The sequence below is a fragment of the Numenius arquata genome, chromosome 7 (assembly GCF_964106895.1).
Source record: "Numenius arquata chromosome 7, bNumArq3.hap1.1, whole genome shotgun sequence".
Lineage (NCBI taxonomy): Eukaryota > Metazoa > Chordata > Aves > Charadriiformes > Scolopacidae > Numenius > Numenius arquata.
In genome coordinates, this window is record NC_133582.1 from 44,508,808 (window position 1) to 44,562,039 (window position 53,232).

The window sequence follows — 53,232 nt, forward strand, 5'->3', positions numbered from 1 at the left end:
TTTTCTAACTCTAAAGCGATGAGTTGTGAGAGAAGATCAAGTAATGGGTGGGCCTCTTCGAGAAGATAAGACCACCCTGTCCCCCCCCAAAAGGCATATCATCCCTGGCCGCACTTACTTCTCTTGGATGCAATGTGCTTCCTTCAGGGCTGGGGCTGCCCAGGGAGCAAAAGAGGGCAGCAGCTCCCTGCCCCGCAGCAACACCTGGCAGCAGGAACCGGCACAAAGGCAGACGACGGCCGCTTCGCTTCGCTTCACCTCACCTCACCAGGGTGGCCCTGCCTGCGGGGCTGGCACCTTCAGTCCGAACGAAACACGCTTGCTCCCCCACTCACGGCCTCCCTTCTCCTCTCCTGGGCGGCTGATAAAGACCCAGGAGGGCGGCGGGAGCCTCGGCACCCCCACCCCTTCAGCGTGTGGAGCAGGCAGGCCGAGACGCCCTCACCTCACAGAACGAGCGGCTGAGGCGGGGGGGGCGGAGCGCGGGACCCCCAACCGCTACCCCCGCCCCGGGCCCGGCCCCGCCCCGCGACCTCCCCACATCCGGGTTCCTGTCAGCCGCCGCGGCGCCGCCGCCCGCTCCGCGTCTGGGGGAGGCGGCGGGGCTGGGAGGAGGCAGCAGCGAAGATGGCGGCGGCGGTGGGAAGAGCCGGCTCCTTCGGCTCCTCTTCGCCCGGGCTCGGCTCGGCTGCCGGTTTTTCTGCTTCTTCTCCTCCTTCGTCCGCCGCTACGGCCACGACCAACAACAACAACGCGGAGCTGCGGGCAGGCGGCGATGAGGACGATGGGCAGAACCTCTGGTAACTGCCCGCCCCGCCCCGCGGCCGGGGGACCGGGGCGCGCGCTGACCGTTAACGCCCTCGCAGCGACTCCTTACCCTGAGGGGGAGGCTGGGGCGGGGGTGGGGGGGGAGAGAGAGGGCTAGCTAATCCCCCCCCTCCTGGCGTTCTGTCCCTCTCAGTCAGCGGGGGGGGGGCTCCTCCCCATGGCGGTGGCAACTGCTGCCCTGCCCCCGTTCCCCTATGCCTGCCCGCCCCGGAGGTGGCGAGGGTGGGGGGGCCGGGTGGGAAGCGGCGCCCTCCCCTTCTCCCCTAAGCCTTGCCCTTTCTCCTCGCCAGGTCCTGCATCCTCAGCGAGGTGTCCACGCGGTCCCGCTCTAAGCTACCTTCGGGGAAGAACGTCCTCCTGCTGGGTGAGGAAGGCATCCTGATCCCCTCCTGCCTCACGCTCCTTGACCCTCTCTTGGGCGTCTGGAGCTTCTCGTGTTTAGTGCTGGAAGGCAGCGGGGAGGTGGGGGGGGGGTTGATGGTGGCAAGGTGCTGGCTTAACCCTCTCGCTTCTTCCCCTTGCATGGTTTTTGCTTCATTTTGGATATCTAATATCCAGAGATGCTTTAGATATCCCCCTCATCGTAGGTATCTCGCCATAATACCCTTAGTGGCCTTCCCCCACCCTAGTTCCTTAGGTGGAGGTGGCTTGGAAGGATGGTTTTTATTGTTTTTCTCCCCCGATGAGTGCTGACTTCGGGGTGCGTGCGGGGCCCTCAGCTTTTTCTGAAGCCTCCCTCGTTCGTGCAACTGTGCCGGTCCTTATGGTGTGTCATTCAAGCACGAAAATTGCTTCCGTGGCCCGTACGGTATCAATGACGGCTGCTCCCTGTTGGCCGGAGGGCGGGGAAGGCTGTATGGGCGTGTTGGTTGTGTCCTGCCCACATGCACCCAGCTTGTCAGCGGCAATACCATCATCAGCAAGTTGTGCAGCAGCAGCATCGTTTACTGCTGTTGGCTTTCATTGTGTTGTGTTATCTCCACCCAGTGCATTAGTCCAACCTTGCGTTGGGCAAGGATTAGGAGTTACAGAATGGGACTTTGATAGGGCGATAATGAGAGACCCAGCTATTATTCACTGTTAAAGGAAAGAAGAAAAATTTTATGTCAGGCAACATTAAAAACTTCATTGGGGAAGGGGAGAAATGGATGCTCTCAAATGTGTGTGTGTGCATGTATACATATTTTTGCTATTATTAGTAGTAGGGTTTTTTTGGCTGAAACGCTAGTAAAGGCTATTACCAGTAGACAGTTTAATGAATCCCAGTGAATATATTTGTTAACTAGCTGCTTCTTCCCTCCTTTGCCAACCTCCCTGTCCTCAGAAAGAACAGTATGTTGGTATTTAGGAACATGGTTTAAAAGTAGTGAAGATATTCATGTGGACTCTATGCACACTATGATCCTGTGTACTCTTGTAGTTTGTACTCTCTTGAGGTTTTTCAAGTTAGTTTTTTCCCCCCATAATCGTAAAGCAATCACTGTGACCCTTTTCTTCCTGTTTTGATAAGCTGAATGGTGGCTTAAAACTGCCTATGTGTTGAAAATTGTGCAAGGATGATGGGATGGTGTAGTGAACTTACGAGCCTTTCATTTGTTGCTTTTTATGTTATATAATTAAGTAGGATATTGAGATTGGAAGTTCTATTGATACTAAAGAAAGGAAATATTTCATAATGATTGACAGCTTTTTACGTGATATTTTAAAACTAAACTGGGTGATTGTCCTTGTTGAAGTTGGAAGATTCTTCTTTAAGCTGTGATCCCTGTCAAGAAGATTACACTCCTGTTTTTCCTCTCTGCAGTCAGGCAATCCTTAGTACTCAATAACTGGAGACTGTGCTTCCTTCATAACTAGAGAGGAATAGAAAACATAGAATGTTTCCAATAGGAAATGTTTCCGTAGGAAACATAGAATGTTTCCAAATGCTCATTTAGTTCGTAATATTTAATCTGTTTTAGAATTTTTTTCCTTTTTACCTGTTTATGTAGAGCTTATAGAATGACTTAATGTAACGTTCTCTTTTTTTTTTTTATTATTGACTGATGTGTTTTTTAAAAGATGTGCAGATTTGTAGAAGAAATTCTAGTTCTTTCTTAGGAATTGTGTTTTCTAGAAGGCCATGATCCAAGGAAAAAAAAAAGTTTGGCATGTATTTAGGAAAAAGAGCATCAGATCTGAGGACTAGCCAATGAGGATTGTGGCCATGTTCTTTGTGAGAATACCTAATCCATGTATTACACTTTGCTGTTCACTTGCGAGTCATTATGCTGCTCCTGAAGCATGCTCGCACAGGAAAAGGAGAGGTCTTATGTATTCTGTATTGGGCAGACTCAGTATGTGAAGTTCTGTCTCTTCAGGTTCTTGAGCTGTGTGTTTGCAATTTCTCTGTTATCTCGTGTTTCTTCTATTTTTAAGCTTTGTTCCTTTAAATAGTTTTGTACTAACTTGTTAATACAGATCACTTCTTGCTGTGACTATTTTCAGTTTCATCATTCTTTGAATGCTTTTAAGCAGGAGATGTAAAGCTGACCAGAATCTTGATAGTTTTCACTCATTTTGTGGTAGACAAATATTTGCAGTATATACAGTTGTAATGGTCAAAACTTCCTAGCTGAAACATGATATATAGTGGCAAATGAATGCTTATTTTCAATAGAAACTGCATTTAAAAAAAAAAATTCCCTTAAGCTTCCAACCCATTCCCTGCCCCCTCTCTCCCACCAAAAAAAAAAAAAAAAAAACCACAGCAAAAACAACCAGAAGAACCCATCACTTAGTGTTCTTTTGTTTGCTAGGGCAAGTTTTCTAATTTGCCTACAGCATTTATATTTTTTTAAACACTGCATATACTTGTATGCCTAGTTTTTCTGGGAACCTGGCTATGTCTGGCATGCTAATTCTGCTATTTCATTTTTAAGAACCTGGAAAGCAGTTCAAGACATCACAGAAATAACTAAAGGAAATTGGAATACCAAATGTTAATCTCTAGATATGGCACATAGCTTTGTGAAGTGAAGGTTAACATATAATACTGGGAATTCTCTGCTCAAAATCAGCCAAAAATTTAACTAACTTAGTTTTACTTCTCCAAAATAATTTTACAGACATTTTTTCAAAAACTATTTTTCTGTGTAGACTTTAAAACTTTGATTGGCACTGCATGTACCATAAAAGCATTTTTCTGTTCTTGTACAAACAAATAATAAAAATGCGAGCTTTCCTAAACTTTTCTGTAAGGCAAGTGTGCTGTGATTCCTAGGCAGTTCTGTCATGGTGACTATAGCTACCTCATTTAGCAAACTGTACCAGTGGAAAGGTAACGTGTCCCTGCTTTCTTAAGGAAATTGGGTGCTCTCAGTGACATTTCTAGCTACTTTTTGCAGATAGCCAAAGGCATGTGGTTTTGTTGTTGTTGCTGAGGTTTTCTTCTTCTTTTTTTTTTTTTTTTAATCCTGAACTGTCTCTTCTGCTCACCTGTGTAATAAAGGTAGCTGATCAGAGGAGATGCTTTTTGTTGAGCGTGTTGAGAAAAACTGATGCTTATAACTGGGAGCTCTTGTGTTTGTTCCCTTCCTGATATAATAATATCTGACCCAGCAGGTGGAATTGAGGAAGCAGCTAAGAAGTCACCATTGCAGGTTATGGATGGAATCCATAGTGCTATAGAATATGTGAAGGTTTGGGTTCAGAGACCCGAACTAATCATTTATCCAGTAAACTGCAATGTGCATTCAAGCAGTAACGTTCGAAGTCATTTCAGGATGCACAAGAAAACAGGCTCCCAGCTTGCAAGTTAACTGAGTAGTTGCTTTCTATCTGGCTTTGTATTTCATCTATTCCTCTGTCTGTAATTCTAATGATGTCAAACCATCCAGTGACACATGTACACCTGACTCCAATTGTCTGTATTGCACACTTACGCTTCTACTGAATCACTAGCGTTTTGGTTTTCTTTATGCATTTTATCCCACTTGATGATAAAGGCTTTACATTTAGAGGGCAGTGAGTGTTCAACTGCCTTGTGTCCACATTTTCTCTTTACCCCAGACATCTCACTTTGCAGGGCCAGGCCTGTTTGTTTGAATCTTTGAGCTCTGCTCCTGTCCAGTGGCTGTCAGGATGCTTGAGAAGAAGTTTCCACAGTCTACAGCTAATTTACAGGTACACTTTTCTGTGTGTACATGTATTGGGAATGGCTGTTATTGTAGAAAATGGTACATCTTGAAGAGCAGTTTTAGCTTACTACTGCTTTTTTAGTGGACCCATGGAATACATTGAACTTCAAAATTAAGTTCTGATACAGCAAATTGTCATAAGAGTATATAAAATCAATATAAAATCTGCTTACATTTAAGTAAGCATTTATAGTTACATTTAAATAACATTTTATAATGTTGTACTCGACACTATAAATATTACTTTTCTGCTTTATTTTTTCCTATTCAAATAGTTGAAAGTTTTGATGTGATCATTACAGCCAAGTTTTGTTTCAGTCAGCAGTTATACTTCTAATGTGTCGATTTTTTTTTTTTTTTTTTTTGATGGGGCATTGACCTAGATAAAATTCTAATTGCTTGTTTTGCAGCTACATTTTTTTAGATCTAAGTAGTATTTCTTCGCAGTGTCCTTCCTGCTATAGTACCTTTCCAAAAAGCTGGAATTACATGGATGTTGTGTAGTAAAACTTACTTAGAACAGCACAGGAAGTTCTGAAATTCTTGAATTGCATTTATTTTAATTTGTCTCTGCTTTGCCAGAGGTGCTGCTGATTACTGGATCTATCTCTGAAATAGCTCCAAAGGTGGGGAACAGGGAAAGGAATTGTGCTTCTGTGGTCTCCAGGCAGGTTAGTGGCAGGAGTACCAATAAAGATGTCCCTTTGATAGTAACACAGGATTGTTCTATTTTGGTAGTGGACCTGGGTAGAATACACTAGGTGACTTACTGTTGTGTTAAAGGAGAAGACTTGCATTACAGAAGTATCGTCTTCATATTCACTGCAGAATTTTCTGCAATATTTGGCTTTCTCTGGCTGTGGGTTTCTCCAAGCATAAGTAACGCTGTACCTATTTCCACAGTCAGGCTGTGTATTCTTGTGGTGCAGGACTTGACAAAAGGTATGCTGGAACAAGCGGTCTACAACTTTTTGTCATGTTGTAAAGCAGAAGTGCAATTAAGGTGCTCCTTAGAAAAGTCATTTAATTTTTCAGTGCCACAAAGATACCAAATTAATCATATGTGAGGGGAAAGACTTACCTGGTGGAGTAAAACAAACTTAGAGGAGGATAAATTGGGTTTTTTTTGTCCAATGAGTAAATCACAATTTAGTGGCAAGTTATTTGAAGACTTGATATTGACCTACTTATTGTGAACTTCCATGTTGTTTTGAGGGATTCCAGAGAAGCATCTTGTCAGCGTAATTAATTTTGTTCTTAATTTCTCAGAAAACAAACTAAATTTGGCCTACTCTGATTATTTTCATCTTGTTCTGCAAAAGGAATTCTTCAGTTATTATAGTATGCGTATAGTATGTTAGTATAGTATGTGTAGTCTCTTGCACTAATATGTGGCTGTGGAAAAGGCAGGTATTAGCTTGTGAGAAGTATTCTATCATGAAAATAGCTATGGTATGGTTCTAGTAGGAAGAAGACTCTTATGTCCCCACTCCACTGTACTAGGATTCAGATATTCCACACGGCGTGGAATAGAGATCACTCTGTGATTCTGGGAAGGCATCTTTGCCCTGTTTGATAACTTAGAACAAAGTCATCAAACCTAAATCTATCATATGTAAGTGAGGAGGGTTTTTTCTATTAACAAGCATCTGATATTTTATGTTAGAAATACTAGATGTTGTGAATTGTTCTACCCAGAAGCTGTCTTTTACTTTGTAAAAAAATAGGCCTTTTGGGGTGGGGTGGAGTGTAAGGCGTTAATTAGGACCATTATCTCTAGTTTTGCTTGGCCTTGAACATATTTTTTTAGAGATGAGTTATATAATTCCCATATCAAGCTGAATTTTAATTGATGCTTTTAAAAAGCAAACAAAAACAACTCCTTCAAGGAAGCAGTAGGATTATAGATTACACGCAATTAAGTGCTTCCAGGGCTTTTCAAAGAGCTGTTGGAAAAAAAATAATCAGAGCCCAGGATGGAAGTGGGGCAGACAAACAACACTGATGACACACAAGAAACATTCACCTCTTGTTCCTTTGCCTTGCCGTATTTTAAACACACTTGACACTTTACAGTGGAGAAACAATTTAAATAAATGGACAGACATGAATTTCGACTTGAGATAACACATCGATTGCTCTTGTGTGTACAGACTTCTGTGAGAAGTAAGAAATGTCTTGGTTTAAGAAGTGAAAATCTACTTCTGCTTTCATTTTCAACTGAAAGAAATGTGGAAATAGCGTGAGTAGTAAATAGTCTTTATTTTAAAATGTTTAACTGAAAGTTTAGAGAAGCTCTGTAATAGAGAGCCTAAGTTCTCTCTAATGTGATAGTTTAAGGTTGAATGGTTTAAGTAGCAGGTCATAGATAAGTGCCTGCTTGCCTGCATCCACAGAAGGCGATTCATTCACCTCATTGCCCATCCTTCCCATCTATGGGTGACCGTGCTGCTAAATTCTGTATTGTAGCAGAACGTTTAGTGACACTCCATTTCCCGCTTAGTAAACCTGCTTTTTGCCTGGAGTAGTGAGAGGGGAGGAGGCTGGGCAGGGGTTTGTATTATGGCTCCCTGTGTCTTTGAGGGCAGCAGCAAGAAGGGTGTCACCAAACCCTGTTTGTAGCCGGAGCAGCACCTTGGACAGAGAAGCTTTGCTGAGCGCAACCCCAGGCTTGGGGCTCACCAGAGGAGCGCAGCGCGGTGGTGCGGGGAGAACAGCTTTTGTTTGGTTGAGTATAAGGGCTTTCCATTTTGTTAACAAGATGGTGAAATACCGAGTGTAAGCAGATTGGTTTGGCTTTGTTTCAGCTGCTTCCTAGCCTGACTTCTCCGCAAAATTAAATCTGTCCCTCTTGTGTTCAGCTTTGGTGTGTAGCACCGCTTCTGTTTCCTCACTGTAGTATTAATGTGTAAGTGTAGTTTGATGTAATGCAGAATTTTAGGTTTTTAGGATTTACTGTGCGAAACGAGGATCTCTTATGTTACTTGCAAAAGAAGAATGCAAAATGTTAACTTTGCAATGATCTACTTGATTTTTATTCTACCATGCAATTCTATATCAAGAATTGTGTGTTAGAAATGTTTTGCTCTGTGAGCTTATGTACCAACGTCAATTGTTAATTTGATTATCACACACTTAGAAATAAAGAAGAAGCTAAAGGATTTTCCATCTGAAAAATTTGGAGGGAAGAGGACCTTTTCAAAGGTGCATGAGGCTCTCTTTTATATATTGCTTCAGTAGCACTTTAAAAAAATATAATTCTGTTTCATAATATTAATATGCAATGATGTTTAAGTCTGAGGAATATGAAACTTCCCTTTTGTGTGAAACTAAGCAGCATTACTTTTTCATATACTTTAGAGATATCCAGAGATGACAAAAAAGATAAATATGCTCAAATGTCTTGGGGTCTGTAATTCGAAATGCCATATAGTGTGTGTATATGTATCCGTACTGCTTTAAAAAGCATATATACTTTTATATATGTCCCTGGTAGTACTTAATGCTAATTGCGTTATTGTACATTATCCATCAAACCTAAAATGGCTAATAGACTTTAATTCCCTCACAAATATTTCCCCCTTCCTCTGATGGAGAGAAGCTTCTATACATACTACAGGCAATACAGTAAAATGTTTGAATTTTGAGAATTCTTAAAAGCTAGCATTGCATGCACTTAGAATTAATTTGCTAATGAGATTTGTAACAACTGTTCAGGAGTTTTAGATAAGGACTGGTTTAAGATTATTTTGTGTTTTGATATTCTTGCTGAGGAGTAACTATAAAGTAAAATTATACTGTTGCTCTTTCCCAGCATAACTCAATATATTCAAAGTGTGTTGACTTTTGTGTTTTACATTGAAGACTTTAGGTTGGAAAAAATAAATTAATAACAAGGATACAAATACATTTGCAGCTGTCACAATTTTAAAAGGTATATGCAATATACTAAAAATAGAAAGTAGGGGTAGATGGAACCTCAAGTCTTAGCATGTTCTCCTGGCCAAGGCAGTCATCTTTTCCTAACTTCTTATGAATTGTGTGGGCAAAAAGGAGGAAGTCCTTATGTCGTATATGATCGTCCTGGTTTTACTTTGCAGCTTTTTCCATAATATTGACTTTAATTTGGCTTAAATCTGTTGAGAACTCTAGATCTCCTGTAGAACAGGGCACATATGGATAGGCAGCCATATTGCACCCTTGCAAGTGGGTCATCCTGTTTTTAGACTAGTTGGTTTATGCATTGCTAACTTGTTTTGGACCACTTGTCAGTATTGCTTCTCATCCTTTTCTCCAGATCTTTTGGTTTCTATCATCTGCAAACAATTACCTGAGTAGTTAATGAAAGTAGTACCAATCTCTTCAAACTTCACTGATGCATCATTCTGGCTTTCTAGTGAATGATGAGCGCTGCTCTCTGCATGCAGTAACTTGTATGATATAGTTACGTATGTCAGTGATCCACCTACCTGATCTTGGTGTTTTGAAATGGGTGGGTATAAGGAGAAGGGAGTAGAGAATGTTCTTCACAGAACAGGTTAAATTTAAGTAATTCTATGATGGAAGGCTGTGTACATGTGTCTAAAGATACTAATTTTACATCAAATCAACTTGTCTTATGCTGTATTGATAAAATTTCTTACTGTGTAGTCTGAAGATAATTACTGGAAAACTTGGGAAATAAAATTCCAGCTCTTATTTTGGCATAAGATACTCAACAGCATTGGACCTTAGATTACTGCAGGCCTTTGGAAATATGGGAGTGGGAAGGAAATCACACAACATACAGCTATGATAAGTAAGGAGTTTGTGGGATGTATATTTCAAGTTTGCCTACATTGTTTAGCATGAGCATTTTCAAACAATAAATTTGCACAGATATTATCATTTGTGTAAGTGTGTTTTACTTAAGTGTATCTTTTGTCATGTTTAGAACTTTTCATAACCACAGATGTTTCTTAGACTTTAATGGCAGCCACTTCTGTTAAGAACTGACAGATGTAGTTTTGCAGAAGATACTAAACTTTCCCAATGCAAACAAATTGTAATCTTTATTGCCACATATGTGAAACAAACTAGTATGCAAGAAAACTTTCTCAGTTGTTCTGAGAAACTAGAAAAACTGTTAATAGCAACTCCTCTTGAAACGGAATAACAAATTTTGTCTTACCTTTTGAGCCTTCTGCTAGCACAAATTAATTGAAGCTGCCTGTTCAAAAAGGTAAAATAACAGAATGAATCACACAGAAATTGTTGGCAAAAGTAACAGCAACTTCAGCAGCATAACATGTCAGTGCAGCAGCTCTTAATAAAGTCTCCCTAGTTATTTGTAGATGACAAATTTAAGAAGCTTGGTTAAGTACTTAAGTGAGGGCAGAGGAGGAACGGTAATTTAGCTCTGGCGACAAAGCTTGAATGCTTCGCTTCTTGGGCAGAATTTTTATTTAAAAGAATATTCTTACAAGAAAATGAAAAGCTTGGTGTGTGAATAGAAAATACCTGTGCTTTCCAATGCCTACTTAAAATTAGCTATAATTGTTTGCTTAGGTGCATCTTGATTTTGCTAGTCAAGAATTTTTTTTCTAGTTCCTTAAATGTTGAAAAAGTGAAAAATGAAGTTGTATCAGTTTAATTTCTCTATATCTAGCCATAGATTAAACTTCACTTCTGGTCCTATTTTTCTCTCGCGCATTTTTTTTATTATATTTTTTTTATTTTTTAAATGTCTTTTTATTCCATTGAGTAGAATCCCCTGGGCTACTTTGAGTAAACACTCTTATGCTTTCTGGTAGCTTCTAGACTATTGGTGAAATCTGAAAATAAAGCTGAACTCTAAATTGAAGACTTCATGTGGTAATCTTGGGAATGATATGTTGAGTAAATTCAAAATCAGTCTATCAATTATGATTTTTCTGCTCTGTTCTGTGGTTATATCTGTAGTCTTTTTAATGTAGCCATAATATTGTCTACAAGGTCATGGTCAGTTCCCTTTAAAGGGAAAAACTTCATTACATTTAGAGGTGAAAATTATTGTCCTTGAACTTTTCTCTTTGCTATGTAGTTTAAAACAAGTGTTTATACTCTCCCTGTATAGGAAAGACTTGGAGAAAAAATATGTTCTGTTTGGCATAAAACAGATAAGATACTTTTTAGTAACCTGGTTTTAATCTTAATTTTATAATTTGTGAGTGAGTCCCAAGAATTGTTTAACGTCCACCTGTTATGTGCCCATTGTACTGCCAAATTAAGAGTGGCAAAACTCCACTTCTTGTCCAAATTCAGCTTGATTACTCTTTCAGACTAGGAGTGAATGGATCTGGATTGCAGGCTTGTCACCGTGTGTGTACACAAATACACGTCTTGTAAGACAACAGGTTTACTATTTGTCACCTCTTTTTAAGTTTTCTTTAGACCTGTAACAGAATAAAGATTCAAAGAAGCCAACCCATAAAAGCTAAGGAAACAGATTTGCCTTACTGAGCCTGGTGGTGTGTGCCGTTTGATTATAAGAGTTCTAAATCCTATTCTTCTGACTGTAAGATGAGCTTTCTGTGACCTGAACTCTACTTTACAAAGACTGTGTTACCACTTTGCTTGCAGTTGAAGACTGAAATTGTTTGAGGTGTTTAACTACTCCTTAAGGTATCTTTTTAAAGATACGTATAAGAGCCTGTTTCAGATGGGATAGTTAGTGGCATAGTGCGTTTATCAATAATTAGAAATAAGATTTGAAACTGAGGCATGCACTTTGAACAGATGGATGAGTTGGGCAAAGTCTGTTATATTTCAAAACTATAATGAGCTCAGTCCCCCTGTTAGTATATGGTTTCCTTCTTGCCCCAGGTGGTTTTTAATATGCAACTGTGATTAAAAATTGAGGGGTATCTAACTTCTGTCTCTCCAGGTGAAGATGGAGCAGGTAAAACTAGCTTAATAGGAAAAATTCAAGGAATAGAGGAATACAAAAAAGGAAGAGGAATGGAGTATTTGTATTTAAATGTGCATGATGAAGATCGAGATGGTGAGTTTTTCTATCTAACAGTATCTTAAACCAATTTGAAAGCAATGGCTCAGTAGAGTGATATTTGGCATGACAGTGGCATGTTTTGCTTTCCTTGTAACTTGCAGGAGTCCGGCTTAGGCCATGAGTGATTTGTATCATGAGGAAGTTTGTCAGTGTAATTCCTTTAGTAGATACCATGAATGACCGCATAAGTGGTATAGGAGAGGAACTAGTCAAAAGAAAAGGCTGAAAAGAGCAGGGAAGCAATCTTAGCTGCAACATTCTGAATGGACGGCAGGCAAAAGTGCGCCTTCCTCAGTCAGAGAGGAAGAGATACCCAGGCTCTTATCTTGCATCTCAATTATTGTAGCAAATATTTATCTCTTTGAACATACAGAGAAGCCTTTGTTGTGGTGGTATCAGAATCTACAAGAATATGTATTGATGTGCATAATGCTAAAGGAGATTTTAAAAACAAACAAAAAAAAAAAAAAGGCAAAAAAAACCCCACCTACCAACAGAAAAATTTGAAGGAAGGAGAAAGTAAGTAGAAGCTGTGTTTCAGCTGGCTTGAGTAGGCTTATGGCTAGAAAGTAAAAAACATGTTTAAGATCCAGACCCCAAATACCTGCAGCTATGGAATGGATAATTGATGCTTATATAAGGGGGAACAAGGGAAGGAGCATGACCAGGCGCTGTAGAGGTGCAATGAATTATCTAGAGGCAATACTTAGAAGGAGTGGTGTGTGAATAAGGACATACTGGGAGCTGTGAGGAAAATGGGAACTCTTGTCTATACTATAAGAACAAAAATAGATGGGAGAACCAGAAGTTGGCACCTGACTTCGTTGTCTGGCTATTGGACTCAAAGATGCCTTGACCAGGGTTAAGAGGATTGGGAGTTTGATTGAAATGTCTTCCTCAGAACTTCTGTAGCAGGTAATAAAAACTTACCTGAAGGCAAAATGTAACTGTATTAAGCTATCTAATTTTGAATCACCAGCTCTTCATTTACTGCAGAAGTGTCTCTGAGTATTGGAGTATAGTGTTTTGGGGGAAAAAAGCAGTGGGATGGTCTATTTGCATGGTGATTGTCCTTTTGCAAAATCTGAAGAATAACTGTCTTGCCTGCTAAGTCCATCTAAATTATTAAAAATTTGCAGTTCTGCTCCAGTTTTCTGAAGGGCCAAGGCACATTCTGCTCTTTAAGAGTTATACAGGCATATCACATTGGAGTTTTGAAGGGGACATGGCAGTCCTTGAGAGCTGAGCAGACCAAGGGCTGAGAAGGGATGGCTGAATTCACCCAATTTCCCCTTTCCAAGTTGCATCTTGAAGAAAACATTTTCCCTCTCGAAAATGGTGAACAATAGTTTTTTGAAATGTTGAGCGCTATATCTAGATTCTCACTTTCAGGTAATGTATTTCAGATCTTCAGTTATCAGACATTAAACATGAGGGTTTGGAAGCAGAGGGGGGGTCTCCACAAGCTGCAGTTTGCTGCATTGTTATGTATGTTTGACTGATAAAACATGTCATCTTTCTTCCTTTTATTTTACATGTCTAAAGAAGACTTAATAGCCATTGTGTAGTGGACTGTTTCAAGTAAGTCTCAAAATGTTTTTCCTTTTTTTGTAGACCAAACAAGATGTAATGTATGGATTTTGGATGGTGACTTGTATCACAAAGGTCTTCTTAAATTTGCGATGGAGGCAAGCTCTCTAAAGGACACTCTAATTATGTTGGTAGTAGACATGTCTAGGCCTTGGACTGCACTGGATTCTTTACAAAAATGGGCAAGTGTTGTAAGAGAACATATTGACAAGTTAAAAATTCCTCCTGAAGAAATGAAAGAAATGGAACAAAAGTGTGAGTATTCTGCAAATACGTAAGAATCCCTTTTAATCAAATATGCTTAATGCTTTCTGCACCATTTAATCTCTCCATTGCAGTCTTTTTCATTCTTTAAAAATGTTCTTTAAAATAAGGAGCTATCAAGCAAGTCAAGCATCAGATAGGTCTCAAGTAGCTATTTGAAAAATGCTAGTATTTCTAATAGAAGTACTTTTTGGTGGGGGAAGGAGCTTCCCCTAGCAAACACAGCTGGGTTGAATTTACAATCTTGCTTCTTACAGATTTTTCTAGATAAGATTCTCCCAAGTGAAAAATCTTATAGGTTTTCAGGTTTTAATTTTATTTATTTAAAGGCAGAATTAAATATCGCTGCATCAGCTTATTAACAGTTCCTGTAATTAGCCAGTCTAGAGAATTTGGGACCTGTTCTCTGCCTACCAAGAGCGTAAATGTTGAAAGGATTCATGACAGCATGGTAATGTCTGGGCCCTTTCTACTTGAAGAGTTTTATCATGATTATTATTATTATTGACACTAACACAGCTATATGTTTGTTTTGGCATAGTTATGATATAGCTCTATTGGTGCCTTGTTTTTTTAGTTTTAAACATGTAGAACACAAAGATTTTGCAGGATTCCTTAAAATATCTGATTGAAGAATGTCACAGCTCTGTACTGCTTTTGGGTAGCCACTGTGTTTCCCTCAGGGTACCAAAACATGAGGCTCTCGCGTTCATTTCTCAATTAATTACTGCACAGAAGAGCATTTGAGAAATTTGATCTTAATGAACAGCTAGCTTGATTACACTTTGTTTGTAAGTCTGAAGCTGCTCTTTGCAACTGGTACATTCTTAAGCAACTGACTACCAGATTGCTGAAGAGCTTTTTCAGAAATGCAGACTGTAGCCATGCTGTGATAAAGTAGCCCATAAGGTGACAGTTATAGATACTCTGGAATGGGGGGGTGAGAGGAGTTGGTTGTTTTGAGAGAGATTCTTCTAAGGGAAGCATCGTCCTTGAGAATTGTATCTTCCACAACAAGAACTTGTTTAGGAGGGAGGAGCTGAGCTCTCTTGGGTGTGGTTTTTGTTTTGGTTTGGTTTTGGGGGTTGGCATTAGTGTGTGTCTGTGTGTGTCTGTATTAAACACCTGCCCAAACAGTTTCAGGGTACGATTTTACTGGATGAAAGGACACAATACCTCTGTTATCAAAAATGTGTAGGCTGATAGTTCTGCTTTTTTACTGACTGAGTGAACAGAATAGTGAAACTCTATAAAATCCAGAAAATTTAAGTGAAGTGAGTCAAGAAAAGCAGCTGCTTATTAAAAGTTTTATCTGCTCTCTTGTTCTTTTATCATCTGGTCTAATTCTTACAGGTATTGATGGTCTGCCTGTTCGGTATAATAGAAGCCCTGGACACAATCCAGATATGACTGGAAGCTGGTTTTGTTTTGAACCTCCTGTGATGTGACTTCATGCATTGCTAGGCGGGCAGCAGCTTGATGCTGCCAAAAGGAGGAGGGAGAAATCTTGCTTGCCTGACTTCTGGCTGTCTGATTCTACTTTATTCTTATGTCAGGCTCAACGCTCCTGAGAGGCCTCTGTGAACTGATTTAACTTGCTAGCAGGACTGAAATCTACTGAGGGTTTGTGTGGAGGTGTGCTGCTGTGTTTGTCTTCCAGGTCTTGCAAAGACAAACCCTGTGAGGACTAAAACTGGTGTGGGAAGGCGTTAAGGGATACACAGCAGCTGTGTGGGAAGGGCTAGAATAGCTGCTCTTGCCACTGAATTTAGCTGTGTCTAATGAAGCCTTGTGGCCTGGTCACTTTAATTGTGTCTCTAAGGAAGGCCTGAGATTGTATTCCACAGTGTTTGAGCCATGATATACTACATCAGTCCTCCTTCTTACTGTTTTCTGTACTTGCATAAAGATTAGTATGTCATAATGGTACAACAGGAATTTTAGGGAACCACTGGAGGACTTCTAGCACTGGAATAGCGTGATTTTTATTTTAGCGTGCATTTATCTCAGAATAAGACAGGATGCTGTGTAGAAAAGACTCCCTTTAGTAGCTGGCATATCTTGGTGTTTATTTCGGTTTATATTTCGGTTTAAAACACGGTCAATTTGGGAGGCTCTCAGAAGCTCTCAGACCAGACTGAAGTAGCAACATTCCCTGAATGAGAGCCTGAGTTTGCTGTTATAGTAGGGATGATAATTTGTGCATGTGCTCTTTGTTATTGTGAGCTCCAAGATCTGTAGAAAAGTTGAATAATCTTGGCCTAATACATCTCTCTTTTTTTTTTTTTTTTTTTCTCTCTAGGGTGTTGAAATAAGTCTTGCTTCAACTAATGCTTTTCTAGGTATAAACTCAGAGGGTTTCAATCAGTTTAGTGAAGGTAGAGGTGGATTAACATAAATCAGGACAAAGCGGTGAGAATGTACTGGAGTAGTAAGCTGCTCGTGTGCATGATTCAGCTGAATTGTCTTGCTGCCTGATTTTTTTGGTTAAATCAGGATGTGTTACTCATGGAAAAGCACTCGGTGGTGGGTTTTGGTAGAATCCTGTTTCTGCTATGTGAAACAAGACATGTGATGTGAAAGGTATGGATATTTTATGCTGGATATGGCATCCCTGACTGTAGGAATAGTGACTGTGCAGAGGCTTGAGTGTATGCATTGGAACCTGACAAAAGAGTTAAGAGTATAACTTTAGCTTTTTTCTAATTCTTGTTACATTCTGACTTGTTCTCCTTGCTGAATTTTAAAGTAGTATCTGATCTATTGTAAAAGCATTCCAAATATTTAATATGCTATTAACTAATTATAAAGCTAGTTAATAACTAATGTTTGTATATTCTATTCTTTTTGCTTATTACTACTGTAGATTCACTGTACAGAGAGAGAGAAGTGTGGGCAAAGGGGTTTTAGGTAAAACCTGGTATATAGTAGCAGCTAAGCAATATGCGTAAAGCTTAATTCTGTTTATTCTAACAAACTGTTCCATTAATTTTGCCAAGGAGAATGCAAGGAAACTTGTAGCCTTTAGGAAACGTATCAAGCAATAGTAGTTAGTAGCATCTGCCTAGTGGTTCCACAATGATAAAATAAAAATAGTTTAATGTTGTCCTTCTGGACAGTTTTATCTGGTCATGTTCTTCTGGCTGCTGTTCAAGCAGATCTCAAACTTACTAGTTCTCTCTTGTGCTGCACAGAGCAAACAAGTGGCCAGCACTTGGTGCATGCTCAATTTTTTTCAAAATAAAGAAACAGAAGTACTATACAATCAACAGTGCTAGAGATCAATGGCAGTGGAAATCATTGTTGAAATAATAAAGTAGCTGATCTTTTAATATAACTCTTTTTACTTTCAGTGGTAAGAGACTTCCAGGAATATATAGAACCAGGCGAGGATTTCCCAGCTTCTCCACAGAGAAGAAATACTTCATTACAGGAAGACAAAGATGACAGTGTGATTTTACCCTTGGGTGCAGATACACTAACATGTAACTTAGGCATTCCAGTAGTAGTAGTTTGTACAAAGGTTTGTTTCACATTTTAGGTTTTTTTATGTATTTTATTTAAGCAACTCTGTCAATTGTGGATTCGGGGTGGGGAAGCACATGGTTCTTCAGTCATTCTGAGTACCTTAGATAAGAATTCTTTACAAATGTTGAAGGTTGGTTATTTTCTGGAAGCCCTATGATTGCATGTAATTTGGGAGTAGTTTTTTCTTTAGTTCTACCAGTTTTCAAGGAATTGAGGAATACCTCAGACGTGGTTTTGTTCACAGAAGTGAGCCAGTCAGTAAGCAACTAGAATTCCCCTTGATCTCAACAGTCATCCTTATTCTGTAAATACTGTTTTGGTAGGGTTTGGTTTTTTTAATATTTCTGATCTTTTTATGAAGATCAATATATTTGAGGGTTCTAGTTAGTAAAGTGCTGCTCTCTTAACTTTCCTCAGTTCTCGGGGTATTTCTGTGATCTGTTTTGTTAGATGTGTAACCATATTACTAGTTTAAAGAAAAAGTGGTATGGTTCTCTTATGGCTTCTTTGGGGGTATTTTTATTTTCTTTTTTTCCCTTTGGCTCTTCAGTTCTCATTGGCATTAAGCGTACTGCATCTGCAGCCTCTGCTGGCCCACAGTGAAAGAATAAACCTTTTGATGCATAAGCTGTTCCTTCACTGGGAAGCTAATCCTCTCATTTGAAAAGCACCTTTTTTTTCTCTCACCTGCTGGCTCTCCATTTTTCCTCTTCCCACACTGTGCTGCCCTCCCCCCCCTTTTTTTTTCCTGCTTCCACATTTCTTGCTTTTGCCTCCCTTTGCAAAGGGCTAGTTAGTAACTGCATAAAAAAATACTATTTCCTGTAATACCAGTGTGTGTCAAAAAAACAAACAAAAAAATCCACCACTGTTGTGCAGAAAATGGTAGTGTCATTCAGTGGGTCAATCTTCAACAGAGATTTCAAGTTATTGCTGGGGTCATGGGGTGGGTGAATGAAAAATGTCAATCAGTTTAACTCTCAAGTTAGTGCTGACGACACTACATGCACATCAAATTATATATTATTAAAAAGATACATTTTGTTCTATTACGCTTCTAAACTATCTCAGCAAGTTTTTATTTTTCTCTGTATCACCCACCCTTCTCCATTCCCCTTGCCCAGTTGTGAACTGGACGTGTAGCAGCACTGCTATTTCAACAGATAACTGAAAGCGGTATATTAATTTTGTGTTTATCTTGACAGTGTGATGCCATCAGTGTTCTGGAAAAAGAGCATGACTACAGAGATGAACACTTTGACTTCATTCAGTCACATATCAGACGGTTCTGCTTACAATGTATCCTTTAACACATCATAAAATTGATAATGACTCAATTAAATCTTTGCATTATGACTAGCTTAAAAGAAATATTTGCATCTGTATCAAAGTAGTATGCAACTCCTTTACTGTAGCTGGCAGTCTGCTTCAGCTACCCCCTAAGACAATGTTGACTTAAACTTATTTATTTCTTTTTACTGGGCTGCAAGAGTCTAGCATGTCCCCTTACCACGAATTTCTTTACTTATTTCCATATTTAGGAGTCAGTTTGGAAATTGGCACATCTTGGCTGACAAGATCCCTAAAATAACAACAATAAGATAATTTAAGTATGATCATGCTTCAGATGCACATAAGGCATGTTATTCTTTTTGATGCAGTCTCTTCAGTGTTCAATAATGCCACAGGATGAGGTGATGAGGGAAGGAAAGAAGCGTGAATTGCTGTAGGAAAGATCCACTGGCTTCTCTTGTGCTGATACAGAGACAATGCATATAAGATGTCGTTGTGTGACAAACTTCATTATTTCTTTCTAAATAAAAAATGAAAAAAAACCCTTCAATTTTTTAAATGCAAAGTATAAAACACTGTTTAGTGTTATTTAGTCAGCTAGATGTGCTGAGATCTAGATTTGAGATGCCAGTCATACTACATTGTGTCATCATCATTTATGCTGTGGTAAAGGGAAGTTTAAATGCTACTGGAGAGACAGCAGTTAACAGTTGGAAAAACTGGTTCAAAAGCCTGAGACCTCAGTTGAGTACCAAGATGGCACTTCCTTCAAAAGGTGTCCAAGACCTAATTTTTCAAAATGGAATTATGGGTAATTGTAGTAAGTCTTGTGGATGGAGGAAGATGACAGAAGATCAGTAGGAATTAGTCTCTGTGATTGTATATGCCATGTACAACTTGGAATTCTATTCTAAACTTCACTGAATGGGCATCGGGTCCCATTATATAACTTCCTTTTAGAATTTGAATTGCATGCATGTAGAAATAAATTAGGGGGGTTGGCACTTTTATAATCCCAAAGTAAAAATTAACTCAAAACTTCTCTGGCTGCTTTTATTAATCCTGCGCATAAACTCTGTGAATTTGATACTGAACCATACTGGAATACCAAGCACTCTCTTGGTCTTCTAGTAACTGACACACAGCACAACTCATCTGCCTTCATTTCATTCAAAAGCAGATCACTGTATAATGTAAGGACTTGCTCCCCTAATTTAAAAACCCAGGTAGGGAAGTGGAAGGTCTTTGTCATTCTTTGAAGCCACTAGTGTTAATATTGTAGTGTCTGTGGTGCAGGATGGGATAATGACAAGATATAAGAATATGGCATGAAAATTTTTGTTCACTAAAAGCAGAAGATGGTTTTGAAGGCTTATAGTGAAACTGTTGGTATTGTGGGCTTTGAAAGTGAGAAGAGCCTGTACTTGACTCTAAAAGCAATAGCTGAGTTGGCCTAAAGCAAATGCAGAAAAATTACTAAACAGCTTATTTCAAAAATAAAGTATTGGAAGTTGTTTGACCTATTTGATTTTTGATTTTGTATTCCCCCTCTAAAGCCTACAAAAAGGTAACCCTTGAACTAACAAAAAAGGGTGATTTTAGTATCTCTTACTAGCCACTAAACTGAGTTTTCTTTAACAAGTTTATTCAGATGGGGCAGCACTTATTTACACTTCAGTAAAGGAGAACAAAAACATTGATTTAGTGTATAAATATATAGTCCAGAAGTTGTATGGATTTCCTTTCAATGTTCCAGCTGTTGTTGTGGAAAAAGATGCAGTATTTATGTAAGTAACCTGCATTATTATGTATTATTATGGCTACAAAATATATTTGTGCAAGACCCTAAACAGTATTTAGAGCCTTTTTTGTTTATGCTTTTTAAAGTTCCACTTTAACATTCTCATGAGTTGGAGTTTGAGTGCCAGTGGATTGAGATTACAAATACTCGTTGCCCCAAAGAGAAATGTTAAACCCAGAGATTTTGCTCTTCTCTGTTACAGTGAACCAGTCTCGAACTGGTTGTACTAATCAATAACTTGCTTGCACGTGGGAATGAGAGCTATGACAACTTTCCTGGCTTTCAGTTCTGTGCAGTTCAGGATCGCATAAAAGAATAATCTGAAGTAACAATAGAATTTAAAGCCAAATAATCCTTTATCTAGTCCTGCAGGTTGGGATAATGACAAGAAGATAGGAATATTGCACGAGAACTTTCAGACACTAAAAGCAGAAGACAGTTTTGAAGATATCATAATAAAGCCACCTGTCAGAAAGGTAACATTAGATGTTTTGGCATTCAACTTCTCACCTATTTATTTACCTGTCAGTTTTTTGACTCTCTCTCTTTGAGACTTTGCTTCCAGTTTATTATAAGAGCATGATAAACTGTGTGGCTTTTTTCTTTTGTCTTTTTATTCTGTTTTTAAAGTTATTCTTTAGTTATCAAAAAATCATTGTCATTTTGCACTGTATAGCTGTTCTCCAGCTTCCACTGTGTTTTTTTCCCTGCTGCTCTTATGTTGTTCAAGACCACGAATACACCTGTCTTGCTTTTAATACATATTTGGCATTGAAAAATCTAAGTGTTGTTTAACTGTTGGTTAGGTTTGGCTAGTATTTTTTTAAGAACACTCCATTTTGCTTAGAGTGGCTCATAACTTCATAATGCTTTCTGTTTCTATTGGAGTATTTAAAATAAGAAAGCTTGAGTCAGTGTAAAATCAAAAATAAACTAGTGAAAACAGGTTCTACGTATATTCGGGATATTTTCTCTCTCACACTATTTAACAAAAGACTTTGACAGAGCTACCTGAAAACATACGGGAGGCTGTTGAACAAAGTATCAACAGCAGTGGACCCCATGCGAAGTTACTGAAGGCAAATATTTCTATGTCTTTTTCTAACAAAGCTAAGAATTTGGGATTAATCCTATTTCCAAGTGTGAATTATTTTAGCTGAGAAAAACTGATACTATGTCCTTTCTGCAATCTTAAGGGAAAAAATCAAGACATATATAATAGTGCGTTAAATAAGTGTCCAAGAAAAATATAACTGACAAGTTTTTTTGCATGCTTATAAACTTCAGGTGTGGCTTATAAACTTTGATATTGTTAGTTGCCATACTTATTTTGGCAAAGTTTTTGTGGTGAGCTTATTTGGAGGGAGAGGGTTTGCGATGTGATGCATAGAACTGGGATCTGAGACGTCTTTGTCCAGGTCATGCACCAGCCTAATGCAACACAGGGGAAGAATCACTTTTGCCATAGTGATCTATAAAATAATACCAAGGTGGGGCCTCGACAAGTTAACAGAGCCGTGAGCACTCTGCAGGGTGTGTGCATCTGTCAGTGTTTCTGACTGATCCCGAGACCCCTGAACGTGCCTTGTAACTGTTCACTTAATTCCTCTCTTACTGAACACTTTAATAAACTCTTTAATGGGTCTTTCTACCAGTACATGTAGAGACTTGTGCCTGCCAGGTCAAAGGAGTTAATGATACTTCTATTTCACTTCTAATTAACTTAGCTTAAATGGAATAATGAGGTGGCAGTCTTAAATACAGAAAACGTGGTCTACAGTCAACATAGTATTTTACACATTTACTTCACTATCGAATTGGTCATATTCGCCAGGAGGTATAAAAGGAAATATGTTTCTTTTAGTCAAAATGGTGTTAATGTTTTTGTATTGCAGTTTGTTCATGAAAAAGAAATCGTAGCAGAAGATGATCAAGTGTTTCTTATGAAGCAGCAGGTAATTTTTTGTCTATAAAACAAGCAGTCAGTTATTTCATTTAACAACATTCTCTATAAAAATTTGGGGTTGTATTCTGGTCACTGTAATATCTAACATTACATGGGTTTGTTTGTTTTTTGCAGTCACAGCTGGCGAAACAACCACCTACTGCTGCAGGAAGGCCAGTGGTTAGTAATAAAAATTTCAGATATCATCACATGAAAATGTTTTACTTTCATATATTTAGAGGGTTGCTTGGTGGTTTTTTTTTTTTGCACTATCAAATATTATTTGATCTATTTTTTTTTAAATTGGTTAGTATTTAAGTCTACATCATATACTGCTCTAAAGTTACGGTATTTCTTCACAGCTAGCCATGACAGCTTTTATTGACAGCAGGGCTAAATGCCATGGCTTTACTTTTCATATGTTAGAATGCATCTAAGCAGTTAGTTGGTTCCCCTTTCTGTCCCAAGAGTGTGCCAGAGAGCAGACAATGTTGGCTGAATTGCCTTGGTGAGTCTTATATCCTAAATTTGGCGCTACCTGTCTAGGAACACTAAGACTGGCATAAAATTAAGGTCAAATGAAAACTATGACATCATCTACATTTAAAATACAAATAAAATAACTGAAAAATAACACAAGTTTAATGGGGAGCATGTGACCTTCTAAAGGTAACTTCGCTTCTAAATGAACTGCAGACATGACTTGTTATCCTTGAAGTAATGAGTAACACTTTTTCTCTTAGGCTACATTTAGTCCTTTTTACGGTCTTGGTGGTGTGTTGGCTTTCCAAGAAATTCAGTGTAGTTCCTCTATGATCTAATCAGTGCAGTTTTCATTATGGTCAGAGGCACTACAAAGTAACAGATGGATTTTCAAGTTTCTCATTGGAATAAAATGAAAAGCTTCACTAGTGCTTTAATTGCACTAAAGTTAATATTTTTAAGAACATTATTCAAGTGTGAAAAAAAGTGCAGAATCAGAAAAATCTAATCCTATGTCATTTCAATCGCATGGGACACTACGTTATTAAAAAAACAAAGATTAGGAGCTGTGAGAAATAAGAAAGTGCTTCATTTCATATTTAATTCTGTAGAAGATTGATGAGTCCAGCTTTGGATTTTTTATTTTTTTTTTTAATAGGATGCCTCTCCAAGAGTTCCTGGTGGATCTCCTAGGACACCAAATAGATCTGTAACATCAAATGTTGCCAGTGTTACACCTATCCCTACTGGGTCAAAAAAAATTGATCCCAATATGAAAGGTACCTTTTCTTATGAAGGCATAAATGCAGTTGGGGAAGTAAAATAGCTGCTTTTCCTGCTTTCTTTAATATGCTTATTTAGATTAATTAACATGTTAAATCAGTATTTACTTAGAAAATATGTTTTGTTTTGATTCTGTGTTGTTGTGGTGGTTTTTTTCCCCTCCCTTCCCTTGTAGCTGGAGCTACTAGTGAAGGAGTCCTGGCTAACTTCTTCAATAGTCTCCTGAGCAAGAAAACTGGTTCCCCCGGTGGCCCTGGTGGTGTGGGTGGCAGTCCAGGAGGAGGTGGCACTGGAGGTGCTGGCAGCAACTTACCACCATCAGCAAAGAAGTCAGGTATGATTAATGGTAAAAGATCAACTCAATCTAAATTGTGAGTGGTGGATCATTCCTATTAGTATAGTTTATCAGAAGTATGAACACTACTATATTTAACTGAATATTTTATTGGATATGGGTTTTGCTTTTGTTTTCACAGCAGTTAAGTATTGCCTTTTTGTGGCTCTCAGAGGATTAAAGAAAAAGCTTTTCATGTAGCTGTTTAAGCATGAGTTGTGTCCACATGAGTTCTTCATGTTTTTTCCTGTGTTCGCCACCATCCCAATAAAATGGCTTAAGCTTTAAGCCACTTCTAATATTATTCAGATATATTGGGACTTCGTTTCAAGTTGATATTTTTTTATTTTAACAATACTGTGAGTGTTAAAATAATTTTATATTTTCTTTTGCTAGTGATCTAGCTTTGATGTGATGAAGGCTTTGAGTTTAGTGGCAGCCTGTAAAAATACTTATGTATCTTCTGTTGATAGCCTCTTTTTATATTATGCGATTAGTATTAATCTAAAAATGTCTAATAGTGACTGCTCTAAAGCTAGATGCAGGACTACTTTGGTGCTTCTTGCTATTCCAGATTAAAATGTTTCTGTATTAAGAACAAACCTATACCTTCTTCCCTCCCCGCTTCCCCAGAGGTTAGTAATGCTGCACTTAGCTGAAAATGCTGGTGTTTCATTGGTACTTGACATTAGTGTTTACTTTTATGTAGTAAGAGAAAATGAAACGCTTCCCACTAACATTTTGTGTAAACTGATCCTGAAATTTTTTTGTTACGTGTGGGCACTTCCTTTTTTGAAATGCAAAGCTCAGTTGGCTGAGCAAAGTTTACGAGTGCTTCCTGATCTGCTGCAGGCAAAGCCAGCAGTGCTAGTTTGAACGGCATATGGAAATTGTTCAAACAAATGCAGCTGATGCAATAGGAGGTACAGAGAGCACCCATTGAAAAATCCTGTGGTGGGTGGCCGGCAGCGGGTTTGGGTGATGCCAGGCAGATGGAGGCAGTGCTCCAGAAAAGCGTTGTGTCTGGGACCGTGGCAGAAACTTCAAGAACAGAATTAAACTATTAAGGAACAAAAATGTTCTCAGAAATTTGCTAATATGCAACAAATAAAGGGTTAGGGCGTAGCCAGTTTAACATCACAAAGGATTAGGTTTTCAAGGAATTACCATAACTACAATTAAGTTTGGCTTAGATGTGGCCTCTTCACCTTCCTCAGTTTTTGCTGTCTTGTGTTTAGTGTTGTCTGTGACATAGATGTGAAAAGTGGCTGTTAAGACAGTAGTTTGGGATTTGAGAATTACTTTTTCCCCTCGGTAGCTATGGGAAATTCCTCAGCTTATTAGTTGGAATATTAGCTGCTTTGATTCTAATGTAGTATTAGCTTTCGTTAAATGATGTGAAGAGCAGCATAGTACATCTAGGAAAAACTTAGCTTCGTGGATAGTTCCTGTTAATTTTTATCTTCAGAAAATGCAGGAAACTGCTAAAACTACATGTGTGTCAGAATTTTCCTTTACAACCTGAGATACTACACACACTTGGCACAGCATTAGACTCTAATACTCTGCATTGCTTTGTCCCATATTGGGTTCTCCGTGATTGTGAGTAGAACGTGGCAGGATAGAAACTCCTAGACTGGGGAGTAAGAGTTAAGAGTAAAATGGTGGGGGGAAGATGGTGTGTTTTAAGCTTGAATCAGGTCTAAGTGTGACTGCACAAATGTTTGTGCTGTTCCAAGTCAGGGAGACAGTGAGCTTGTGAGGGATTTGCCATCTGCAGGTCTGTGTGCACCCATGAGCAGCTGTGTCAGGTTTATGCCGACCAGGTACCTAGAACTGACTTCACTGGTCTGTGGTGAAACCCCTGATTTACATTCAGAATTATTTAAAGCACACGTGATGCAGGAAATTGTGTAGAAGTGTTCATAACTGCTAGCCTTAATAGAATTTTCTGTATTTTATACTTTAACTCTTCATGTACTGACAATTAATATATAATTATGGAAGTTTCTTTGAGAAATTGGAAATATAGAAGGACGTGTCTTCTCTCTGCTGTCTCCTTTCTGCTACTTTTGGGTTTTGGACTTATTATGCCTTTATTCTGTGTCCCAAGTGCACAGTAACAATTTTTAGGATTTGTCTGATTTGAGACTTAAAGATACTCTAGGCTTTCCTACAACTGTTTCATAAACATGACTGAATGATATGCACTTATTTTGTAGGTCAGAAGCCAGTTTTAACAGATGTTCAGGCAGAATTGGACAGAATTTCACGAAAACCTGAAATGGTCTCTCCTACAACACCTACATCTCCCACAGAAGGTGAAGCATCTTGAAGACACCAAATAAAACCAATTGTTCAGTTTTCTGGGATAATTCAAACTTGCCTCTGCCTCTTCCTTCAGTGACTGGAGCTAAAGAACCGAAATACCTTTCAGAACACAAACAGTTAATGTCTGTCTGTCTTTCATATGTGTTGCCCAACTTTACAAAAGGGAGCTGTACAGATGGAAAACGGTTATCACATCTTGTAGGAGTACCGTTCACAGTGTAAGAATAGTAAATTAATTTTTTCTGGGTTTTGCTGAAAAGTCGGTGTAATTCTGTAAAATTGCAAGTATGTCCACTTAAGTCATAGGGGTTGCTTAGAGCAGGAAAACTGATACACACCACAGGCACTTAATTTGTATTGATTTCCCAACCTGTTAGGCAAGCTTAATACTATCTTAAATAGGTTAACCTCTACAGGAGAGAGTTCTTGGAAGAGAAAATTAATTGCACAAAGCTGTAACAACAACAACAAACTCCAGTTATACTTGAACACTTAATTTGGGGTATGGTTAAAAAAATCTGATCTCCACTGAGATTCACACTGCATTCAAAAACCCATGCAAAAATTCATTCCAGATATAGACTAAATTAGTGGCCAGATTTTTTGGTTTTTCTCTTTGATTAATTTCAGACACTGAATAAAAGATGTATAAAGAAAAAGCAGAGGTTAAATGTACAGATTATCAGTATCCAGATTTGTCTATATATATATGGCTCAGCCTTAATGTCCCCCACTGTTTCCCACATTAGTTATGGTTTAAAATTGGTCATCAAAACTGTAATCAGTTAATAAAGTATTCTCTGCATTCAAATTTAAATTAATTTGCATTGAAGCCATGGTGTTCTTGTTTGTTTACAGTTAAATCTAAGGATGTGGTGTAAAATGTCTTAAAACTGTTTTTATATTTTACCTCTCAGCAAATAATATTACTGGTAGATATTTAAACTTCCTTAAAACATTGTTTCTGGAAGGAAGAGGATAAGTCTGCAGTGTTTGTTCTTAGGAGTAAAACTAGTTTATCCAACTTGGGTGGTTTCTGCTGTAATAAATTTTGAAAGCACGAGTTACCCTAAGGATCCTGCTGCTGACTCCAGTATTTTGTCTAAGAAGTAATTGACCAAGGTTAGGACCTTACTTAAGCTTTCAATACACAAATGTTGAGCATTATTTTACTCTTCTGTGTGAAGTTTGTGGTCTCTTTCTACTGACAGCTACAGAATAGGAAGCGTAAAAAGTGTATCCTGATCAAATGATTGCCAAGAGACTTCTTTAATGAGTTCAGGTTTTCCAAATCAGTAAGTCTTACGTTAATTTCTCTGATTACTGAGAAAACTTCTGAAATGCTAGAGAGGAGGGGGTAAATCCTCTTTATTTTGAACATGGTGGTACCCTTCTCCAATTCCTGCATTCTGTAGTGTTTCTAGTGAACTACCTCCATATTTTCAAAATACCTAAATTTACTTAAGAGCAACATACTTTTTTTGCACGTTGAACTCCCCAAAGCTAAGCATTCTTGTTAAAAGTGGCTCTGAATATTGAATTGTGGACTGACAAGTTTCAGTAGAGATTCTTAACTATGGATCAGTTGTTCAAACTGGAGTCCTTAAAGTTTTGCTTATGGCAGGTGGCATATGGGGAAATGCATGACCTGCTGATGAACAACTTTATAGAATAAATGGAAGAAAAGCAATTAAGCTTCCAATCGTGGATGCGTGGCATGCATCAGTATCAGAGCACTAGTTCTCTACAGTCTGTATGGAAACTTCCTGAAAAAGAATTTGAAATGTACTTGAGAGAACGGGTCCTGCTCGTATCATCATCAGTACCCATCCTCCAACTCCAGTGGTACGTGCTGGTAGGGCGAGACTTTGGATTTTAAGGCAACATCTTTTGAAAGAAAACTTCAGCACCTGCAGTCTTTAATTTAATTCCTTTGAGCATCTGTCAAAGCACACCACCATTTCCAAAGCGGGAAAACTAGACATAATATATCAAGAGTTATTATTGCACTAGGTGCCCTTTTTTTGTGGAGGCTGGGACAGGGGAAAACCTTACCAATGACTCATTATAATTTCACTTCTTAAAACAAAGTTGGCAAAATGTCACTTCTGCATATTTAAAACTTCTATTTCTTTCTTTCTATTTTTTCCCTAAACCCTGACAGCTCTTTGGCTTTGTTTTTTAAATTGCTACTTACAAATTTTTATTTTCAAAAAGGCTGTCTCCCTACCATGCCTTTCCGTTCTATAAGACTAAAGTAGCCTGCTGCCCTTCTTAAAGTTCAAATTCTCTAATGCTGCTGTCGCTGTTATCTCCAGCCGCTCACCCTGTTTGGGGGGAGAGGGGAAAAGAAAAAAAAAACAAAAACCAAAACCTAACAACTTTAAGGTATCTTTACCCAAAAGAAAAACATATGAGAATGTGTTTCTGTGTAACCTGATGGCTTTGGCTTTTTGTTCCCCTCCGATGAGACCAAGACTACTGGGCTGGTTGCTTGGTCCTCCTGAGTTGCAATGCCCTTGCCTGCTGCTTTGATGAGAGTAGACAATTAAGGTGGGATTTACCGGAGCTATCACACAAAATGAGCCTCTGTGACAGAAGGCCCTTCTCACAAAACCTGGTTCCTGTGACTCCTCCCTGTTTTCCTTTGCTCACCATCAACTCGGGCACCAAAACTAAATAAGAAATAAATTGGGTAAAACAATGAAGCTGATTTGGCAGCAATACATCTGCATAATCCTTTATTGTGCTCTCATGTCCTAAGCTGGAGATAGGTTTGTGATGACCCCAATTTTAAAAAAGATTAACAGCATGAATAACTTTGATTAGAAGCAAAAGTACTCTTGTGTGCCCTTCATACTTCAGTGTCATTTGGTACAAAGTTTTGGTCTGGCACCCAAGATGCAGAAAACAAAGAGTTAATTAATACAAGAATTACAGGGGATAGTTTTTGATAAAGAACAATTAATACTTTTTAAATGTTTTGCAGTACGAATACTGCAAAAACTTTACAAAATAAATAAACCAAATAAATTCCTTTAGACTTTCAGGGCTAGTTCTGTGTAGACAAGGAGCTGATTAGCTTCAAACTAAACTGTTTCAGGGGAATCTTACAAATCTCCTTCCTCCTTCTCTCTACCATGTTCCCACATCAGTTCTTTGAGTATACTGGTTGTAATAAAGCTGCTCTGCAGATTTTAAGCTTGAAAATTTTGAGTAAACGGCCACTTTATTTCCAGACAGTTCATATTTTTCAGCTGAAAATGGCAGTCCCTGAAATGTCCATGTGACTTTTAGGTTATATGGACTAGCTACCATACTTAACCTTAAATTTTTTGTGACACATCTGAAATGCAAATACCAGCCGGTTGGGCTGCAGTCTCTTCTTGGGGAGCAAAATTAATTTGCAGTAGGACATCTGCAGCTGCAGAACCGTTGCCTGTGGAATACCTCACGGGTTTATGTGTCTCTGTGCCACGCAGACACGTGCAGAAAACCACGGACAAGAGCTGGCCTAACCCTGCATTTGGGATGTGGAGAGTTGAGGGGATTTTTTCTCTTGTGCCATAAGGGATACTCAGAAATAGCTGTTAAAAATGCTAATTCTTCAGCTGTTTAGAAATCACACATTCTAGCACATTAGTATGGTAATTGGGGTTTGTGAAGTTCAGTTGCAACACTGAGCCCAAAAATAGAGCCTCAGGAGCTGAAGAAGCTTCAGCAGATGCAACATGGTCAAGTCTTTTCTGAGCTCTTTGCTGCAGTACTTGGAATATTCCATTTGCAAACTAGTCATCCAGTATTGACTTCATGTAACACACAGGGCTAGAGTCCCGAACAAAAGCTGTTGAGATGCCGTGTGGGAACACCAGAACTGAGACCAGGGTGAGAGCCGTGCTTCCGAGCTCTCCAAATTGCACAGTAGCAACAAACCTCACCACCCTCAAAATGAAACCGAGCCCGGCTTCTTCAGCGGTTTGGGCTTTCGAGCTGCTCTCCCGTTCCTCTACTTCCTTCTCCCTCGTCCTCCGAGAAGAAAAAGCAAAAAACCCCACAACTGCACTTAGGAACCTGGGAAAAGGAGAGTATTCATTGGTGAGGTCAGTGGAGCTCTGCTGCCAGTTCTGAGTGCGAGGGGCTTGGGCTTTGGCGTCATACGGTGCCCCAGTGCCAAAGAGCCACCAGGGCATCACTTTATAAGCGATGCAGCCCTGGCCTGTATCCACCTTATTGCGGTGGCTGGCATTTACTCAACTGCTTCAAGGAGCTGCAGTCACACTTTTTTTGTAAATTATTTCAACATCAGTGGCAAGGAGCGGTAGCTGCCATACAGCTACACTGTCTACACTGTAACCTCCCCTAATGAGGTGGCTTTCTCAACTTAATTGGTATTGCTTTTTGGTCACTATGGTGGGTATCTTTGGAGAAGATGTAATGAGGGAGAAAACTAGGTCACTCATCACTAATCTGTTTCCGCTGATCTCCCACTCTCTGCCTGGCTGACTGGAGGTGTTGCCGTAGCTCAGGATCTAACTCCTGGGCTGCTTCTCTGCCACCGTGTCCTGCCTTTAGCTCTGGTCCTGCCATGCTGCCAGAGGCCATGGAGGGGTAAGAAAGACTTCTCTTTTTTGGAAAAATCTGTCAGGTGTAGCACATAAACAGAAGGAAATGAATAGATGTACATCTGGAATGGGATTTCCATTACATCACAGCCAGCTAATTAGAGTTATTTGCATTAAACAGGCTTGTTGCTTATCATAACTGTTGTTTTGATTTGCATTCCCTCTTTAAAAGAAAAAATACTGTACTTGAAAGACAGTGCTGATGAAAAGGGTGAAGAACACCTGCAGTGTGTGTGAATAGCAGCATTTGTATGTTTTAACATAATGCTTGGAAGTACTTTTAAGCTATCCAGCCCTATGTTCCTGTCCAGTTTTCATTCCTTCTCTGTCACATGATCTTACAGTTCCTGTAGCTTTGCTGCTGTTTTGCTTTTTCTGCACCTCCTTATAAATAAAATAAAGTGGCCTAAATAAGTTAGGCTTTAAATGGCAAGATAGCCTTTATAATTCACGCATAATTGATATGTATTTCCTGGAGAAGCCTTGATCAAGAAAAACAACTCTTAAAGACAGCAGTAACTAGAAAAAGGTTGCCAAATATTTTATTTTTTGTAGGCTTGTCTTGTGTTTCTGTGACTCCTTGAAAAGCAGTGTCTCCTCAAGACAGCTGTCTTCAATACTAACTAATCTGTGTTCATAATCTAGCAATGCTGCATTAAGACATCGGTAAAGATTCAAAAGAGCACAACTACAAAATAGTCTCAGATGCTACCGAACACCTTAAAAAAACTGACAGTTGCTTCTGTCTCCGTTAAGTCCTGTCTCCCTCAGACCACAGCTTGGCCTAGTCAAACACTTTGTGGCTTTGGAGTTATTCAGCCAGTTTTGAGATATTATCAAGGAAGAATACAAAACAAAAAGGGAATTTCCTTCAGAAGAGAGATGCCAGCCTCTGTCATGTAATGTTATTTATAATGTACTAATGTTAAAAAAACATAATGGGGGCACTGGGGACTCGTAAGTGGTAACAGTAAATGCTACTGACTACACCTACCTGCTCAGTCCTGCAGTCTGGGATGCTGCCAGCAGAGCTACTCATCCCAACCCCAGGCAGAAGCTGGGGCACACCCATGGTGATACCTGACTTATTTTAGCGGAAATTCCCATGCCTTGGGAATTACGGGACTTGCCCTACTCATTTGCCTCTCAAGCCAATTCCTGCAGCGGATCACTGTTTATGGCACAGACAAGCCTGTCCCATCCAGCCTAGGGACCCCGCAGGTTCCCCTGGCCTGGGCTGTCTTACCAGGAGAGGTCGGCCTGCTGGTACACACTCAGCACGGAGCGTGGCCCAACTGCTTTTCTCTGGCCCCTACTACTCCATCTGTCCAGTTAATGGTGGCCCTTGGCGGAGTTAAAAATAGCACCTACCTCATGGGTCACTGTAGCACACATCCTGCCACTTCACTGTAGGGTTCTGAGAGGCGGCATCTGGGCAGGCTGCTCTGTTCCCTAAGCACATATAAAGATAAGGTTGAGAAAGCAAATCACCATCTTTTCTACCAGTAGATTGTGTTTGACTGAATCTAAGTAAGTGAAGTATGTCTGACCTTCACTATGAAAGACCAGAATAGTTCTGTGGATAATACATTAATAGAATCATAGAATTGTCTCAGTTGGAAGGGACCTCTAAGGTCGTCGAGTCCAACCATCAACCTAACACTGACAAAAACCCATTACGAAACCATGTCCCTCAGCACCACGTCTGTCTTCTAAATACCTCCAGGGATGGCGATTTTACCGCTTCCCTGAGCAGCCTGCTCCAGTGTTTGATTAATAATACGAAAGTGAACGTAGCACACCTTTGCTTACATACAATAGGCTCGATCTAGTTTTACATAGGCACCAAAAGCTGTAGGTTCTTTTAAAAGTTGATCTGGAAGTACACTGGTAGGGACTGGGCGACACTGGTGTTTTCTCTCATTGACAACAAGGAGCGCAAGCAGGGGAAGCTTTGCCTTAAAAAATCCTTCTGTTATGGTAATCTCGTGTGTCAACAGGAAAGTAAATTATCATAGAATCACAGAATGGTTAGAGTTGGAGGGGACCTTAAAGATCATCTAGTTCCAACCCCCCTGCCATGGGCAGGGACACCTCCCACTAGAGCAGGTTGCTCAAAGCCCCATCCAGCCTGGCCTTGAACACCTCCAGGGATGGGGCAGCCACAACTTCCCCGGGCAACCTGTTCCAGTGCCTCACCACCCTCACAGTAAAGAATTTCTGTATATCTTGTATAAACTCTTCTTCATAAGCACCCCTTTACAAAGCGGAGCAGAGTCCCGGGCCTGAGGCGACCCCAGCGCGGCCGCCCCTCGCCACAGCCCGGCGCTGCCCGCCCTCAGGCCGCCGGGGGGAGCCAGGGCGATGGCTGCAGGAAGCGCCTTTGTCCCGCCGGGGCCTAGGCGGGCCGCCGCCTCCTCCTCCTTCCCCTTCCCCGCCCCTGCCGCCGCCCTTTTGCTTTCGCTTTGGCCTCCCCGGCAGCCGGCGGCGCGGCCATGGAGAACGGCGGCGTCTACAACGAGACCACCGAGCCGCATGTCAAGCCGCCCCGCCGCCCCTTCGGCTGCACCCTGCGGCACCTCTGGGGATGGCGGCTGCCCGCCAAAGCGCTCCAAGCGGTGAGTCCCCTCCCCTACCCTGCGCGTACTCTCTCCTCAGCCCGGCGGGGAGCGGGGCCGCGGCGGGCGGTTGCTGACTGACTGACGGCCCGCCCGCCCGCCCGCCTTCACAGGCAGAGGCCGTGTGGCCCTGTCCCCCACCCCCGCGGCCGGGGACGCGGCGGGCCTGGCGCGGAGCGAACACCCCGCGGCAGAATGGCTGCCTGGAGCCGGGGAGGCCGAAAGTCTCACCGAGGTGGCGGCGGGTTGGGGGTGAGGAGCGGGCGCCGCGCCGCCGGCCGGGCCCGCTGCCGCCCTGTCAGCCAGCGCCGCCCCGCCGGCCGTACGGGTGACCCCGCTTGCCTAAAGTGCCGCTTAAAAAGGGGAGCTCTTCACCGGTAAAGCGCAGGCGGGGGATGATAATGGCGGTGCAGGGGAGTCGCTGCCGCCGGTCGGGGAAGGGCCGGCTCCAGCAGAAAGCCTGGCTTCAGGTGGCAGCGGAGCCGAAGCCCACCTTTGGTGGTGGTTTAGACTCAAGGAGCACAGACTCGCACCTCAGCTGGAAAGCTGGCGTAGTGCCCTACGATACCGTCGCCCCTCCGGGCTGAGGTTGTTTGGTTGGTGGTGGGGCGTTGACCCGCTTGTCGCTTTTCCGCGTTGAGGAGCCGGTGCCGACACCGGCTGGTTGGGGGCGACCAAGGTTCGGTGCTGCGGCCGGCGTGGTTCAGCTGCCTCTGCCCTCAGGGTTTAAAATCAGGGGGGAACCTCACGGGAAAGTCAGCATTTTCTTGTGAGGATGGATGAAAACGGGTGGAAGCCTTCGGTTGGAACTGGGGGTAGGGCAGTAGGACTGGGAAGGGCTTGCTGGGTCATCAGGGCCGGACCTCCCTCTCCCGCCGCAGCTGCAGCCCGTCGGTAAGCTAAAATCGGGGCTCTCGTCTCTCCCGTGACTCCTGGTAGAAAATTGCACCAGAAAAGCGCGGTGTTGATGGTGGGCTATTGTAGGAGACGCTGCAGTGCATCGCTTCGTGTTGGGCGGTCCTGTGCCCACAGGAAATAAAAGGTTTATATTCTGCTACTTTTTTGCTACATGTAGTGTTATTCCCGAAGCATTCAGCAGTTGGGTGCACAGTTCGGTCACTGTCTGTTCTGTGCTCTTCCAAAATGTGCCAGTGCCACTGCTGATAAGCACGAGGAGCATCATTCTTGATTACTGGCAGGGAGGTAGTGAAACCGCCAGTGGGAAAGGGCAGCTGACTGTAAATGTGTGTCAGGGTACATTTTCCAGCCAGAGAAGTGGCTTTTTAGTCAGATGTTTCATGCTCATGGGAACTGTAGGTGATTTCCAGCCCTTTCTCGTTGCTTCACCATTGCAGAAAAGAGGACATATGTTTTTTAAATTTGGTCTCACGGTTGAAACCCTCAACCAGAGACGTAAGATTCTTGAGTGCTGGCAACGTTAACGCTGCCAAAAATAATGTTTTCTAAGAACGTTTAAGAAAATCACACCCAAGAATGCTTTAAATAAATACATATTATAGGACATAAACTTCTCATTCATCTAGAGGAGTAATAAAGTAAGATTTGCTGCCTGTTGCTCGCAGACAAGCAGATCATCTATATAAGTAGTTTCACCAACTAAAATAAACTATTACGTATGCAAATTTACTGGCATACCAAAGTCTTAAACTGTTTGCCTGAACAGAGGCATTATTTAAAAAGCTTCCTAGGTAGGAAAAAGGAAAAGTATGATTATCCTAAACAGGATGGATAGCTGCTTGATATGCTCCTAAAGAATTAGCAGTTTACCTGTCCTTCAACAAGAGGAAAAAGAAAATGGAATTATAGTTGTTCACCGTCCTAATTTCCAACAGTTTTCCCCCCCTTTTTCTTTCCCCTTACTAAAATGCAAAAGAATCTTGGAGTTCTTGGTCAAACGCTTTAAGCAAGTCCCAGATATTACTGCAGGTGGAAGCCACAGTATCTCCAGTAAGAGAAATGTTCCTGTTTAGGGAAAGTGGTGATTTTTGGAAATGCCAGTGATGGTCATTAACATCTATTAGCCTTGTGTTACAATAGTGACTGTGAGCTGTAACTGGGATTATGCACTGATAATCACTCGTGTGGGCTGCCCAACAGGGTATTGCACTCAGAAAATCAGCTGTCATCCTTATAGAAGTGATTTTACAAAACACTGAAATCAGCTGCAGAAAACTGGTTTCTAGACCTTAGAAATGCTTTCCTTCTGATTAATAACAGTGTACATTGTAATCTTAGCCTGCCCTATTGAAGCTTTTGGGGCAAATGGAATAAGGAAAATATAACTGTCAAAAGGATGCTGGGAGGCATGCTTATTGTAGGGATTTCTAGATTTTTTTTAATTATTTTTTTTTAATAAAGGTGGAATGTTTTTATTAGTCCATGACTCATTCAAATTCTGCACAAAGGTAGATGGCACAGCACATACTGTGCCAAGATTGAGGTAGAAACAAATTTTTATCTAAAGTAGAAATACTCGTAATCAACTATTGTTTGACTTTAACAAAAACGCCCTTAACTGGCAAGGAAAATTCTGATTCAGTTTTAAACAGCTGCTCTTTTTCTGAGCTGTTCATTTCCTATAGCACCCCTGATGCTGAAGACTTACAGAATTAACATGTGCACACAGCTAACTAGAAGATTTTGCCCTGGGAAAACCACTGCTGAGCATTTTCACAGCCCTGTTGGAAAGTTCATTGATCTGCTTTATTTTTGTAGCCTTTCATTTATTAAATCTAGAAAATTGACACTTGTGTGGAAACTTCCAACAGTAATGTCAGCGTCAATGAATAACTTATTGCTGGTAAGGGGCAGATTTCTGGTGTACACACCAACAGACAGGACTAATAATTAACACAAAAAAAAAAAAAAAAGAAAAAGTTAAAAACTGCATCTCCAACGCTGCTTTTCCCTTTACAGCACAGGAAGGCTAGCAGTGCATGCATATGGCAAGGTGTGGATTTTTCTGCAGGAGCCAGCGAGGCTGGTGGCAGCCTGTGTCCCCGTGCGTGCTCTGAACTGTGCCCTGACCCACCTGCCGGCTCACCTCTGCCTGCCTGGCACGTCAGCGGCTCGGGGCGAGAGGGAAGGAAGGTGGTGGCTGCCTGCTTTTGTCTTTGGGAGTTACCCTGGGCTTCAGGGTGAAAAAAAATCTGCCTGCAAGGTTTAGCTCTCAAGAAAATGAGGAAGTGCTGAGCTGCCCCCTTTTGCTTGTTATTGACGGCTCAGACAAAAGCAGTGGTGATATTCTGGGAACCGGCTGCTAGGGATTCTCCACGGGATCAGTGTGGAGAAGGCAGATGTTAAAAAACAGAATGAGCTTTGGCTCCTTCATATAAGCCTGCGGAAGTCTGCACTCATCCCTGGACTGACGCTGACGGATGAAGTTGGATCTCTGTCGGAAGATTTCTTGGGAAGCTGAATGAACTGAGCAATCTCCTGGCTTGTTTAAAGCGGCTCGTGTATTTATACTGCATGTAATAGTGGGATGTTACTAAAATGCAGATGAGTAATAGAGAGGATAATCTTCTGGCTAATACTAGAAAAAACTTCTTGCTATGTTATATAGCTGTAACTATATAAGCTGAAGTTAGGAACTACTCTTTTAGTGGTGTTTTAAAACAGTATTTTTTTGTAGCGGGACAACAGAGTAATCCCTTTTGTTTCTCATAGTGACATCAAGAAGCAGGTTAAGAAACCCAAGCAGAACTCTCTGGCAGCTTATAAATGTGCTGTTGATACACTACTTTAATCAAAGTTATTCAGCTTATTAATAAAAATTGAATATTGACTTGGACAATCCCACATAGGACTTCACTTGGTAAATCTAATTTATTTGACACTGAACCATTTATAGCTACTCTTTGAGTGGGATTTTTTTTCTACGCTCAGTGGAGAGGTTTTTTTCAGTTATTTAGATTATGTTATGGAGGTTTATTTTCTTTCTGTTCTGTTTCATCCCAGGTGAAAGTGATGGCATTCACTTTTCAGTGCTGATAAAAAGAGCTAGAACTATACCCAAAAATGTATCTCACACTTTATCTGACCTCATGAAAAATGTGAAACGGAAAGTGATTGGATTCAGCTGTAAGCAACCCTTCTGAAATGCAAAAAAAATACTTAAAAATTGGAAATTAAGAGTTCAAAGCATTCCTCAGACAGCCACCGTAGTCACTAGTTTAGGTGCGAGGGCTGCTGAGAAGTTGGCCTTGCCAGCCGCTGCGGGAGAGAAGGGAAGTATGTGGAGGCCTGATAGTAATATTGCAGTTTCCCAGCTCGGGTTCTTTCCCTTTCTGAGATCCTGTTTACTTTATGATTGCAGCATTTTCAAAACATGATGCTTTGAAGTGCCCTTCTGAGCTCTGGCTTAGCAGGGGGGAATTTACAGTTCCCACATGCTAAATTGTTGTTCATGTTTTTACTGTCTGAAAACTAAAACCAAAGTCTGGTGGTTATTTTTCAAGAAAAATTCTGAATTTTAGAATTTGATTTATTAATTTTTTTTAAAGAACTGTCAACCTCATTATTGTCCTTATATTCTTATTAAAAATAACATCGTTGTCCTTAATATAATTTTATGACTGAGTCTGATTCCTACTAATGGTTTTGTTCTTATTTGGTGAACTCCTTACTGCAAGGATCTATAATCCTGTGTCAACTTTATGGGAGGAAGGAAACTATCAAGAACTGGCCAAAATGAGAGAACATTCAAATAAAGCAATATTCTTTCTTGTACAATAAAATAGTAAAAAATCCAGCAGCAGATGTATAGTGACTGTACAGGAATTAACTCATGTTCTTTCCCGAAAATACACTGTGGCAGGAACGTGAACATAAGCTTCTGCATAGATTAAACACTCTTCAACATACCTTAAACATAGGTTAAAGTTTTGGTTCCTACAAGTGCAGCTGAGCTTCTGTGGTGACTGGGTCCTAAGTGTGTGAGCTATTGCCTACACGCACTGTCTCTGCAGTTATCAAGGGAGGTAACGCCAACCCTTCCGGGAGGCAGCTGACTCTCTCAACGCCGTCCAGTTTCCCCCTCTGCCCTGAACCCAAATGCATTTAAGATTAAGTGCAGTTTCAGTAGTTAGCAATAGCGTTTTCACTCGTTCTGAACAGGATGTGTGCTCTCCACGCTGCCTGCCCCCCCTTGCTTCCAACAATTTGGGCAATTGCACAAAACCACAAATCGGGAATCTTGACTGTTTAATCAATAAGCCTGTGTTTGGCAGTGTGTGCTCAGCTTACCTGAGTGTAGTTTATCGACCAAATTTAATAGCAAGTGTAAACTATGTCACTATAAAGTTATTTCTGCCTGCAAGAAAAGAGTGTGGAATTTTACGAGGTTCTTTGTAAATTGAGGATTTTCCTTACAGCTGTCTATTAATGTTCATATCGGAGACATCTATTTGCTGAAGATATTAGAGACTTGATCCAACTCCAGCATGTCATTTGTTTGCAGATTCTCTCTCTTCTGGCTGTTATTTGTGAAGAAATTGTGAAGGATTGTATCAAGTGTGGCGGACTCTACTTCTTTGAATTTACAAGCTGCAGTGCCTTTCTTTTGAGTCTCCTCATCCTGTGTGTGTATTGCACTGATGCATATGAAACATTTGGGGAAGATAAAGTACAGAGAGTGGTAAGGAATTATTATTTTTTTAAAACAAACCATTTCTCTTCAGTGCTTAAAGACTACTGTGGAGTGAAAACGCTACATGGAATGAATCTCCTTTTCTGCTCTATTTAAGGGCAGACTAAAGTAGCTTATAGTTAAAAAATGAGTCAACTCTGAGAGTCCCTTTTATATTGACAACTTTTCTAAAACTGCCATGCTGGTTACCTGCAGGATTTTAGGACTTGTGTGAAAGTCTCCCATGCAGACTAATACTACTGCACAGTCGTTACATACATATGTACGTATATGGAACACAGTTTATTGCCAGCATAATACTTGTAACTTACCTGTTTACCCTCTCTGTTTTCCTAATGGGTGTAGCCTACCTCCCTTCTGGTAATAATCATACTCATTACAGTTTATGCTTTTACATTTCAGAAGATCCAGCAGTGGTACAAAGTCGCTCTGTAAAGTCAGGAAGAATATTTATACTGTGTTTATACGAGTGTCCCTTCCTATTTGTCAACAGAGCAAACAGTAGGTTTTTAAAGTCAAGGTACAGATAAGGGAGTGTAGTAAGAGAGTTGAATGAGCACATTTACTTACAAGTTTCTGATTTCCCAAATGTTTTACATGGGGAATAATGCTGGCATGGTAGACCTGAGCTTGAATTTGATGGTGAAAAAAGTTAGATTAAATGAACAAAATACTTAAAGAATGCAAAACCAAGGGAGTATGTAATGCAGACTCTTTTAAATAGTTGATAATGTTGAATGTTGTTATGAATGTAGTTGTAAAATATATTTTCTGAAGCTTCCATTAGCATCAGAGTTTCAAAGCATGAATTCACTGGCAGATTCACTCAGCTCCTGTTATGATGCTTGTTCTTTTTCAGGTAGTATATCTACAGTTCTATAACATTCTTTTTTTTTATATATTTGCAGAATTTTTGGGCCATGATAGCCATAAGTGTCTTATTTCTCTTAGCATCAATAGTGCTTGCTGCGACCAGCTCTGGGTCTGCTGTTGAAAAAGCTGCATGTGTAAGTCTTAAAGTCACATGAGTTACTTTGTGTTTGTCCTGTATGCTAATTTCTCTGCCCTCTAAACTTCACTCAATTTCCAAGGAAGAAACTGGGCAGGGAACAAAACTCAGTACATTGTGATGTTTCAGGAGGAATAAGCTATTTTAGACCTTCCAAAAACTTCCTGTAGGAGATCCAAAGAGCAGGCATTCCTCAGGATTGCTGGAAAGCTGTGCATGCACTTGCAGCTCCCTAGTGTTTGCAGCTCACTCCTGGGCTCCTCAGACTTCGCTGCCTTGGCTCCGTATTATTCCCTGTCATCTGTCACTGTTTCGACGTTGCCATCTCTCACAGCTTCCCCACTTCCCTGATATCCTCATCTCTGAATTGCCTATTTTTTTTTCGTTCCATTGTCCTTTCATATAATGCCACCCCCTCACAAAGTCAGCAAGAAACCGTGTCTTTTGCCAGGCGTTACAAAGCTTGTGTAGAGAACACTGACTTGCAAAGACTGCAATAAGAGCAGCAGTTTCCTCCGTGACAGAAACGGTGAGAAGAGCAATAGGACGCACATCTCTGTGTCCTGTGTAGAGAACACTGAAGAGGCTCAGGGCAAGGCACTGAAGGCGCTTTGGGATGCTGTGAATGTTGTCATTCCTCAGTCATTTGGCACTTCTTTTGAATAACCTTGGAATTGTGAATATGTGAGTTTAAAAGATCAAATTTTGATTTTATTCTTGAATGAGAAAAAAATGAGTTAGAAAAGAAAGCAAAATAATTCTGTTCCACAGGCAGCATGAGCAATTAGAGATACACACTTATGTATCTATGATCTATATAAAGTCTTTCAGTTTTCTTTCTGGAGCTGGAAAAACAAAAACTATTGTGATTTAAGACTTACTAGTGTCAGAATGCTTTGGGGCAAACCAGTCATGTAAAATGTAGGTAGAAGTTAAAGTAATGCTTCTTTAAGAAGTTAGAATAATGTTTCTTTCCTTGTTTGAAAGAAACTGCTAAGAATGACCTTCTTCTTACCACTATCTTGCCATGACTAATAATGAAATGTCATGAAGAAAATGTCATTTGATCCCCCCTTACTGACCCAGTAGGGCTTTGCTTAGGCTCTGCAGATCTTATCTCCCTCCACATTCCATGTCTTACTCTTCTTCGCTTATTCCCTTTAAACAGCAGCCATCTCTTGGATAAATACTCGACTATACTATTAAATAAGCTGTGCTTATTTAATAATTAATTTTTGCAATAAAATTAATATACTTTTAAGGGCTGTTTAGAACATATTGTGAGGTTCACACTTTATTAAGAGAATGAGAACTGTAAAAACTTTTTCATTAAACATTCTAGAACTATGATTTCTGATCTAATTTAAATGGAACTACCTATTTAGGGAGGACCATAATCTTTTATATATAAGTATTATTAATTTATGTAAATAGTCCAGCAAATCTCTCCAAACAATGTTAGAATACTGTTAATGCTTGTACATTTTAAAATCATATATTCCTTTCACTTTCATAGGTATTTGGATTTCTTGCAAGTGGTGCATTTTTAGCTGAAATTGTTATAGAGCGCTTTCACAGTCGGAAACAAAACATTGACGGACGCTCTGAAAATCCTGTCAACACTCCGAATGCCACAGAAAATCAACCCCTGAATAAACAAAGCTAACTTTCTGGAATTATTTCCTTTTTTTTTTTTTTTTTTGAATGGAGCAAACTAAAATGAACTTTCGGTGCACTGTAGGTAACAACTTCTGTCTCTTCATTCTAATCAATTTTGTGCGCATTGCTTATCAAAAATTTGTATAGATCCTTAGGTAATGGCATCTTATGCATCATGTTCTAAGGTAACTGGTCCTGCTTAATAAATTTGTCCTCCCACCTGTCCAGGTGACATACACTAAAAAAACTTGCGTCTAAATAGAGTAACTTAAGGACAACAGTGCGCTGATTTGATTTTGACAGAGGTGACTAATAAAGGTTAATGTGTGGTGCATAAATTCTGAGCTGTACCCTAAAGCTATTTTCTTACAGATGGACCGGATACTTCTTTTACGACTTATAAATTAGTACCGCAGAATTCATTTTTGTACTTACCGGTCAAGCTGTGAATGTAAAAGGGATACCTAATTGGAGCCTTACAGAAATACTTATCCTTATGTAAGGGTTTTTGTTTTATTATTCACGTGTCTCAGTTCTGTCTGTGGAGATCAGTTTAACGGACTAGCGAGTGTAGGGGGTTTGTGGGGAGGGTAGTGTAATGGTATATTAAGGAGACAGCTTTGCAGCCTATGATTGTCAAAGTTTGGACTTGTATGCCAGAATCGTCTTTCAGATTGTTTCAAAGCCCCAAAAAGTTGCAGGAAGAAACCTGAAAAGCCAGCTTGGAGAGGAAAAAGATGAAAAACCATATTTTCATGAAGAAACCCTGAAAGTAGCAATCTGAACGTCAATGGGAAAAACGTTACAGCACGCTGGTACTGTCCTGTTGAATATTACTTGCAGGGTTAATACCAAATGCAGCTTGTTTATGCATAGTAGATGGTAAGCTTTACCAGAATGGTTATGGACCCCACCGTTTTCTTTTTTTGTAAGTATGGCACTAGCTTGAGACTTCTTGCTGCTGACTAGGTCAGTTGGTAAACAGGTAAATAAGCACTTGTACCCTTGATTTGTCCTGAAAGCAACGGGCTGTCAGACTGCAAGAAACACTACTGATGCAACACCTATCAGACAAGTGACGGACATACCAGACCAGATGTTGATGGCTTTAAAAGAAATGAAGTGGTGAAAAGGCGTTTTTCAGATATCTGAGGTAGAAGCAAGACTGCTAGACCTCGCTTAAGAAGAAAACCTTCAAAAGTAGGGCAAATTGCTGTAAGCCAGATGTTCCAAAATACCAAAGCAACGGAGAAAAAGCTGATTATGCAAAAACAATTCTTGTTTGAGCACTCATGACGTTTGCCGTGTCTTCCAGGCATTAACTCCATTTCATCAATACCCTAGTCTGACAAATTTACAGCCCTGTAACCTGTTGTGGCAGCATTGGGACTAAACCCTCCAGAAATCGGCTGAGCAAGCTGTACTTGGAAAAGGACAAGGAAGCTGTTGTAAGACAAAGGACTGTAAAGGAAGGTCAGAGGTTTTTCCCAGTGCTGCCACTTTCTGATGAGCGTGAGTTTGTTCTCTATCTAAGCTCTGAGACTTAAGCCTAACACTACACTTTGCTTGGAGGATGTAAAATTGAAGCACCAAGTTTAAGCTGTAGCTTGGTTTCAGAGTCATGCATAAAAGACATCCTTTCCTTCATAGAATTTCCTACTTTGTGAAGAAGAAATGCTCTTTGGACTGGCTTTTTTTTTTTCTCTTGTATTTATTAGTGTCCATTTGCACTAAAACCTGGTCTCAGTCTAGGTGTGTACAGAGCTTGCTGTACACAGGCTCTGGAAACTGGGTAGATTAGGGCTATTTTGTTTACAAGCAATGCTACTGGTGATATGAAACTTGCCATAATGAGAAATATCTCTGCTATGATTTGCAGTGTCTTACTTCAGGGATTGTGTCCATATCTATGATTAACATTCTAAGGGAGTTTTTTATTGCCCAGGACTCTACTGAATTTGTTTTCACATCACAGTATCTGTAGTCTCTAAGTCTTGATCTATAATCAAAGGCTGTAAATACAGTGTAAGAGTAACTGTGCTGCTGATATTTATTAAGCAGTGCAGCATCACGGTGGGACTTTTATCTTGAGGTAATTTTTCTTAGCTTGAAAATATAAGAGAGTCCTGGGTTTTCTTGCTTTGCTATAGATTTATCCCCACCTAAGTGCTTTGTTATCGGTGTCCACTTCTGAACTGGAGATAGTTACTTTTATGAAAAGTGCCACAAGGACTTGATGTCAGAAGAAGGTGACTCTGACTGAGATCTCCTGCCTCTCACGATTTGACTACTAGGCCTTTTGAAACAAATGCTGCCAACCTTTGCAGAATGGTTTGATGAATTCTCCTACGACATACATGTTGGCATCCCTGGTGTGTTTCGGGTTGTTAGGGTGAGGGAGTTTGGGCATGTTTTTCATTTTCATTTGAGCTGTTCCAAGTATGTAGTTTATACCTGTTCTCTCACCAGCTACGTGAAGATGTATGATCCATGTATGATTTGAGGATCAGATTCCATCCCTGACTGAAAGGGATGTAAGCATTGCAATCAGCTAATGAAAATGACAAACAGTAGTCTTTGGGAAAGCAGGTAGATGTTTTCCCATATGTCACAGGCACTTACTGATAGGAGAAGTCCTGCTATTCTTTAAAACAATACATAGAGCTCTATCCCAGATACTATCTTGCTGACGTTAATCTGTCACATAGTAGTTAAATACTAGGAGCAGATGCGCTACCACATACTGGTTATAGTTTAAGGCAATTGCTAAACTGTTCCTTCCAAACTAGTTATTGGCTAACAAAGCACTTTCTGCATGGTGGTACTGGTAATCCCAGGTTTCTAAGAATGAGGTATTCTTTTTGTTCTGTTTTAAAATAATTGAGAAGCAGGTTTGCTAGTGTGTATGCTGTTCTGCTTCTGGGAGGTCACTCCCTTAGCTGCTTTATCAGCTTCCTAAGATACAGGGCCAGGTTTGTGTCCCTCCTAGCTCTGCTGCTCTGCCAGGCTGGGGGGAGAGACTTCCTTGCAGTCTTGACATGTTTCCTTTGATCCTTCTGGTGTTGGATCCAGGCTTTGAGTTTCTGTCTCTTATTAAGACTGATCCCAGAGAACAGCGCTGGAGCTGGATTAAACATCTGGTTTTGCAGGAGCTCTGCGTGTGTGGCTGGGTGGCTCTTACCCCTCCTGTGCGCTGTCAGCAAAGCGGTCTGCTTCTTCCCCAGCCTGCTGCCGAGTAATCAGCTTGCTTTATTTAAACCAGCTATTTAAATTGCTTTCATAAAGGTGGCTGTTTTTGACTGAAGCGGATTAGGGATTGTTCGGTAGAGTGGTGGGAGATCTGGCAGAGGTGCTGTTAAAAGGAACTGTCTTAAATTTCTTTATCTGTTTGCAAAGGATTCATCTCTGTACAATTTTAACTGGTAGTAAAACTTAGGGAAAGAAGAAACTGGCCCAGTACGTCTACCTGGGGATTGTTTTCTCCCTTCTTCACCACGGTGCTCAGCAGTGGTGTTGTGAGCCTGCTCAGACACATTAAAAGTTTTTGTCTTTTCCAGTTGAGCCTGTCCAAAAATATTTAAAGGCTGTGCACCCACTTTCAGGCTTTGTTTACAGTGCCTTGAGAATCATTGCAGAGGATTCTCCAGGACATGTGAGGACTTGTTGTTAGTGGCTGGACTGTGAGTTTCTGCTCTGAAAATCTGCACGTGCATCGTGTATCACGGATACACAGTGTAGACTGTGATTGTTAATTTTTGTGTTTGGCATTTAGCCCACGTTAAAATCACAATGCTACCGGTGCCCTTTGGGTTCTAAATATGTGAAGGAATTGTGCCTTCCTGCTTGGGCTCTGTGCCTAAAAAACAGCAGGGGAGAGTTGTGGTCTGTTACAATTCAGTTTTACCTTTGCACCCTCCGACTTGAAAAAGCAGTGAGCTGTCTCACACGGTTCTCAGAGCTCTGCACAAGATGTTTTTGCATAATGGCCCTCATGGTGATCCTCGTTCAAATTTGTGCAATAAAAATACCAAGCTTCTTACACTGAAGGGAAATATTTGAAAGGTTATATAAAATTGTAACAAATCAAGATGCTGGTAGTGCCTTTAAGATGGAAATTCATATTTGTTTTTAGTCTATTGCTGTAAACATAAGCAAATCTCTAGATACTAAATTTTATGCTGTTCAGAACTATCTATCACTTTTAATACCTTTGAGAATTTAAGGACTTTTAATGATTATTAAATCAGAGTGATAATACAATAGTTTTATATATATAAAATAAAAATTTTATGCAGTTTTGTTGCCAATGTTGCCTTGAATTTCCATTTAAATAATTTTGAAATGCTTAAATATTTTTTCCATTCTAAACCTGTGGTCTTTTCTAATATATTATTCTTTTTTGGTCTTAAAAGCTTTCTAAAATATTTTGTAATAATTTTTTAAATAAAATTATTAGTAAATAACCTACGTGTTTCTCGTTTCTGCTGCTATGATTTGGTATCGCTATGTATTTCTCCCAGAGCAAACCATAGGAAATAACATCATTCTTTGTTCCTGGTTTGGAGGAAGGAGCTTGCATTGTGTTTGCCTGTTACTGGGGAAGAGGGTCCAACTTGCAAAGCTGGATATTCTCACTGCAAGCTTCCAGGAGGAAAGGTCCGATAAAGTCAGTATTGCCTCTTTCCACAGGGTCCAACCTCCAATCAAACTCGTTTGCAATCGCCTTTACGCCTACCGTGGTCTATACGTTACTGTGACAAGCATAACTCAAGCGCTCTTTCCTACTGTCTTGATTATTTGGAGCTGAAAAAAGATAAAGTGGCAGACTTGTTAAAGGAAGGAGAACGAAGTAGCTGAAAGGTGTTGAAGAGCAAGGAATTTCTTCTGGTGTAGAAAAACGCAGGTGACCGAGTTACTTGGTTGAGGGGGAGCTGCTGGATCCTTTAAAAATGTTTGCCTGATTGTCAGTGGTAGGGGGTGAGGAAAAGGAAATGAATCTGCATGCTTTCTGGCAGGGTAGCCTTTTTGTTTCGTAATCCTACAGATTGCTTAGCACCTGGTGGTCACGTTGTAAACCGGAGGAGAACGGCATTTTCTTCATTGTCAGCGCTGGAATTGGAATGCTGCGGTGTGTTTTTCTTTATATTGCAACATTAAAGGTGAAATTGTCTCTTTGATGAAGTTGCCAGAGATGAGTGTAACCATAAGGATTCATAAGGGAAAAAGGCCTCTAATGCTTTTAATTACATTTGAAAACTAGATGCAAGAAAACAAATGAGGCAAAATGTTATATTAAAAGGGTAAAAGTCAGTGGCGGATTTACGCAGCGTGAGAAAATAACTCAGAAGTCCTAAGAAAGATTAATAAAGATTTAATAATTTGGATCATGACCACACAGTTTAAGTTGTCTTACTGCTAGAATCGTGACAACACCTTTCTCAGGAGCGTAATCCAAGTTAGTTTACTGTAATTTATCGGAGTAGCGCAGCGGGGCAGAACACAGGCTGGTTGTCTGCAGCTTTCCTCTGTGAATGCACAGGCACCACCTGGTCGCCGCTGCCTGTGCACCCACTGCCGAAGGCACGTACCGGTTTCCTTGCTTTCGGGTGGGCTTGCTCCTTGCAGCGAGGAGCGCGACCAACACACGGCCTCCTTCATGCCGTCGGCCGGGAACCGAGCAAGGTTAACTACTTGGCTGGGGTTTGAGTTTGACTTCTCTTTAGATTCAGAATAGCTATTCTTTGCCTGCTAAAGGAAGCACAAGGAAGGCCAGCAATGTTTTTTGCATTTCGTTCGCGGCGTCCACACAGTGCAGTCTGTGCAGGAATCTGCTGAGAAGCTGCAGGGGAGAAGTTTGCCCACAAGAGGGCAAAGATGATCCTGTGATTGAAATTACTTAGTCGGGAGGACTACACTCTCTTCCCACCCGTATTTTCAGTTCAGTTGAAGCCCCCTTGTCCTCTTTTGTCAGCGTGGCTATAAATTGAACTGTGCATTTTAGTGATACTGTTTCAAATCCTTTGCTTATTTCTCAAAATGTAGCTTGAACGTTTTTGATAATATAACCAGATCAATATTGTCTCAAGGAGATACTTTACCCGAGCAATTTGAAAAGGTTTTACTTTTATTCCTTTTGTTTTGTAACCTGTCAAGAGATGCTTTTAAAAATTCAAGTCAAGCTTCAGCTGCGCCCATAACACCGTACTGCAGCCTGGAAGGTTTTTGTAGTCAGGACTACGCTGTGGTTTTCAGTCAAAGGTCTGTGGATCATGGGTGGAAGAAGAAAGGAATGGGGAGTATCTGGGCATTTCCTGGGCTCTCGGGAAGTTAAATGAGAGAAGCTTATTATCAAAAAAATGCAAATTATGCACGCTGGAATAATTTCAGGGTCCACAAACAGAAATGTTGGCGAACATAGCTGTAATGCGTGCCAGACAGGGCTTCTTGCAATTCTGGTCCTCTCCAGGCACCCCAGCGAAACTTGCTTTGACCAGCCCATGTGTCCCAATCTCTCATTCGGTTTGTTTCTTATGACCTATTATCTCTTGGCTGAATATTAGAACGGGACTGGGAAAATAGCACAGACCTGCCTGTTTTGAAGTTGGCAAGTCCTGAGGTGAGAGTCAGGGCTCCACAAGGCAGCAACAGCATAAGCACATTCCTCTCTAGCATGACTCACGTGTAGCCAGATGAGGACAGCAAATACCCAGTCAGGTATGCGATGCTAGATGTGTTGCATGAAAGGATGTAGTATTCAACAGTGCTAAGTTTGGGATGTACTTCAGAACCCTCTTTTTAGTCCTCACTTGGACTTACTGAAAGCGTAATATTGTAAGACAAAAGCATGCCAAGTTTTCTTTTACTGTATGCCCTACCCTTGCTTAGAGAATGGTGGAATATTGCTCAAAATAGTGCCAGTCTGTCTGCACTACAGCCTTCCTTTTAACTGCTTCCTTTGCACCAGCTGTCACTCTTCCAAAAATACCAGTGCAGACACGATTCTGAAATCTCTGTTCGTGTTGAGCTGTAGGTAAGTAAGGAACAGTTACTTAAATGTCCTCTAGTCTCCGCACACCGCTAACCAAAGACGTGGAAGCTGCTACCCTGGTGTGAGCAACAAGGCATCCTCAGAAAGGCGGGCAGACCCTCACCACCTCTATTTTTATTGTTAACAGCCATTTTCACTCTCCTGTGCTTGTCTGCTCTGTTTCAAAGGCTGCAGATCACTGGTTATTGATTCTCACATTGTTAAAACCCTGCTTCCCATTCCTGTCCCTCAAATCTAAATTAAACCTCCCTATCAGTGCAATTCATAGCAACTTCGGCTAAAACTCTGCCTGCTGGTTTCTCAAAACAGCTGAGATAGACCTCCATAGCCACTTTATCTGAGAGGGTACAACACAGCTCTAGAAACAACTGTCTCATCACCGTAAGCCTGTCTGTTTTCTGCCTCATAGTCCTCTTGCTCAGAAAGGCTTGTTTTACGAATGAATAAATGTTGTCCTTGACTTGATACAGTTTTTTAATTGTAAACGCTTGTTTCTGGCAATTGTGCCTCTCATTTCAGGGTAACAAGGGCATAATTATTCAGCTCTCATGCATCACAAACTGCTGAGCATGAGGTATTAATGGAGTGCTTTGCTGCCACCATAGCTTAATAGCTACAGCTGCAGCATTGTGCTCTTGTTTGGCTGGGGTTCATGAAAAAGGGGGATACAGATCATGAAGTTTTATGTTAAGAGTGATTTAGAGACGCAGAAATAATAGTAGACTGTGCTAGATGGACAAAGCACTTCTGATTTAAAAGGAGCTATTATACCACCAGAGCTGTGATTTGTACTTGTGGTGGTACGAAGCCACCAACACCGGTCCGCTTCATACAACCCCCAATAATCTCAATAAAATAAAGTTTTGTTAGTGTAATTGTGTGTGCTGGCAGAGCAGTGCTGGGGGACAGGAGAAAATCATACCCTATCATCAGAGCTGGCTAGCAGATGTAATAAAAGGAAGCTCCAAATGGATGCTTTTGGCTGGCTACAGGTGATACACAGCTCCTGGCCTGGTCCCTTCCCATCCACCCACCCATGCAGGTGCTGGAATTAAGAGGTGGGTGTTGCCCCAGCTCCACATGGGAAAGTACAAGGGGTAACTACTCAGCCCTACACTGAGATGTTCCAGCTGGGAGGCCAGTTTCCCCGGTAGCTGATGAAGGAAGAGGCACATGTAGAGGGTGAAATGAGAGGGGAAGGGTAACCCATGCACCCTGAGTCACTGCTGCTGTGATTCACTCTTGCCCTTCTCTTTCTTCACTGAATACTCAAGGGAGAATGGCTGGTTATTAAGGCTAGTCCCATGCAAATAGCTGCCACGGCACACTCTGCTTTTCCCTGGGAGAATGGCATTTACTCTCTTTGGGCTGTAAAAATAGGTGCAGGACCAGTGTTGTCTCTAATTTCCTAGTCTGGTCTTGTATGCCTAAGTGTTAGGTGTCTCTAAGTCTACACCTGTGGGATTATTTTTTTCCCAAGGTTTCTAGACCCTTGCTACAACTCCTATGCCAAGAGGGCTGCTTGTCTGCTGTTGCTATTCCTGCAGAAGTGCAAACACATAAGAAAAGAACAAGTGGTTCAGACATACTTAACTTGGCAGTCACTCTCTGAATTAGTGGCTTGGGGATAGTCACCCCTGCGGGGAGAAATGCCCCACCACGCCACTTGGCCTACCACGTCACCCACACACACATCAGCTCCACTTCAAACACTGGCATAGTCTTGTCTCTCTGGTAGCCCCTTTATCAGCCACAGAAACACACAGGTGTTTCCTTCACCACCATGCATCACTTTTTTCTACACATACCCACACACGCAAAGCACAGAGCGCTCAGTCTGTTCCTTTTCTTCTGTGTTACTCCCTCTTTTCCCCAGGAGCTTGGTTTGCCGCACAGCTCCCTGTCTACCTTTGCAGGGTCCCAGCCTTTGCAGGGTCCCAGCCTGTGGGCATACCTCTCTGGAGTCACAGGCGAGAGGGGCTCTGAAGGTGATGCTCGTGGCAGTGCCTCTGTGCACCAAGCAGAGCTGAAATCATTCTAGGGCCAGAGTAACCTGGGGGCTTTGTAGCACCAAGTGCTGGCTCTGGGACACCTGTGCCTTCCTGTGTTAGTTCACACCCCTGGCTGAATTCCCTGTCACCGTGAGGGGGGCAGGACTGCTGCTCTTGTGCTAATGCTTTAGAGGTTGCAGTTTATTCCTTTCAAATGGTTGCTTTGTGCCTTGCTGTTATTCTAGGTCCGTGAACATCTAAAGAGCAATATATGAAATCTACAACATCTTGGGTATTTTGAATTTAACTCAGTTCAAGCCAGGATCCACAAAAATGCATTTTAATTGAAGTAAATTTATCTATGTCCTTATGCTTTTTTCTGCTTCAAAAGCTCTGGCCTTCATGGCTGGCTAGTGCTCTGAAGGACATACTCTGCCCAAACACAAGTCTCACCTCAAAGCCAGTCAGCACTTGCCCAGTGACAAAACTGCTTTTGAAAAGATTTATCTTATGCGCCTTTCTGTAAAGCTGTAGTTCAGCAATATGCAAAAAACAGGTGCTGCTGGAGGTCATACCATGTTCAGGAAGCGATATAAAAACAGTAACTAGAGGAACAGCACTGTTCTGAGCTGCTTGCTCAGAAAACGTCAGGTAGTGCTGCTACTCTGCAGTGGCCCCTTGATTTTAGCTTCTTCACCCGCACTTTCTTTTCTAGCTCTGCCTTCTTTATCCACCCCCACCACCCCAAAAGGCAAGGTCCCTCTCAGCCTCCTGGTTATGAACCCTCCTTACCATACTACTGTCCCTCCCCCCCCCAGCACTTAACAAGCAGCCACAGTATCATGCCTTTGGCTACTCAACACCGGCTTCTTAAAGCCAAGCTTTCACAGCACTAGCCAGAACAATGCCAAAGATTTGGGTATCTAAATTCTGCCTCCATGTAAAACTGAAAGCTTGGCTTGGCAGCCACCCCACCTTCCAGGAGGAAACTCCTGTGGTGCTGCAACTCTTTTTTGATTTCCTTTTTCTTCTTTTTTTTTTCTTCAACTTTCAAGCTTCCTACCTGTGTGAAGTGCTGCTTCTGGGTGTGGGCAGACAGCTTCAATTTCACTGTCAGAGCAGCTCAGACAGAAGTTTGGCAAAGGGCAAAAACCAGACAGTTTTTTTTTGCCAACTGCCCCAAGGCAGAGGAGCTGGTCCAGGCAGGTGATGAGAGTTTGTTTGATACTTAATAAATTGGCAAGTCATTTGGCAAGTCATTAACCCAGTAAACCAGTGCAGATATGAGATAGTAAGAGGATAAAGCTACTTTGATCGGTTGTTTATAAATATGTTGGGGGTTGTTTTTTGTTTCATTAGGGGTTTTTTTACGCAAGCTCCTGGATGGTGCATACTGGTCAGTCCCTAGTAATAAACAATGGCACACACATACCATCCTGGCCATAAGAAACCAGAGTGCTGACCCAGGGGACTAGCTAAGGCTGATGGACTCTGGGCTCAGCGAGAGGTAGAACAGAAACAAACCCTGGAGCAGCCAGCTGTGGGCAGTCAGTGACCTCCAGAAGGGACAGGCATAGGTAGGAGCAGCCAACAGCACTTACTGCTTTTCCTGTTTTCCAGCTGCCGTTGTGCTGGAAAAAAGTAATCATCCTTCTCCAGGAGAGGAAGATGACAAGCATCACTGTGACTTTCCAACCTGCTTCCACGTAGCGGGGTTAAACAAGCACTGGGACCAGGGACCAAATCCAAGAGCTGCCTGTTCCCAGTGGGATGGCCCCTCCGGTGTGCAGTGCTGTCCATATGCAGAGGAGCGAAAGGTAAGTCACCAGCACGGCGCCCGCACCTGAGCTCCAGTCTGAAAACTGAAACTGCCTAACAGGAAGGTTGCTTAAGAATACCCTAGAGCTTTGTGGTGAGGGCTCTCTCCTCCCACCTGCCTGTAAATCTCTGCAGGCAGAAAGAACAGGGCGTGAGCCTCCCACAGACCCTTTCTCAGGTACCCACTTTTCCCCATCTCACACAACCAGCAGCACCTCCTGGATTCCGGCCCGGTACCAAGCTCATCAGTAGGGCCCAGCTATACCTAACTCCAGCTTGCCTTGGCTTTCAGGTGACACTGTGACACTTAATATCTCAAAAGCAGGTCTGTACTTTTGCCCCTAACCAGCAGGATGGCCAAGGCCACTGGCCAGCACACAGCCTCTAGTGCTCAGCACCAGCATTTTGCTC

General features: G+C 41.0%; 2 protein-coding genes across 4 annotated transcripts; both read left to right on the forward strand.

Annotated features, from left to right (window-relative positions):
- The first annotated feature begins 595 nt into the window (after positions 1–595).
- On the forward strand, positions 596–28,077 carry DYNC1LI1 (dynein cytoplasmic 1 light intermediate chain 1). Of its 3 annotated transcripts, XM_074150103.1 has the most exons (13): positions 596–800; positions 1,119–1,192; positions 11,911–12,027; positions 13,648–13,878; positions 17,241–17,410; positions 18,621–18,714; positions 20,360–20,495; positions 20,874–20,985; positions 22,405–22,464; positions 22,590–22,634; positions 23,596–23,716; positions 23,896–24,054; positions 26,277–28,077. In XM_074150103.1, exons 1-13 carry the CDS (start codon positions 628–630, stop codon positions 26,387–26,389), a joined length of 1,605 nt encoding a protein of 534 aa, XP_074006204.1. In that variant the 5' UTR covers positions 596–627; the 3' UTR covers positions 26,390–28,077. The 3 variants fall into 3 exon arrangements, with proteins under 3 accessions (XP_074006204.1, XP_074006206.1, XP_074006207.1); XM_074150105.1 differs by lacking the exon at positions 11,911–12,027 and having other exon boundaries at positions 608–800; positions 26,277–27,456; XM_074150106.1 differs by lacking the exons at positions 11,911–12,027; positions 13,648–13,878 and having other exon boundaries at positions 608–800; positions 26,277–27,456.
- A 5,425-nt stretch (positions 28,078–33,502) lies between these two features.
- CMTM6 (CKLF like MARVEL transmembrane domain containing 6) lies at positions 33,503–41,971 on the forward strand. Its single transcript, XM_074150994.1, has 4 exons — positions 33,503–33,625; positions 39,108–39,284; positions 40,205–40,303; positions 41,822–41,971. The coding sequence occupies exons 1-4, from the start codon at positions 33,503–33,505 to the stop codon at positions 41,969–41,971; spliced, it is 549 nt and encodes a 182-aa protein (XP_074007095.1).
- The last annotated feature ends 11,261 nt before the right edge of the window (positions 41,972–53,232 follow it).

Excerpts from the sequence above, each read along its gene's own strand:
- DYNC1LI1 (XM_074150103.1), top strand. The coding sequence starts at position 628 with ATGGCGGCGGCGGTGGGAAGAGCCGGCTCCTTCGGCTCCTCTTCGCCC. Across the intron at positions 12,028-13,647 it reads GCATGATGAAGATCGAGATG|ACCAAACAAGATGTAATGTA; the intron begins GTGAGTTTTTCT and ends CTTTTTTTGTAG. Across the intron at positions 13,879-17,240 it reads GAAAGAAATGGAACAAAAGT|TGGTAAGAGACTTCCAGGAA; the intron begins GTGAGTATTCTG and ends TTTTACTTTCAG.
- CMTM6 (XM_074150994.1), top strand. The coding sequence starts at position 33,503 with ATGGAGAACGGCGGCGTCTACAACGAGACCACCGAGCCGCATGTCAAG. Across the intron at positions 33,626-39,107 it reads CCGCCAAAGCGCTCCAAGCG|ATTCTCTCTCTTCTGGCTGT; the intron begins GTGAGTCCCCTC and ends ATTTGTTTGCAG. Across the intron at positions 40,304-41,821 it reads CTGTTGAAAAAGCTGCATGT|GTATTTGGATTTCTTGCAAG; the intron begins GTAAGTCTTAAA and ends TCACTTTCATAG.